Here is a 61,907-nt window from a genome sequence, read left to right as displayed (position 1 = left end):
CTCTCTCTCCCTTTCTCTCCCTCCCTCCCTCCCTCTCTCTCTCTCTCTCTCTCTCTCTCTCTCTCTCTCTCTCTCTCTCTCTCTCTCTCTCTCTCTCCCCCTTCTCTCTCTCTTGCTTCATGATAGGTCTTTCTTTTCTGTTCATCCATCCATGATGGCATTCTTTGTGATACATATAGGCAGCAAAATATGGTAGTGAAGAGAGTATAAGAGTTGGAGCAATGAAGACCCAATTCAAATCCTGTCTCAAACACTAGCTGTGTAATTTGAGGCAATTTTTTTAGTTTCTCAGCTTCAGTTTCTTTATAAAATAGGGATAATAATAACAGGGTTGTTATAAGAATTGAATGAAATCATACATGTAAAATGCTTTGAAAACCTTAAGCCATTAAGTATATTTAGTTCTTACTTCCTTTATGTACTTCTTCGCTGGTAATACATTGCAGTTTTTGCATGCACACTCATTGAGAAGACAAGCATTATGGAACCCAGGAAACATGGGAAGCTAATGCAAAACATTTTTCTATATTAGCCATGGTATCACAACCCCCCCCCAAATAAAATGAAAAAAATGCTTCAATCTAGACTCATCTCAGTTCTCTCTCTGGAGGTGGAGAGCATTGTTCATCATGAGTCCTTTGAAATTGAGCTGGATCACCGTAGTGATTAGAGTAGACGAGTCATTCTCAGTTGATCATCATACAATATTGCTCTTATGGTGCACAATATTCTCCCGGTTCTGCTCACTTCAATCTGCATCATTTCATATAAGTCTTCCCAGGTTTTCCTGAAACTATCCTTCCTATCATTTCTCATATTGCTAAACATTTCTAAAGTGGTTTACATTTATTATCTCATATGATCCTTGCAACAACCCTGAGAGGTAAGGGCTATTATCCTTATTTTACAGTGGGGAAAACTGAATCAAACAGAGATTAAGTGACTTACCTAAGGTCACACAACTAGCAAGTGTCTAAGGCTGGATTTGAACTCAGGTCTTCCTGTCTCCAGGGCTAGAATGTTAGGCACTGCGGCCCTTGACTACCTGAGGGTCAGAAGAAGCTTTCTGTGGAAAGAGGCACTTGTCAGCTACAGCTATTTTCATATTAGATGGCGAATGTCAAAACATCCATTATATCTTGAACCTTTCTTGCCCTACAGTCTGTTTCTCTGCTGAAAAGCCTAATCAGGATGCCTGAAGGGAAGGAGGACCTCCTTTTAAACACTGATTTCAGGAGAGGCTGTCCAGCAGGCTTGGCCTTCAACCTCTCTGGAAGGTTTTGTTGGACAGTGGCAGAGTGCTGGGTGTAACCGGAAACTTGGCCTGGGTCCTGAACCCACTTCCAGCTAAGTCTCTGGCCCCCCCTGGGAGTGGGAAGCTTGCTGTAATTGAGGCACATTTTCCCCCTTTCAGTCTTGTTCTGAAGCTCCTTTTCTCCCTGATCCATGGGTCCTCCCTTGTTTCTCTCCAATTTCCTTTTCCTCTTTGAACATATTCTTTCCTGAATGCTCATGAGCATCCTTTTCCATCCTACCATCATCATAGGCAGCTCGGCGGTACTACAATCCCCAAAGCGCTGGGCTTCAGAGCCAGGACCACATGGATTCAGATTTGATTTCAGATATTTCTTAGCTATGTGACCTGGACAAGTCACTTAGCCTCTGCCTGTTTCCTCATCTGTAAGATGGAGATAATAGCGCCTACCTCCCAGGGTCGTCATGAGAATCAAAAGAGATGTCTGTAAAGTGGTTAGCATAGTGCCTGCCACACAATAAGACATTATATAAGTGCTAGTTACTAATATTCTTATCTTTCCCGGAATAGACAACCCCTCCAGCTCTCATTGCTACGATTTTGTGAGCCCCTGAAGGGATCTCTGAGGCTGCCTCGTCCTATCCCCACATTTTACAGATGAGGGAACTGAGTGCAGCCCAGAGGCTTTTGGGGCTCAATATAGCTGGCAGGGCCAGGATTCAAGTCCTGTGGCTCCAATTCTATTGCCATTCTCTTCTAATCCACTCTTCTCCAGCCTCTTCTATCATCATGAAGACATTTTTGGTGTATAACTTCTGCCTTCTGGGATTTTCTGGCATGAATGGTATCAGGAACATCATGCATGGGGGCAGCTGGGTAGCTCAGTGGATTGAGAGTCAGGCCTAGAGACAGGAGGTCCTAGGTTCGAATCTGGCCTCAGACACTTCCCAGCTGTGTGACCCTGGGCAAGTCATTTGACCCCCATGGCCCACCCTTACCACTCTTCCACCAAGGAGCCAATACACAGGAGTTAAAGGTTTAAAAAAAAATAAAAAGAACGTCATGTGTGTCTTCTCAATTTGGCCAGCCTTGTCTCCGTAAATATCCCAGCTGCCCAACGTGTCCCACTGTGGAGCCCTGAAGGTCTCCCCCAGCCTCTCAGGTGTTAGTCAGCATCTAAACATCGTCCTTTATTTTTTATTTTATTTTATTTTTTTTTTAAACCCTTGTACTTCGGTGTATTGTCTCATAGGTGGAAGAGTGGTAAGGGTGGGCAATGGGGGTCAAGTGACTTGCCCAGGGTCACACAGCTGGGAAGCGGCTGAGGTCAGATTTGAACCTAGGACCTCCTGTCTCTAGGCCTGACTCTCACTCCACTGAGCTACCCAGCTGCCCCCTCGTCCTTTATTTTTGACCTTGATTTGACACCTCCTTCGAGGTCTCTGTATCCCTAGAGCCTTCCTAGCCTTGGTTCAGCCTTCGGACCAAGCCCCAGCAGAGTGGGCATGTCCTCCTCCCAGACGGGGACCTTCGTGTTTACAACGATGGAGCTGCGCGTGTCTTCCAGGAGCTCTATGGGGGACTGAGGAGCTGTCCTGGTGACCTGGGATACACGTGGCTGGTGTTCATGATGGCAGCAGCTATTGGCTGAGGGAGACACGAGAGAACATATCTAACATGTTCAATGTATGTTAGTAAATGCTGACACCAAGAGGAAACAGAATACATTGGAATAAGACTGGACTATGAGTCAGGAGATGTGAATTCCAGCCTTTATGATTAAATAACTAAATATAGTCTGAGGCTGGACATTAAAAAAAATCTCTATCTTATCTTAGAATCGGTGTTAAGTATCAATTTCAAGGCAGAAGTGCAGTAACAACTAGGCAAAGGGGGTTAAATGACTTGCCCAGGTTCACAGCTAGGAAGTATCTGAGGCCAGATTTGAACCCAGGACTTCCCATCTCCAGGCCTGGCTCTCTATCCACTAAGGCACCTACATGCCTTGGGTTAGTCATTTCTTGCCTTTTCTAGACCTTAGCTTTCTTATATATAAAATGAATAAGGCCATCTTGAATGCCTTCTCACTTCTAAAATTTCACGAGTAGACAGAACCAAGGGCAGCTTCTCTTTGAGTAGCGACAAGTCTAAGAAGTAATCAGTTTACAAGTCTTCAAAATTATTATATTGATTTTTAAATATCAATGTAATTGATATTTAAAAATTATATTGATTTTTAAATTGCCTGGTTCTGCTCACTTCATTCTGTATCCGTTCATTCAAGCCTCCCCAGGTTTCTCTGAAACCCCTCCCTTTGTCCTTTTTTTTTACAGTATTTATATACTGTAATTTGTTCAGCCATTCTCCAGCTCCAGATACCCCCTTAATTTCTTCCAGTTCTTTGCTATCACTGAAAGAGCCACTATATACATTTTAAACACTCTGTATTTTATTCCTCTTTCTTTGATCTTTTTGGGGTATGGGCCCAGGAAGGCAATAGACATGGCAAACACACCAAAGAGATTTCTGGGGTGTCACACAAATTATGATACTGCTGGTCGTCTGCCTTTTCTTTTCATGTAGAGTTTCTTAGACCCAGTAGCATGTGTGTCTCATCGTGGGACTTAGAGGCATTTTGGAGGCCTGGGCACACTGCCACCCCCCACCATCTCCTTTTCTGAACCCAACCCAATGTAAGGGAGAAAAAGGGGTTTTATGGGTTCAGTATATTAAAAGGTGGTCGCCAGAGGATTGAACTATTATCAATCCTCAATTAAGAATGATCTCAAGTCAAAATTGACTTTTATGGAGGTTTATTTACTATTAGGAAGGTTGAAGGTAGGGAAATTGAGAGAAACTGAGACTTTAGAGGCCCAGCAGAGGGGCACAGAGGTTAATTAACAAGGCTTCTAGCCACAAGGCCTTTTACAATTAGAGAGGCAAGAGAGGCCTCCCTGAGGCTGGAGCCTCCAGAAATGCCAAGGGAAGAGAGAGAGAGAGAGAGTCAGCCTGACTTACCCATGTGACAATTCAAAGAGAAGCTGTCTGAGGTCTCACCAGGGTCTCAGAGTTCTAACACTCCTCCATGAACCAGAAGAGCTCCTCACCAGATGCTGTCTTCCACCGAAGACCTCAGCTGACTGAGGACCTTCTCCTTTTTAAAGGGGTCACTTATACGTCACTTCCCGTGTCTCCCTCCTAATCTGCATGTCAATCACAATAGACACTTCTCATAGGACTGCCTAGGGGGCAGTCGGTTGACTCTGGCACACTTGGGTTACAGACCTCCCAGAATTAGAGGTGATTAAATCTAAAGATGGGCAGTGCCTTTGGTGATTAAATCTAAAGATGGGCAGTGCAGACTTAATCTAATGATCACACCAAAGAGGCAGACAGACTTTGATGCCACACAACAGCCTCTTTGACACTTCTGGGCTCTGACCACTGACTTCCACATCTGTCCAGAGGAGAGTCTTTGTAGCAGAGCTGCCAGAGTTCAGAATTCTCCCTCTGAAAGGATCTTTTTCCTCACTTCCATCTTGAGGGCGTGGATATTAAGACATCACTTGGCCCAAACCTTTCCTTTGAGGGTCTCCAAGGCCCTTTTCTGGTTTTCCTTCAAATCTTCTTGAGATATTTGGGTAATAATAGATACAAATGGCACAAATACATGTATAGATATGGGCATACATGTGTACTAATAAATAAAGTGATAAAGAGAGATATAGTAAAGTGTACAACTATGTAAATATATATGTGTAGCTATACATCATCTAGATGTTTATACTTACATGGCTAAGGAGAGATGTGACAGTTCTATTTATAGACCAACTTTCTCATTGATGCAGTGAAATAGTTGGATTTCTAAAGTCTTTTCCAGCTCTAACATATGATTATTCTAGAAAATTGAGGGGCAGCTAGATATCACAGTAGATAAAGCACTGGGCATGGAATCAGGAAGATCTGGGTTCAAATCTGATCTCAGATGCTGCCTGCCTGTATGACCCTGGGCATGCCACTTAACCCTGAATGCCTAGCCTTTGCCATCCTTTCTTAGAATTGATACCAAGACCGAAAGTAAGTTTTTTTTAAAAAGAAAATAAACAATAAAAGGCAGTTTAAAACAGGGTGTCCCAAAAGTTTTAGTGTAATTTTAGTTCATCAATAAGCATTTATTAAGTGCTAGGCATTATGCTAAGTGTCTCTTCTATAAAGGTTCTTGGGTGAAACGATTGGAACCCAAATTCACTCCAATAGGACTCAAAGCATCCAGGCAAGAGAAGCTTAGAGACTTCTGGGACTTGGCAAAGGCCAGATCATAATAGCAAGGCTAACACCTTTTCCTGGAAATGGAAACTGGCCTGTTTGCAAAACTGAGCTCGCTTTTTTAATCGATTGAGGTTTTTAACAGTGCCCACTTCAAAATGTGTCTCTGGGCAAAGGTACAACAACTAAAAAGTTGCAAGCTCATGCGGCCAGCTCTTTTCATTGTTATTTTAAAAATGGAATGGAAGAGGAAGTCACCATGGTACTCTCTGATCCACGGACTTCTCCCTTTCTAGATCCCTCAGTGGCCTGGAAAATGGACCCTTCCCCATTCCCAGGCATTGTAGTTTCTGACATGCCGCCATCTTGGTTGCCTTCACCCCCTTCCTCCAGCTGCCAAACATATTCACCAATTCTAGTAGACTGAGCCATAAAACATTAAGCAGGCCATGAACTTGGGTGGATGGAACAGAGAAAAAGATGGTCATTAAGTATGGCCAATATCCTTTACTCATCTAGGTGGCAAAGTGGATTAAATGCTGGGTCTAGAGTCTGGATGACCCGAGTTCAAATTTGGCCTCAGATCCTTCCTGTGTGGCCCTGCAAAGACTCTGAATGTCTTTTGCCTCAGTTTCCTCAGCTACAAAAGGAAGATGATAACAGGACCTACCTCCCAAGGTGGCTGTGAGGATCAGATGAGGTATTTGTAAAGTGTTTAGCACAATCCCTGGCGCAAAGGAGGAGCGTGTTCCCTTCTCCTTCTTCCCTATATCTAAGGATCTCTGTTTTGTCTTGTATCCGTCGCTCCAGATGATCCACAAATTGCCCAATTGGCGCTTGGGAAGCAGGTTGGATTTGGGGAAAGAGTAAGCCAGAAAGTAAATCTCAGGAGGCTGAACAGAATGGAGAGCCTAGAAATGAACTGATCAGACCAGCTGAGAAATGGGTATAGAAGTGCTGGGAGGAGGGCAGATTCCTGGGAGAAGTCCTTCCACCCAGAGTCTCCTAGGGGCAGGGAGGCAAGACCTCAAAGGATGCTGGATGGTGAGTGAGACTTCACTCAGCCCGTATTCTCTAAGGACCACAGAATCTGTGCCTCATCCTGTCATAATAGCAATTTGGCCAGGAACAAACCCTCCCGGGAGTTCCTCCTGATCCTACTGGCTGTCGACAGCCCCAGTGCTTGTATCTGACAGAGAGCAGAATTGCCATCCAGGCCATCGGAAATCACTTGTCTGGCAGTCCCATTAGATGCTTAGCTAAACTGAGCCTTTCATTAAATGGTAAACCAATTTGGATCACTGTGCACACATAATGAGGACAAATGAAAAATGTCCAAGAGCCGAGAGAGTCAATGAGGAATAACAGAATGAGCATTAAGCTTAAAGTCCAGAGACATGGGTTTGAATCTTGATTCAGACTTATCTAGCTATGTAGGGACTCACTTAAACTCTCTGAGCCTCAGTGTCTTCATCTGAAAAATGGGCATAGTAATACTTGTAGTACTTACATCATAAAGTTGTTGTGAGGAAAATGTTTTGGAAATGGTAGCACCTCTTCTAGGTCCACTTTGCTACTTCCATGGACAGGCAGAGGACAAATGCTATTTCTGTCATGGTTCTTGGGGTAGCTCCGAAGGGCTGGGGCTCTCATGAGCCCCTACTGCTATTGTCCCCAACAACAATCAACTAGATGACTCTGATAACTTTTGGAAAAGGTATTTACTAAGAAGGCTGATCTACTAAGAATAATCAATGCAAAACATCCCTTCTAAATACACACAGAGGACCTGGAGAGAAGGAGCTCTAATTTACTCCTGGCTCTGGGAGTTCTTTTCTCATTCTGTGGAATTTTCATCCAATTAGCCGGAGGTGATGGATGGCTTACTGCAATGTCCAGCTGGATCTTCACAAAGTATGGCTGTCTTCCCTGGATGGACAATTAAGCTGGGCTGGCGGTTTGTAAGGCAAGGTGCTTCTGCTGGAAGGTCAGTTCATGGCTGGACTCTGTCAAGGAGGTCACCAGGCTGCTCTGCTGGCTCCTAGCTTAATTACAGTCAGGCTGGGCCGCTCATGGCAACCTCTCCAAGCTGTGAAAGGCTCCCAAGATGCTGCCTGTGTACCTCAGGCTCAAGATCACAGCTCAGCTGCCTTCTGATTCATGTTATCGGTTACCCTGAAATCTTCTCCTGACCCCAGTAGTCCCTGGGACAACTTACAAGGTCACTGCTTGGACACATGCAGTTGGGAAAGCTCATTTACCTCAGATCAGGACAAATACCAGAGAAAGAGGGGGCCGAGTCGTTCAGGGTCGACGTAGGAGAGGTACCCTTCCCTCCACAGAGCAGCTTAGGACAGTCCTACCTCCTCACAGCTGCAGAGCAAAGAGACTCGTGATGGGTGGACGACACTCACCTCTGGCTCAGTAACTCCTGGGCCACACTAGTCCTTCCTGTTTCACATTAGGTGAAAAGGCTTTGGGTCATGGCGCAGCCTCTCAAGTCATTCATGGGTAGCTGGAAACCAGTCCTCCCCTCCTCCAAGGATCTACATAGAGGCTTGAACTGAAATGAGAGGATGGGAATTCTAGCTTCAAGGATTTCCTCTACCACAGGCCAGATCACCCCATCACAAAACCTTAAAGAGCCATACAGATGGAAGTTATTATCTGACCAGCACTTAAGAGTTGTTGTCTACCCTTACCTTCCATCTTAGAATCAATACTGTCTATTGGTTCCAAGGTGGATGAGGTATCAGAACTAGGCCATGGGGTTTAAGTGACTTGCCCAGGGTCATACAACTAGGAAGTATATGAATCCAGATTTGAACCCAGGACCTCCTGTCTCTAGACTTGGCTCTGTCCATCTTGAACCACCTAGCTGCCCTTCTGCTTCATTTTTTTTAAAACCCTTAACTTCTGTGTATTGGCTCCTTGGGGGTGGAAGAGTGGTAAGGGTGGGCAATGGAGGTCAAGTGACTTGCCCAGGGTCACACAGCTGGGAAGTGTCTGAGGCCGGATTTGAACCTAGGACCTCCCATCTCTAGGCCTGACTCTCAATCCACTGAACTACCTAGCTGCCCCCCTGCACTTCATTTTTAATAAAAATGTGGCCTAGATAATTCTTTGGGAAACAATGGCTACCTACTTTCTAAGGAAGTTCTGAGGATTGGCTATTTCAATATTTCAATGGATGTATGGCCTCGATATCAATACTTGCCCCAACAATGGAAATTGCAGTGCCTTTCTACATGCTCGTCAAACGGTCTGAATGACCGTTTATTGTCTAATGAGGATTCAAAGACAAAAAACTGGACAAGTCCTTATTCTCAGGGAGGTTACATTCTTTTGGGGTGCCCCTTAGAAGCAGATAAAAAATAAATGGAAAATAATTTCAAGGCTAGTTTAGGCACTAGGCTTCTTGTAGAAGGCAATGCTTAAGCTGCATCATAAAAGAAGGGGATTGTGTGGGACTCTTTTCCATGTCTTCCCCTAGGTTGTTGATAGGAGTCTACCCAACGTTCTGGGGCATTTCTGTATGCAGGGATATCAAGGGATCATGTGGGCTCTCTTCCCATCAATTCTTCCTCACTCTTAATTCTTGACCTAAACATCTCTGGCATCCTTTTACATGGCTGCCTTCCTCACTGGTAACATGTGGCAACTACGTGCTTTTCTATTTTTCCAGATGATTGATTCTCGTGAGTAAAATAATCTGGAATTAGGGCCTTTGGTGCCATTGAAAGGCAAAGTAACTATCAATTCTATCAAAAACAATTTCCTAAGTCACATATGTAATCCACAGCTTACAGACATTGACTCCATCTTCATGACAGCCCTTCAAGGGAGGTGGATAACAAATATCATTTTCCCTATTTAATAGATGGACAGACAGAAGCAATGGTCCCACAGTGAGTCAAGGGAGGATCTGAGAACCACGTCAATTGACCCAGAAACAGGATATGTACATTCATCAACACTGCCTTTCTCTGTCCACTACCAGGTTAATTTCCTTCTGTCCAGTTCTTCACTCACCATTCCAGTTTTTCGTGCCAACTAGGGCATGGACGCTGGAGGGCAGATGGACAGCCTGTCCCAAATTTAATCTTCTCCTTACAAGATCAAATGAAAGGCAGCTTGTTGTTGCTGTGGCCCAGCCAGAAGAGAAAGGACAATGTGATTCTGACAACCCAGCTTACCATTCCCCAAGCTGTTTCAGATCATCTCAGAGCTCTGTCCCTGGGGAAAGACTCTAATTAAATTTTACTCTTCTCTTCATGGCTGGTGTGCTGCCTTTGACATGTCTGACTAGGCAGAGAGGCCAATTTTCAATGCGATATCTAGAATGTGGAATTGTTAGTAGGAGGCACAGCAATAAAATCCAGTTACTCAGCAGACTCAATGGGTGTCAGCTTCCTGGCACGGATACTGTTGGGTTCTGCTGATCACTTAATGCATCTGTCAGAGAAAACAAGGCGAATTAGGTCCATGAGGCTTTGAAAGCAGACAAGTCTTTTGTTCTCTTATTCCCCAGGTCCTGGAGCTCAATACAATGACCCATCATTTCGCTGGCTTAGATACAGATGGCAGACATTCTGCAGACAGACTCAGCAGAGGATTGTGGTAGCCACAAAATTCTTCAAGAGTTACTTAGCATGACCAAGAAAGTCACCCCCATCCACCTTCTTATTCTCATGTTCCACTTGTGCATTAGCTGGGCTGGTCTTCAGAGGATAGACATGCTGGAAGCCATCAAAGCCCGTGATGTTTAGCATGGCTTGTCACCAGTTATGACACCAGCACAGCAAGTGTCAGAAGGATAGATTTTCCACTCAGTTTCCCCTATGAGACTCTTTTCTCACTAACATTCCCTTTTCCTGAAATTATTGTAATCAATATCCTTACACAACCCTAGAGAGATACAGAAAAACAATACAGGCTAATAGCAGAGCCCCCTCCCCCCCAGGTCCCCTATAACTCCTAGGAAATTCCCACCCTTACATACAGTAATACAGAAATTCCCCAAGAAGTCACTTCACAACAAACCAGCATATAGTGAGTTAATGTTAAAGATTTTAAATCTCTAACTCAGATTCCCATACACAGGTGCCTGCAAGAACAGGCCAGAACAATCTCCAAGTTTCCCCCCTCCCAGATCTGATTTGGTACAGTAATTTAACATAAAAGAACAATGAATGAAACATGAAGAAATTGTCTACTATGAAAAGGCCTGTACTTTCTCACTAGTGTGGCCCAAGAGATATGTCAAACACACCTAACACATTGTCTCCAAAGATAAGATGTATGGTGGGAATGGAATTCATGCCAACATTGATGTAATCTTGAGAAAAATGATATAAAAAGTAAAATCAGGAGATGGCACTTCAGATCAGCCACTGCAAACCTACTGAGTCTCTGGCTCTTCTCACTCTGTTTTCGCTCAATTGTCCCACTCCCAAGGGAACTGGACTGCTGATAATCCCCCTTTTGCCTCCCCACCCCCAGCATGGACACATGGCTTTTCACTGAACTCCTATCTCCTACCTAAAGGTTCTCTAGCTTGTCAGTATCTACCAGTTCTTGGTTCTACTAGGATGGCCTTGGGTGGTCTAAAATGCCAGAATATCCTATCCACATGCTGAGGAGGAAGTTAACACCAAAGATGTTGTGAAGGCTGTCAGATATAATTATGGCAGACTCTCCTCTTTGCTTTGCTGAATGCTGAAACAAGGAAGGCAGAAGAATTTGAAGTAGGATAAGTAGAACTAGCCCTGGTGTACTCTTTTGAGGAACCATCATTGGAAAAAAAAAAAAGCTTTTCTAGGCTTTAATTCCTTCCACTCCAAAACTTCACTATGGCACCTTTGGCTGAAATGTGTTCCTCTGTTTGCTGACATATTCCCAGGGTTTTCATATTTTCTTGATCAGGGTCCTAGAGCTGGAAGGGAACTCAGAGGCTGTCTAGCCTAATGTCCTCTTTTTACTGATGAAGAAACTGAGTCCTAAAAAGGTGGAGAGATTTGGAATGACACACAGGATCACACATCTAAAGCTGGAAGGTAAAGACCTGTCCAAGGACACTTAGGCAGGAAGGATTTGAACTTAGACCTCACGTTTGGTATTTCTTCCCTCTATGACACTCTGTGACTTTTCTAGTAGGAAGAGCCATGAAAGAGACAGTAAGGAAGTGAGGGATCCACTGAGAAAAAGAGACACAAGATATAAATGAGAGATGAGTCACCGTCAATTGCTTTTTACAAGCCTGACTGATTGCTCGTTTCCTTTCTACCTCCCAGGCTCCAGGCCTCTTTTTTCTCTTTTTCTGGCCTCTGCCCTTTGACATTTCAGCTGGTTCTTTCTTTTATTTCTTCTTGGACCCATCTCTCCCTAAATCACATACTATGGCTTCTCCAAGGGAGAGTTCATTCTTTCTCCTCTTCTGAAAGCTGGTGCATTGAGGTCCTCTGGAGCTGCTCATCTCTATTGGGCAGAGGTGGGTAGAACTTCCTTTGTGGGGGGGAGCAGGCAGAGGGTGAACCACACTCTACTTTCTCACTTTTTCTCTTTCTTTAGTGGCTGGGCAGTGCACATGATCTTTTGTGAAGGAAAACCCTTTTCCTTTGGAGAGACACTCCATTATCATCCTCTTTTCAGGAATAATTGTGTACCATCCATTTTTAGGATGATTAATAAGGATTCTATTTTTGTGGTGGACGATAGATTTCCATGTTAGTGCTGAGCTGAGCAGTCCTGTATTTGACCTCTAACCTTAAATTACATTTGTTGTCTTTTCCTTATTGAGCTAAATTTTTCTCCTGATGATCCATGTACATCCTAGTTCCCTTTAAATATGTTTCTCAGGGGCAGTTGGGTGACCCAGTGGATTGAGAGCCAGGCCTAGAGATGGGAGGTCCCAGGTTCAAATCTGTCCTCAGACACTTCCCAGCTGTGTGACCCTGGGCAAGTCACTTGACCCCCACTGCCTAGCTAGCCCTTATCACTCTTCTGTCTTGGAGCCAATACACAGTATTGACTCCAAGATAGAAGGTAAGGGTTCATAAAAAACAAATAAACAAACAAATAAATGAATGAATGTTTCTACTTTGGGCAAAATTCTGACTCTGTTTTGTGTGGTTTAGCTGCTAAATGCTCTCTTGTCCACTGTTTGGAACATCCTCAAAGGACCACCACCCAACAGATATGGGTAGCAACAGGTTCCTGAAGATCAGTGGAAAACAGAGGGAACATCTCCTCTGAAATCCCCTCTTCCAGCAGGTGAAACCACAAAACTTCCAAGTTGTGAACCCATTGAAAATAACCTTGGGGGAAATGTCTGGAACTAAAGCACCATCCAGTTTCTCTCTGTCTTGTCCACAAGGAGACCATGGTTTCCTTTTGGAGATGATTAATAATATAGGCCAGAATTTTACCAGGAAAAGAAATCAGACACCCCCAATCCTGAAGGTCCTGAACATTCAGCCACTGTGTCAATCTAGTTAGTGGGCTTGAGTTTCTTCCTGAGGAAAGCAGGGGCATCGAAGAGGGAGAGCTCTGAAATTCAACCTTAAAAAGTATTTTGTTGTTTTATATTCTATGGTCTGATGGACACATTTGTGCATCTCCCAGAGGGAGATCAAGGTGGTGAGAGGACTGGAGATCCGGCTGAAGGAATTGGGGCCAGTCAACCTGGACGAGGAGTCCCTTTGGCCAAGGAGCAGGAACCACTCCCCTTGCAGCATAGCCTAGGATCTGCTGGCTAACAGGTCTCTGGACTTCACTACTTCTCTCCACTGCCATCTGCTGGAGTTGTGGTGACTAGAAAGGGAAAGCTACAGTTCTTTTAATGAGTGCTAGTTAGTGGGGGTTCATCAAACAGAGGGATAAATCTAGAGTCTGGAAGACCCGAGTTCAAATCCTGCCTCAGACACTGACCCAAAGCACATCACTTAACCTCTGTTCGCTTGTTTCCTTTAGTGCAAAATGAGGATAATAACAGCATCTTCAGGGAGGATAAAATGAGTTAATTATGAAGCACTTTCAAATCTTAAAGCGCTCTCTATGTGATGGTCTTTATTATTGTTATCCAGGGCTCTAAGCCAGTACACCTAGTCAGACCACAGCTAACAAGTTCGCAGAATGCCCCTAGTGAAGATGATCCATTTTCAGTGAATGACTTGTCTGTGTCTGGGGCTGATTCAAAGCCGGGTAACTCCCTCAGAGTTAGGAACTCCTGAGCCTTTTTGGAGGCAAAGGGAGGCAACACCGTGTTTTTCTATTCCCGACATCCCATTTCACTCTAAAACAAGCAGTTGTGGCCATCCCTCTCCACCCATTTGTTTTCAGCCTTCTCTATTCCCTTGCTACGCTAGCCACAGAGAAAAACAAAACTGCCTTCCTCTGCTCCCCTGAGACCAAGCCAGATGAACAAGCCTCTGCCCAGCCTCCAAGGTGAGCCGAATGCAAACCACCTCCCATTCCTGCCCCCCCACCCCCCTTTCCTCCAGTACAGGTGGAAAATTGTATTCATAATCCTTTTGGTTGACAGAGAAATGCTGTCATTCCCCCCCACCCCCCCATCATGGCTTGTCATAATGAACTTGTGGTCCTTGTGCCATGATCATTTTTCCCAATTGTGTTCTCATGTGTGGTTGTTTCTGGCATTCAGCTAAAAACACCTCCCCTTCACCCCCCCCCCCCCAAATCAGCCATCTTACAGGAGTTAAATGAGGCTGGGCTGTTTAGGTGAGCCCGTCTTTCCAGATCCTCTTGGATTAGCACAGAAATGCTAGTAGGGACCAGAACAAAAACTAGGGAGAAAATCAAAAGCTATTGCCCTTCATCCTGTCCTCATCCTTGTCTTTAGCCTACATTTTCCTTAGAACCCAAACCCGATCTTCATTCATTTCCCTCCAGTGAACGTAGTTTTTATCTTTCTAGAGTGCTTTATCTTTTTCTTTTTTTACCTTCAGGAGAAGGTGGATCTAGGGCAGCCCCTTGCAAGTAATGGGGCAGACAAGAAACTAGATTGTTTTCTAGACTTCTAGAACCTAGAATCTCTAGAAATTTGCAGGTGTTGGGGATGAAGGCAAGCCCAAGATCCGCCTACCTATGGAAAGTCTGAACCCTCTCAAAAGATTATTGGTGCCCAAGTAGCGTCCATCACAGAAACTTTTTTAGACTCAGGTAAAGCACTGTGGAAGGTATTCAGGAAAGAGGGCAGCTGTGGCCTGACAAAGCGGAGCCTTCCTAGGTCTCCAGAGAGATGAGGATATAGATCAAAACATCACAGAGCATCTTGGTAGCATCAGAAGGGACTGCAACTTCCCAAGTCTTTCTAGAGAGAAAAAGGAGAGTTCCCAGGTTTTGCCACACTCTAGGAGAGAAAAGCCCTAGTTCTGGAGGAACAATAAAGGACAAGTCATGATATGGAGAAGCAAAAACATGGACCTCACTCTCTAATGTCATGAATTATAACATGATATTATCTAATGTTATGAATTATCCCGATGGTGTAGGTCCAATGGGAAGGATGTTGACTTTCTCCAATTCCAAAATTATTCTTCCCAAGGCTCTGACTCACTTGTAAAATGACTCTGTACTACATTTACTCTGACCCCTCTTTCCTATCTCCCAGGTAACCATCTAGCACCTTAGGTAGTGCCTGAAGGAGTAGTAATGTTCAGATGAAAGCACCGGGTTAAGTCCTCGACTCCTAACCACCCCTTGGCAAAATCTGAGCTGGCCTCTTCTTATATAGTTTTAGGAGACATAGAATGGAGGTGCTAAAAGGAGTTTTAGAGTTCATCTAGCTTAGCCCACCCATTTCACAGCTGGGGAAACTGAGTCCAAAAGAGGCTATGAGGTCTGAGCTAGTGAGCAGGTTTTCATAGAGAATACATAATTGAAGAGAGACATTTAAAGAAAATACTTTAAAAATAAGTTTATTGTAACTAAACAATATAAAATCTGACAGATGTTTTAAAACATTCTTGCAAAAGAAGTAAACCCCTACCCCCATCCCCACCCCCACCCCATCTTGTCTCAGCTGATATACAGGATGAGAGCCACAACAACAACAAAATAATCGGCTTGTATTTGGTCTAACTCTGAGTACTCCCCAACTTTACGTTCTGGGCAAAAGTCCAGTAAACAAGAGAACAATGGAGAGAAATCAACAGACAACTTTCTGGGACAGAATGTAAAAATCCCTCCTCCTTCTGTCTATTCAATGCTTGGACAGACAGGGCTGCCTCCAAATGGGAGACATCCCGGGATGCTAAAAAGTTCAACGATGAAACCGCAGAAGAGAGAAATAGGAGACGTGAAATCGAACATTTAATTAAAAAAACCAATGCAGGGAAATATCTCTATGTACATTTTAGCCTTTGGCATATGTTCTACCAAGACCCTCCCCTTTTATATACACAACTCATTTAAACGTACTTTGGCCGCCCATTCCCGTCCCGACACAGATTGTCCACAGCCAATTCCAAAATGAGGTAGATGGGCTGTTTGAGGACACTCAACTGATGGTCCCACATGGGCGACAAGAAACATGCATCAAACTGGCCTGGAAATTGGCACAACGGCTTTCTAGGAGCCAAGGAGGTGCCACTTTTGGCACCATCTTCTGCCTTATCACCCCCCGGGAGACACGAGACCACACGTGTACACACAGAGGACTGCGGGGAGACTGTGCGCGGTAGAGTTTGTTTCTGATAAGAAAACTAGAACAAAGTTTGTAGAAGCGTGAAATGTGCTTCGAATAGTGGGAGAGCCTTGGACTCGGTCCCCACCAGGCATTTCCACATAGTCCTAAGCTCAGACTTCTTCCCATCCTGTAAAGGAAAGGTTTGGAACTCGACTTCTCCCCTTCGGAGGGGTACCTGGCTTCTTTTTCAAGCAAGGGCTGATGAGAAGAGCATGGAGAAAGGAATCGATGCATCATGCTTCAAGATGCAGCAGGTTAGTCTGTAAAACGCTCATTTAAACATGCTCTGGAGTGTCTTAATAGCTCAATGAAGAACTGTTACCATTAAAGCATGCAAATGGACATCAGACGCAGGTCCTGGAGGATGGATATCAGAGAGAATGATAGGAATCGGCACCCCCAGAAGGGACCGCTTGTGGATTAGGAAAGGGCCTTAATAGACCGGAATAAATCTTAAGATGCCATAAACTGGCTAGGTTAGGGGCGATACGCACTTAAGACTGCCAATAGGTTAAAAGCCCTGAGTAAGCAATTGGCCGATTAGAGAAGGACATCCAGAAACTGAGCTCACTTCTCTACAATGAGTGCCCAGCGTGGGCTTTAAAAGCACAAGGATGGGCTGGTTGCAAGCAGAGGGCTTATCACTGCCCATCCACAGCAAAGGTTCTTAACCTGGGGCCAGGAACTTGTTTTTGAATCTCTAGATAACTATTCTATATAATTGGCTTTCTTGGTAATCCTCTATTTTATTTGATATAGTTAAAAATGACTCTGAGAAGACAGTCTCTAGGCTTTAACAAGACTGCCAAAGGGGTCCATGGCATAAAATACCATTGAGAACTCCAGGTCTCCAGGGTCCCAGTTAATGATCAATTGTGACCAATTCAAAAATCTCTGCAATAAAAACACCAGTGGAGCTCTGTAAAATGAGGGAGTTGGATAAGATAACCTCCAAGTTTCTTCCCAGTTTATACTCTGATTAATTTAAAATAAGGACCTCAACTACTCCAAGTGGCTTTAAAAATATTTAAAGGGATACCTTTCAGAAAGCTACATAATTGACGTGTATGATGATGCAATTGTGGCCTGTTGCTTGGGAGGGCCCATGTTCATCCAAGCTGCTTTCTTTCCTCCAGGAGAGCCCCCAGTGGTAGGAATCACAATAAGGTATCAACATAAGGTTCCAAAAATGCTCCAGGTGATTCTCTTTGCTGCTTGTGATCCAGTGAGAACCTGCCCTCCTTCTGAAGAGAGCTCGTTGTGCCATTTTGTATTGGTCCCATCACTGCACCAGGAAGCTCTGACCAAGGTAGTTTTTCACTTCAACTAGCATGGGTAAACCTCAACAAGGTTTAAAGGGAGCATGGCCTTTACCCCTGGTTCTAAGCGAGTCATTTTTCCCCTACATCACTCAAGACTTTGCATTGAATGCTGCTAGTTCAAAACATTCTTTGGGTTAGCACACACCAGTAAAGGCTAACCTTTCCAAGAGCCCCATTAATAGAAATGTGACTGTTGACAGAATTTTGTTATACGTACAACCTTCAGAGTTAAATCAATGGACCAAGAAAGGGTGCAAGTAGTTCCATTGACTTTTGGTAATCCCTTGGGAGAGAGTTGGCAAGGCATGTGAGTTTTAATTTTCTTATCACCTCTTGAACGTAACTATCAATGGCATTACCTAGGGATCTAACTTATTACCAGATGTAGCGTTGACTGACTTCTGGGTATTTCTAATAATAAAGCCCACCTTTCAGGGACTACTGAGGACATAACAATTGGATGCAAGTGGTAAAGATTTTGAAGAGTTCTTGCAATATTTTGAGGACTGGTAGTTTGGATAAAACAAAGGTATGGCTGCCCCAAAATAGTGGCTTTGGAAAGCCAAGACCCACGATTGTCAAGATGGTGTAATGATGGTTTTTAGCCATCATTCTGTTAATGTGACATTCTCAAAATAAGGAAATATAAGCCAAGATGATTACTACACTAACCTGAACGTATAAGCTCTAGAATGTTTGTGAAAAATGAATCGTGCAACATTTAATGATACTTATTAGTCATGTAAACTGGTAAAAGGTAATCTAGGAAACTGAAACTTGGTCAGAGGTCAGAGAAGTCTTGTGGGGTGGGTGGGGAGAAGGAGAACCAGCAGAGTTGGCTTCTCTCTGGTAACTAAAGGACCAGATGATATTCTGGTACTGACTTCTCTCACTATCTCTCTAAGGTATAGCCTCTTTAAACAGCTAGAGAAAGTCGATTCTTCCCCAATGAAAATTGAGAATTTAACAATGAAACGTTAGAGATTCTTTGATGTTTTTTAAAAAAAGATGAAAGAGAAGACAGATCTGAAGCTGGACCCAACTTTGGGTGTTTCTAAAGATCATTTTCATTCAGGGCATGCTGGGCCTCAGCTAACTCTCATTTGTGCTAGGGAGGAAAACAGATCCCAGGTTCAGAGCTAGGAAGGACTTCAGAGATAACTTAGCTCAACTTTCTCCTTTTACATATGAGGAAACTGAGACATCTAGAGGATGAGTGCCTCACTCAGGGTCACACAGCTAGAAGTTGGCTGAGCCAGAGCCTAAATTCATCTGAACTCTGAAATTCTGCCCCACCCCTACTCCCACAACACCTCAGGTACCTCCTTCCATGGGTGGGTGCATCTATTTCCACCATTTTGTAAAGAATGTAAAGGAGACTTAGAAAGGGATATGACTATAGTCAAGGTCTTCGGGGCTCACATCTAGCCTCTTCCACTTAGACCAAAAATGGAGCCAGGCGTGCCTTAGCACCAAGTATCCAACAGCTGACCAAACACCTCCTTCAGGGTCTGCCCTGCCATCCTCACTACAGCAGAGTAGGAATGGACCTGAGAATGGGCTGAAACTAGAAGCTTGTAGAGCATTTCCTTGTCTCCTCCGTCTTCCCTATGGAACCAAATAAGTTTCCACATTCAGGAAGGAAGAATCAGAGATCTAAGATTTCCCTCGTGGGGGAAAAGCCTGAATGAGAAGCCCAAATTCTCGTCTCCATTCCTCTCTCCAGGCCTTTGGCCCTTTTTGGTCTCCACAAGGACAGGGTGTGAAACAGATGGTTCTTTGGGTCTGCAGCTGGTGAATGAGATGTTTCCAACACCAAACAGTGAATGTTTTCCATGCCTGTTGTCTCTGTCATCCCTAAAACGCCTGCAAGTACTTTTCAGCATCTTAGTGGTTTTACCAGAAACTCTTGTAATGCACAGGGGAACAGGACCTGAGATCCTTCTGTTGAACTTCAATGCACGTCTGTTTGCTTAGAAGCAAGACACGAACTCCCCCTGCCTCCCTCACTAGGGTGATGGATAATAATATCCTTTCTCAGGAAGCTTTGGGAGAAAACAAAAGCCCCTAGGTTTGTGTCTTGGGGGAGGCTTGTTTCCCTGGGAGGGCCATTCTGGGAGCTGTGAGGTCACTGTCCCCAAGCTGCCTTTCAGATGCTCACTCACATGCAAACCTGATGGGAAAAGCACAAATGGTGGAGCGTGTCCTCAGTAATTAGCCTTTGAGAGAAGGCCTACTTCCCTAGGTCTCCATTATGGATGCCCATCAGAAGAATCCAGGGCTTTGCTTTAAACCCTTGCACAAGACAGAGGCTGACATACTTGCTCTTTTGGCTTGAAGGCCGATGACTGTGATTGAGCAGGACACTTCGAAGAGGATACAGGCAGCAGGAGGGTCTGCTCTTGGAAGGGGTCAGGCTGTCCAATCAAAGGCACTCCCATGTCAACTCGATCAACAGGGTTTGAAGTGAAGGCTCTCTGGTTCTTCAAGAAGCATGGAACTTCTAGTTGGCACCCTGGTCTGGAAGTCTGGCAAGCCAGAGGTTGACTATCCAGACCCTCAAGCTCCATCTGCCTCAGTTTCTTCAGCAATAAATGGACAGAGCGCCTACATTAACCAATGCTTGTGAAGACTTCTGTCATGGGAGAGTGCGACATAAAGGTGAGTTGTGATTACTGGGGTCACTCTCTGACCTCTCCTCCAATGGATCATGTTGGCTTTGTGATCTTGAAAGGAAGAGGCTGTCCTCCAGGGTTCTTGACCACTGGACACACAGAGAACCCTCTGGGCAGTAGGCCAGAGGTAGAAAATCTCTTTCAAGAATGTCCACAGAGAAGATAATGTCACAGAATTCTTGCCCAGTTTGGCCTCTGAGAGGAAGAATCAGAGGACGAGGTTCCCCGCACACACTCAACCTGATTCGTCTGAGTTAAGAACACTCGTTGGGGCTCCCTAACAATCCAGCGCCCGAAGGGCCCTCAGAACTGGGACATAGCACCTTGGTCTTTACACATGACATGTGGGCCCTGGGAGTACTGACATACAAAAGGAGAGGCTCTGCCTGCCCCCCACAATCCAGGGTGGAGCCAGAGGACAGAGCCAGCAGGGAAGGGGGAAAAAGGAGGAGGCTGACGGAAATGAGCCTGGTAAAACCCAGATCAGAGCCAGCTTCATTCCCTGAAGTTGTGAGGAGGCACCATCTACGGTGGTCAGACTACTTCATCAGACTCTAGACCATGGGCTTCATACAGGTTGTCCAGGATGTCCAGCTGCTTCTCCATGGCAGGCAGGTAAAGATTCAGGTCCCTCTGCATCCCGAGGCTAAATGCCTCTTTGTGATGGTCACCTTCCCTAATGGTCAGTGCTGCCACGAAATCTTCATAGGATGGAGCTGCCCTTAGCGCTAGCTGGAAGGTAAAGGGGAGGCATGAACATCTGAGCCTTCTTAGGGGTACACACACACACACACAAAGACACAAACACAAGAACTGACATGCACACACAGTCCCCCTCACACTCATGTGCACACACACACACACACACACACACACACACACCACAGGACAATTTTCTCATCTCTCTTCTTCCCCTTTCCCAGATGCAGACAACCACATTCTCTGTTGGGAAGGGAAAATCAGGGATCTGAGAATTCAGGCAGGGAAAGAAGGCAAGGACAAGAAGCCCAGTGCCCCTTGTCCAGGCCCCTTCATCCTATTTGCTCGGGAATCATTTAAACCAAGGGTTCTTTGCTTTTTTCTGGTGTCCCAATCCTCCCCACCTCCTCCTCTCTGCCACTGCCCCATGAAAAGTCCGGAGGAAGCCTAGGGACCCCTTCTAGGAATAATGTTTATGCAGAAGATAACTATATACATCAGATTACAAAGGAAGCCAAATATATTAAAATATTGTTATTCAACTATGGAGGAACTCCCACCTCCCACAAGTTTCCAGATGCCAGGTTAAGAACCTCTGATTTCACCCCTTTTTGACATCTGAAGGTTGGAGTCCCGGCTCTGAGCTTCTGAAATCACACTGGCTCAAGTCTTAGAATGACTGTTAGAGAACACCAAGGCCCCTGCCCCCAGGAATGACCATCAGGCATTTAGTTAGCTCCGAGGGAAGGATCATAGATTTAGAGCTGGAAGGAACATTTGCCTTCACAAGGTCCAACCCTCTGCTTTTACACAGGAATAAACTGAGGCCCAGAGCAGAGACTCGCCTGGGGTCAGTGCTTGGACTCTATTCTGCTGCTGTCCCCGAATATGGGCTCTTTCCATAGTCCCATCTGTAAGACAATTCTTAAGTCTCTCTTTCATTGAATGGCTTTGGGCCTCAGAATCCTTATCTGTAAAATGGGAATGATAATGAGTCCCTACACCACAGGTATTTAGAGCCTGAGGTCCTTGGAACCAAGGGGGCACGGTATAAAAGGGGGGGGGGAAGTCTATGATGGGAAAAAAATTCCACCTTTATTTCCATGTCCTTGGTTTCCTATGTAATCTCATGTATTCTATTTTGTGCTTTTAGAAACATGATTCTTAAGTCCACTGGTCTAACCAGACTGATTACCCAAGGACCCCAGGACACATAAGACCCCTGGTCTAGACCATTCAAAGGAATCCAAAGCTAGAGCTTAGAATGCTCCTCCAGCTTCACCCAGCTAGTATCCAAGACTGGATTGGAACCTGGGTCCTGATTCTGAACCCAGGGCTCTTTCCATCCAGCCATGTTGCCTTCAAGGCTGTGTGTAGGGTTCAAATGCTACATTACTCAAGAGAACCAGAGATTTAAAGCTGAGAGGGGCATTCAAGGTCTCCAAGTGCAGCTCCTAATTTTACACATGGGAAACAGACCCAGAGGGGTCAAGGCAGGATTCAAATTCAGGTTTTTTGGACTTCCAAAAAGTCCCAAATTAGAACTAAACCAGTAACCTAAGAGCACAAGGCAGTGTGACTGTGCTCTGTGTTGCTGATAATCATCCTGTTTCTTTGGTCCATGAAATTGGTTAACGTTGACAGGGTTATAGAGTCAGGGCTGGAGGCCCATCGAGGCTATGGAGTCGAAAGCCTTCATGTGAAAGATGAGGAACCTGAGGTAGACACAGGTCAAGTGACTTGTCCAGGGTCACACAGCTACTACATGTCAGAGGCAGGATTTGAATCTGGGTCTTTCTGGCTCTAAATCCTTCTGCCTGCAACTTCTCCATGCCCTCTTCCGTGAAGGCTCCTTAAGATGCTTGAGTCAACCCACTCTGTGGATAAGGAGAGAATGGCCAAGTTGGAGTCACCGTGGAGCTGGCTGTGGGCTGCGCCATCTTCTTCTGGGATTTCTGGTATTGCTCTCTGTGAGCATGGTGACCGGGAAGGGTCTTGGCAGCTGTCCTGGCATCCCACGGGATGGGGAAGTGGGAGGATAAACCCAGGAGAAGCCCCTGAGGCAGCCAGGCTCCAAGGTCTTGTGTTCCTGGTGAGTGCTCTGGGCCAAAGGGCAACAAGGGAACGGGCAGAGAGCGCCTTGTTTGGACAGGAAAATCCCAGGATCAGCTTTAGAGCTGGAGAGGCCTGCAGAAGCCTCGCAGGTGACCGCCTTCCTTCCGTTCACATGGAAGGACACCAGGCCACGGAGGCCCTTAGATCTGAAGCTGGAGGTCTTCAGCCCCTGCCCGGGTCCAAGTCCCCCACCTTACAGAGGAGGAGACTGAGGCTGGGGGCAATATCAAAGCAGCAGTTTTGGACTCCAAGAGCAAGCAGTGCCTCTTGCAAAAAGCCTCCCAAGTCTCCAGATGAAAACTGACCATAGCTGAGACCAAGAGCCACCCTGCGGCGCTCGATAATTGCTTACTGAAGGACTGAAGCAAGACCCAAAAGGACGGCGCAGGCTTCTCTGAGGTACTGCAGGGGCGCTGCCGGTCAGCAGAGGGAGCTCCTGGCCTGACAGCCTGGATCCTTCCCTCCTCCCAGGCTCATCTGAGAGGTTGTGGTAGCTGCTCAGGCCCCGGCGCTTTCTCCTCCCCCTCTCCTCCCTCCCTCCCTCCCTCTCTGGACCCCCACCATCACCAGGGCTGCCAGGGACGAAGGAAGGAGCAAGGGCTCATCTCTCCGGAGCCCATCTCGCCCATTTTGAGGATGAGCAAACAGAGGCTCCAGAGTATGCCGGCGGAGCGTCCGGACTCCCGGAGGTCCCGTCCCCACTCATGCGGCTAGGCCTGGGTCCTGCTGCCTCCCTCGGGCTCAGGTTCCTCATCTAGAAAACGAGGGGGTCGGGCCCGACGAGCCCCAAGATCCAGTCAGGGCTCAAAGTCCCCCTCACAGGGCGGGGGCCAAGTCTGGGGAGCGACGGAGTCCCAACGTGCCGGGCAGCCACAGCCGATGCCGCACTTCAGAGGGGAGATTCAGGAGCCTCAAACACTCCAAGGGCTCGAGGAAGCAGACAGAAGGAAGGATGCGCGTGACGTTTGTGGCGCATGCGCCTGCCAGGGCGCCCCGCCCCTTCCGACGAGCTACCGCTAGGGGGCAGTAAGGAGCCCGGAGCAGGAAGACCCGCGCACTAAGCCCCTCCCTCCACGTCCCCCAGTTCCCTCGGCCGCCCTCTTGGGTCCTCACCACACCAAGCCCTGTTGCCATATGGACGTCCTCATGGTTCAATCCCGCTCCAGCTCCAAAGGGCCGGTGCTGTGCTTGGCCTCGCCAGCAGCCTGAGGCCACCATTTGCTTTGGTGAAGGGAGTTTCCCTTCAGCTCGAGGCCTGGAGGGCCGAGTTCAAAGCCGGCCTCAGACCCAAACGGTGTGACCTGGGTTAAGTCACTTAATCTGTCCGCCTCCAGCGGGGTATCCACCTCCGAGGGCAGGTAAGCGGCCATCAGCCCTTCTCCGAGGCTTTTTTCCTCCCCTCCTTCGAACCCAGGAAAAAAGCACCAGGGCGCCATCCCATTCCTTAAACCGAGTCCCAGTGCCCGCCACGCGCTGGCGCCCCACCAGCCCTACCTGGCCGGGGCAGTGTCTACACTGGCACTTCTACACTTCTCCAGCGTGGAAGGGAGAACCTTAGACCTGGGCGCAGGCGCAGGGGGTGGGGGGACAGACTCTGGGATCCCACTCCTGGGCGCACAGCCTTGGGGTGCAGCCCGGAGCCCCAGCCTGAGGGCACCCCTCGGGAGAGGGAAGGGCTGAACTCCTGGGGAGGGAGAAAGGGCTAGATAAAGGCTGGGCAGAAGGAAGATGAGACCTGGGCGGGCCACTGGCTGGGGAAGGTCACTGGGTCAACAGGCAGCAATTCGGCTCTGGCTGAACACCATACGGAAGGGGCCAAAGACTGCCCATCTGACCCAGGTGATAGCCAGACACGGCTGGGGGGGGGGCAGCCAGGGAAGTTAGAAAGAGCTCCCTGAAGGCGGGGATTGTTCCCCTTTCCTCAGTCTCCCCTGTTTCATCCTGGCCCCGAAGCACAAGACAGGTGTCTTTTCATTCATTCATTCATTCATTCATTCATTCATTCATTCATTCATTCCCAGCAGCACCCTTCTGGCCTTATCAGTCTCAGGAGGTAACGGTGGGTTTTTGGGGAATTGGGCAGGAGAATACAAATACGGGCTGGTCTGATGGAGCGAGAAAGATTTGGAGACATTGCGCTGACTTGGGTTCTAGTCCTGCCTCCCGTACTTGTTGGCTGGGTGAGCACCCTGCCTTGCCTCAGTTCCCTCATCTGTGGAATGGTCCCAGCCTCTCTGTGGAGGGCCGTGCAGGCTTCAGAGAGCCAGAGTTCACACAGCTGGCAGGCTGAGAAATGGCTTTTAGCCCCATGAGCTAGTGTTGTGGAGGGTGGGGTGGTGGGTGTGGGAGGGGTGGGGCTGTGGGGGTCAGGGGGTTCTGATCACGGCTGGTGTAGCTCTGGAACTCTGCTTCCCTTCGGGGCCTCAGTTGCCCCATCTGTTAAATGAGGGCTTTGAGCTACTTCCAAGGCCCCCAGGGAGCTGCGGAAGGGCTGCAGCCTGGGGCAGACACGAGGGATAATTCTCCCAACCAGGCTCCCTTTCACAGCACACTCACCGCGAAGACTCCACGGACCACCCACCCGTGGTGCTGCCGCAGGGTCTTGCCATAGGCGTTATCTGTAAGAGAAGAAACACACCCACTAAGACACTGCCCCCAGGACCAACGTCCCCTGGGTGGGTGGGTGCGCATGCGCATAAAGCTACAAGCCAGGGGATCACAAACCCGCCCCCAAGGGCTCTAAGCTGAGGGAAGGAGGCGTGGCTCCCGCCCGGCCCCGCCTCCAGGTGTGTGTGGGGGAACTTCCGAGTGGGACAAAGATGTCTCGGCAAATGAGGAGAGATGAGGAGGGGTTCGGCGCCTCCCTGTCGCCCTTGGGTCCCCCTGGTGGGGGATGGGCCTGCTCAGAGAGACCAGTGCGGAAGGGGACGGTTAGCGCCCACCGTGAAATCAATGCAGCCTTTCCGTCTGCGCTGCAGAACTGAAGGAAGGTCTGTGCGTGGGGCCGGAACACTTTCTCTGTGGAGCTCGCCTTTCAGAAAAGAGCTATTCGTTTAGGAAAGGGAGAACTGGCTGAAGATCTGGGACACCTGAGAGGTCCTGGGACAGGAGGATTGTCAGGGCCATCCCACCAACTGGACCAGAAAAGCAGGAAATCCACTCCTTTACTCCTTGGAATGAGATTCAATTTAATCCTGGGCAGTTAGGTGCTCTGTGGATAGATCACTAGATCTAAAAAAGGGATGTCCTGGGTTCAAATCAAGTCTCTTGACACTTCTGGCTGTGTGACCCTGGACAAGTCACTTGCCCCATTGCCTAGCCCAGTGATGGTGAACCTATGGCGTGGGTGCCAAAGATGGCCTGTAGAACCTCTGTGGACATGTAGCCACCCTCCCCACCCCCAGAGTTCCTTACTAGATAGGCAGAGGCACTGGGGTGGAGCTGCTCCCCTCCCCTTCTCCTCACCCCTCTGCCCACATGGGGTAAAGTGGGCGGTTCACAGGCAGCAGAGCTGGAGGGGGCTGGAGCACTGGGACCACTCCCCTCCCCCTCTCTACACTCTCTGAGGACATTTCTCACTTTGCTCCTTCCCCTGTGTGGGGTAAGGGGGGAGGGGGACAAGGGCACTAGTGGGGGAGGGGTGGGACCACCCACTCCTTCTCTAAAAGGTTTGCCACCACTGGCCTAGCCTTTACCCCTCTTCTACCTAAGAAAGTAAGGGTTTAAGAAAGAAAAGGAAAAACATTAGCCCTGAACCCAATCGGGGCAGCTCTGGGGCAGCTCTGAGCCTTAAGGAAGATGCCTGGTTAGGTGCCACAAGAGCAGCTAAACCCCACTAGCTGGGGAGGGGCGTGCCTGGCGTGGGATTCTTTCAGACCTCTGTTGGCATGCTGCATCCCCAAAGGGCACCTCTTGGAGGCCAGCTACTGTCCATTTTCCGGGTGAGGACAGTGAGGCCAAGGGACCCAGCCACTAGGTCTAACAGAGCCCCTTCGACCTCATGCCGTCTCCCCGGCCTCAAACTATAAACCCTAAACTGCCCTAGCCTGCCTTAGCTGGCTCTGCCTGGACAAAGCTTTATGCAGAGGCCAGAATGTGGATGTCCCCACCGAGGAGGAAAAGAGGAGACTGAAGGAGGCGGTGCTTGGGGAAGGGTGGGAGGAAAGAGGAGACCCCGCAGGAGGAGGTGGTGGCAGAGAGGAGGGGAGGGGGGCCAGCACCATCTCAGCACCTGGCTGGGTGCCTCAAAATTAAACTAAAACCAGGAAACCCTCAGAGGCTCATTCAGGCCAAAAGGCCTGAGCCTCGGAGGACAGATTCGGCAAAGAAACGCCAGTGGGTAAACCCAGGAAGGGGGAGGCTCTGGTCTCTTCCCACCCATGACATGGATTCAATGATCCTTGACCTTTGAAAGCCTCACAGAAATGAGCAACAAACCACATCCAGACACCCAATTCCAGCCCCGCGGATGGTCCGGGAAGCTCCCACTTACTCAGGGCCGTCTGGATGTCCTTTTCTCCATTCCTAACTTCAGTCAGGAAACCTTTCAGGAACTTCAGCCCCCTGTGGTGGAGAGAAGTGTGGTGCTGGGAGCGTTCCACACCGGGAGGGCAGGGGCTGTCTGGCTTGGGGGGGGGGGCGATGGGGGAGGGGCCCGGAGCAATGAGAGCCCATCTAGGCAGGCAGAGGGCAGATGTGGCAGTCAGAGCCCTGGGAGGCCTTGGGGGGACGCTGTGGAGGGGCTCCTGCTCAGGCATGTAGGCCCGGCCTGAGGCCGCTTCCTTCCAGCACTGGGATCCTGGGATTGGCCTATCTCTGATGCTAGAGAGAAGGGCCAGGAGGCTGCCTTGGCCTGAAGAGCACTAGGGAGGTGCACTGAAAGCTGCTGGGCTCACTTTCAAGTAATAGCAGGGAAATGCAGTGTGCAATTATTGGGCACCTGCTACATGCAAAGGGCTATGGATAAAGTGCTGGGCCTGGGGTGAGGAGGAGCTGAATTCAAATCCAGGTGTAGCACTCACTGGCTCTGGGACCCTGGGTGAGTCACTCCTCCTGCCTCAGTTTCCCCAACTGTAAAATGGAGAGAACCCGAGCACCTCCCTCCTAGAGAAGGCTTGAATGCGACAAGGCCTGTAAAGTCCTTGGCACAGGGCCTGGCACTACAAGCATGAGCTACTATGGCTGCTGGCCTTGTCCAGTCCAGGCTGAGGCCAGCCCAAAGCACTGTGGGACCACCCAGATATCCTGGAGATGCCTGGCTGAGCTGAGGGTGTGAGGTCTGCACAGGAGGCCAGGGAGGAGGCTGCCTGCCTCCAACCTCTCCAGGACAGACCTAGCCTTGGGGAGCCCCCAGAGGCCCACCCTGACCGTGGAGACCAGACCAGCAGTGTTTGGTCACAAGGTCTGGGAGGGGAGACTTGGGCTCTCCAAGGCCTTTCGATGCCACAAAGAACCTTGAGGACATTCTCTCGGCTAGAGTCAGCCTGATCCCCTCGTGTTACAGATGAGGAAACTGAGGCCCAGAGGGGGCACCACTAGCTGTGGGGCTAGGGCTTGGGGCTGCCTTCCCCCGGGGGCCCTGGAGGGACACAACTGATGCCTGTGGAAGAGGGGCCCAGGCAGGGCCCAAAGTGAGGTCTGTTCCCCCCCCCCCCCAAGTGAGGGCCGAGGCCAGGGCAGGGCCATACCTCTTGAGCCACAGGAGGGCCTCCGTGGCCGAGTTCCTGACCTGAGCCACATCGGCACTCACTTCGTGCAGCACAATCTTCTGGAGCGTCGTGAACTCGGCCTTGTTGGTGATGTACTTCTGATTGACTTTCTACAGGAGATGGGAGGCCGCCAGGAAATAAAGGATGGAAAGGGCCTGGGTTCAAATCCCACCTCTGCCACCTGCTGACCACCTGGCCTCAGCGTCCTCGTCTGTAGACTGAGCTGGAGCTGGGCTGGGAAGAGGAAGCTCCTGGGTTCAAATCCTCCCTGGGAAGCTTAATGCGGCCACGGCCTGGGGGCCGCTCCCTCGTGCTCCAAATGAGGGGCTTGAACAGCCGCCTTTGCTCCGCTCCCCTCCCCTCCCCTGCGCCTGGGCAGGATGGCCCTGTGGGCTCCTGGCCCCCCGGCCTCCGGGCCCCTGGCCTCCTCGCCTCCCAGCCAGCACAGGGCCCTGGAGTGTTGGTCCTTAGCCTCGGTGCCACCTTCTGCTTTGGGCCTCCTCTTTCTCTGTCATGGCCAGGGGGGGCGCCCAGCTAGTCCATGGCCTGGCAAGAATCAGAACCCCCCTCAGCGGCCTGCTGGGGGTCCTTTTCTCTGCTCACCTTAATGTTCCCCACGAGGTCCATTTTCACAGGAGCGAAGACGGTCGGGCCGAGCTTGTCTGAAGGAGAGATGAAATGATTGTTTTCCCTCTGAGTCAGCCGGACCACTTGCCGGGCTGCTCTGGGCTGAGATAGCTGGAGCTGCCCTTCATCCATAGTCACAGCCTGTGCCAGGCCTTCCTGGGCCCCGAACCTACCCTCCCCCCCCCCCCCCGCCCCAGGAGGCTGCAGCTGCTGGGGGTCCATCGGCCTCCTTCGGCCACTGGCTGACCTCAAGGCAGGACCTCCCTGGCTTCCTCCCTAACAGGAATCTCCCCTCCCACAGGAAGACCCTCTTCCTCGTCATGGCAGCCTTCGGTCCATTGGTTCCCCTTTGAGCCTGGCTCTAACTCGCTGTTTCTCGGTGTTTGGCGGCTCTCCCCCTCATGCTGGAAGCTCCTCCAGGGCAGGGGCTCGGGCACACAGCCGGCGGTGAGTGCATGCTCCTTGTTTGGGGGGGCCAGGCTGGCCCACAGAGTCTGCATCAGTGCCTCGTCCACAAGCTTCTCCTGGCTTCCACCCCCCCCTCCATGGCCTCCAATGAGCCTCCCTCCTTCCCTCCCTCTTCCCTTTGGACCCCGACCTCAGCCTTGGCTTGGCCAGAACTGCTTTTATTCCTTTGTGGGAAAAGCCCCCTTCTGGGCAGAGGAGTGGGGAGCACCGGAGAGGTTAGGAGGGGAGGTGTCTTACCTAACACCGGGACGACGGCGTAGCATGATTCCAGGAAGGCCTCCGTGGGGATCCCGCTGTCTTCCAGGAGCTCGATGTCGCTAAAGCTGCCCATGGGGTGACAGAGAGGGAAACGTGGCAATAAGGACCCCCACACTGGTCCCAAGGCGTGGCACACTCTGGGCACAGCGAGCTCTGCCCTGCCCTCCTGGGCCCCTTCTGCCCTTTGGACAGACGGCGCTCCCTCCCCCAGAAAGTATTTACACCAATTCTGGATCTAGTCTTCCCTGTCTGTGTCGTCCCCCCCAGAAGGTCTGCGGCGGAGCGTGTTCCTATGTCATAAATCCACGTCCCGCCACGATTCTCCCTTCCCTTTGCTGTCTCCTTCCTTTCTGTTGTTTGGTCCTTACAGTCCTGCATGACTCGGACTCCACAGAGGTGGCCAGGACAGCGGCGTGCTGGGTCACCTCCCCCTCCAGCACTTTTTATGGATGAGGAAATAGAGGCAAACGGGGTGAAATGACTTGTCTGGGGTCACACACTAGGATGCGTCAGAGACTGGATCTGAACTTACAAAGAGGAGCCTTCTTGAATTCAGGCCTGGCTCTCTCCACTGCCCCAATAACAATGGCAGCTAGACTGCCTGCTAGCAACCACTTTACAAAGAGCATCCCATTGGATGCTCAACAACTGGGGGAGGGTAGAATCTATTATCCCTATTTTACAGCGGAGGAAATAGAGGCAGAGGTTAAGGGACTTGTCCAGGGCCACACATCAAGTAAGTGTCTGAGGCTGGATTTGAACTCAGATCTTCCTGAATCCAGGCTTAGGGAGGTCCTTGTGCACAGAGGAGCCCCAAACACCTAGCCCACTCAATCAAGGCTTGTTCCATTGAGCATGAAACTTTGGAAGGACGACAGGAATTTATTCTCATTTCACAGGTCAGGGAACAGGCTCCGGGGAAACAGCTGGCCCCAGGCTCCCTGGCAGATCTAGGCCAGGAATAGAAACAAATGCTGCTTCTGCTGCGAGCATCTGCACCAGCAGGAGCCACAGACGTTTTTCCAAGGAAGCGCGTTCCTCGAGCTTCCAAAGGGCCGGCGTGAAAGCAGGTTTAAGGATGCTCTGAGGGCAGAAAGCCCCATTTGTCTTTATTGTTCTGGTGACTCTCCTACCGCAGGAGCTGCCTGCTCTGTGGCCCCTGGCACTGGTTAGGGGAGAAGCCTTGAGGCGGGGACAAGACCTACCTTGTGTTCATGGCACTGAAGAACGTCTGCACCTCCTCCTCTTCCTGGGCCCCAAGAGGCATCCTGGCAGCACTCGGCCCCGGGGGCTGCTCCTGTGGGGGCTCCACATCCCTCTCCACTGGAGAGCCTGGATCTTCGTCTCCATCATCCTTGACTTCATCACTTTGGACTTCAGAGGAGAAGAACAGAACCATCGATTGTGAGTGCTCCTCAGGAGGGCACCCGAGAAAGGTGGCACCAGCAGGGACCAAAGCGTTGTTTTTTTTTTTTTGTTTTTTTTTGTTGTTGTTGTTACGAAACAAAAACATGGTTTTTGTTACGAAAAGCTCTTCCCTGTCTCAGAACGACTCCTGTCTACTGGTTCGGAGGCAGAAGAGCAGGAAGGGGTGGACCATGGCCGAGTGCCTGGCTCCTGCCAGAATCCTACGGAGCTAAGGGGCCGGGAGATTGGGCTCAGGTTCCCCTGGTTTTTTTCTGAATGACAGCTAAGAGCTCACAGCTTTGCATTCCTGACCCATCTGCAGAAAGCTGGGCCTTTGGGGGTGAGGAGGGAAACCATTTTTGAAAACTCTCCACACAGTAAGAACAGACTAAAACACCCGGGCAGAGAGCCTTCCAGAGCTTAGATCTGGGGCTGTGAGGATCTGGTACTCTGCCCAGCCACTGGAGGCACATCACTACCCAAAGTCACACAAGACCATAAAACTGGAGTGGGAAGGGGCCCAGAAGTCATCTAGTCCAACCTCTGTTCCATTTTAAAGATGAGGAAACTAAGGCTAGACTTGTGTCCGTCTTCTCTAGCGAAGAAGGAAAACCCAGCTGCCTCCTGGATCCCATCTGGCGGTGGGCACGATACCCCTCCCACGGTCCCCCACTTCTCCCAAGAAAGGAGGGCTGCTGATTTCATGTCTTCTTCTGGGCTGAGATCCTTTTTACCTATTAAAGGATCTTCTCCATTTTCTTTAGCTGCCACGCTATTTCCCATCTCGGTGGGCTTCATATATAAGGGGCTCTCGTTCTTCATCAGGGTTTCTTCAGAATCACTTATTTCTGTATTTAAAGATCCGTTTTCACAGCTGTTCAATTCAATCTGCCTAAAAAACAAAACCCCAAAACAAACGACAAGGCATTATTTGGTCAGGAAGAGCATTATAACGGAATAGCAGCATCTCACTTTATAAAAAGCTTTCCCGTCCCAGGCCTCGATGGGGCCTCACAAACGGCTGGGGAAGCAATCACTGGCTCCTCTGGGGAGGGGAGGGCCTGAGCCAGGGAGGTGTAGGCCCAGGGAGCTCCGGAGGAGGCTCTCGGCCACCCAGGATCCCTCCTGCAGCTGCTGTGGCCGGGGGCTCTCTGTGGCCTCCCTTCTCCTCCGGGAACATCACCTAAACGCTGGGCCTGGGCCTGGGCCTCCGTGCCGGCTCCCTCGTTGGGATCTAAGCGTTGGAGGGCACGACCTTCCCTTTGCCTGCGTGTCCCCAGCCCTGAAGCGCGGTGCCTGGCACACAATAAGTGATGAAGACACGCTGGCCGCCTGGCCAAGTACTTCTTCCTCGTGTATGAGTATATAATTGTGGTGCGTGCGGTAGAGTATGGGACACGCCATACTCTGTGGGGCACATCAGTGTGTGCCAAGGACTGTGCTCAGCACTGGGGATACAGAGAAGCGGTCCCAGCACCCAAGGGGCTCCCGGGGAAATAATGGGGGAGACAACAGGCCGACAGCTATGAACAACCAAGACAGACGCAGGATGAAGCGGGTGCCATCTTGGTGGGGGTCTGGAAAGGCTTCTTGGGGCATTACAGGGCCTGCAAAGGGCTAGGCCCTCCCTGTGCGAGGGGCCGGGGACTCCTTGGACCGAGCTCATGTGGGCATCAGAACCAGGGCAAGACTAACGGGCCTGGAAAGTGCCGTCTTTAGCAACTCGCACGTGTCTCCCCTGCCCGGGGTAGATGACGTCTGCGTCTCCCAGAAGCTGTGAAATAGGGGAGGGGGCAGCGAGCAAGCTCGTGGCTTTCCCAGACCAAACCCCCCTTTGCTCCCCTCCTCGCAGGAGAGGGACACGAGCAGCATTTGGGGTTGGTGGTTTTCTCCCTTCAGCTGGCTCGGCTGCGTTTCCCCCAGACACCCCTGGATCTGGATCTTGGCAGGGTCGCCGTCAAACCTGCCAAAGGCAAGACTCAAACCCAGTCTGAGTCCAAACCCAGAATTCTTTCTGCTCCAATGCCACCAACCCGAAGAGAATCCGGGAGGCCACAAAGTCTTGATCCTTTTTTTCTAGCCTATCGAATTCCACTCATAAACATACACGTGGCATCTTTTCCCGCCTGATGGAGCTGGGAATGACTTCGGAACCCTTCCGAAGGCAAAATTCTAACCTCTGCGTAGCCCCAGAGGCCGGGGGTGGGGGGGGGGGGGGCGGATCAAGTCGTGGGAGAATCCAGCCCTCACAGGAGACGAAGTCGGGGCTCGCTGCCCGTGACTTCTGTCCTGGGGAGCCGGCACGGCCCGGGAGAGTCCGGCAGGCCCCGGCGCGCATTCTTGCCACAAAGGACGAGACAAAGCAGGACGTACCTCTCCAGGGTGCTGTGAACAGGGAGGATGGGAAGCTTGGTCTGAAAGGAGAAGAGAGAAATGGTCACACCAGCCACCTCCAACAACCCGTCATTCTGGCCAGCTGCGAGGCCAGGCCCGAGCGCGACCCGCTCCAGAAGGCAGCCCCAAGTCCGCTGATCCTGAACCCCCAGCCCGGACGGCCATTTGTTCCGGCACTGGAGCCCCTAAGGGCGGCCTTCTTTCCCCGGGCTCTGGCCATGGCCTTCTTTTGTAAAAAAGGTCCTGAAAACCCTCCTTTGTCATTCTAGCCACTAGGAAACGGGATTGAGAGGAGGCCACAGGCTTGACCAGAGGCTGCCCAAGGGCTCTGGGACACCAGAGAGCAGGAGTGCGTCCTCTGGGCAGCCGAATGACCACATCTAAATGCTGTCCGGAACGACTTTTCAGAACTGCAGACTCTCTGGGGTGGCGGGAACCCCTGAGCCCGGCTTCCCTCTCCCAGAGCTCCTCCACGCCGCCCCCACAAGGAGGCTTCCAACTTTGGCCTAAAGAAGAGCTCTGCTGAGAGGGGACCCCCAAGGAGGTGCCGCCCCGGAGGGCTGCAGGTGTTAGAAGAAGGCCTGAACTTTCCTTCTTGTACCCAGAGGCCAGACCCAGGCAGAACGGGAGGGTGCCCAGGGGCCAGGCTGGCTGCCAGGGGAAGCTCTCCCAGTGAATGGAGCTGAGCGAGGCTGGAGGGCCACCTGCCGCGTGTTTGCGGGGGGATCCTGGGTCGGGGCTACGCTGGACTAGAGACCTCAGACGGTGCTTCTAGCCCGAAGACCGATTCCTGAAACGTGTCCCCTTTAAATGCACCGGCCAGGCAGGAGACGGTGCTTAGGAGCCCCCCAGGGTGACGGGAGAGGAAGCCTCACCTTGCTGGGCTTGAGCACTGCCAGCCGGGGGGAGCCGGGGGGCGTCCGGTAGAGCAGCTCCGAGGTGAAGGCTGTGTTGGCGATCTGCATGCACTCCTCCAGGGTCTTCAGGAACGTGTTGCAAGTGGACTTGAGCAGAGTTCCCACGTTGATCCCCTCCTGTGGAAGAAGGGCCAGAGGGGAGACGCTTTACCTCGTGTCGAGGAGCGCCCGCGGGGTGGGCCACGTGCCTCCGTCCTACCTTGGGGTCTGCCGCGCCGGCCGCCGTGGCTTCTTTTGTCCTGTTGACCTGCTGCACGAGGAGGTCGCAGTAGAGCCTGAGCTCAGACATTTTGGTTTTCAGGGTCTCCGTGTTTTCTGTGAACTCTGAGGGAAGAAGATGTGCCGATGAGCACGAGGACGAGCGAGCCAAACGCCTACCACGGCGGAGCCCCACGTGCAGGGCTTCACTGGCCCGCGGGGGCCTGCATCGAGGAGCTCCAGGACGAGGAGGGCCCCAGGGGTGCCCCGGCACGGCCGAGGGGGCCAGCAGGCCAACCTTCAAAATCCGAGCAAAAATGCTCCTGCATCAGCCAGTCAGTAAGCGCACGGCAGGCACCCGAGCCTGGGGAGGGTCTATCCTGCCTGGGGGGACGATGCGGGTGTAACAACAGGTCGTGGGTCAGCACAAGGGGGCCGCGAAGGCCTCACGGAGAAGGGGAGCTCCTGAGCTGAACTCTGAAAAAGGGGAGATTCCGAGAAACAGGAGGGAGAGACTTTTTTTAAAGTGACGTCTTCCAACACGCACCCCTGAGACAGCCGCTGGGTAGAGCTAAGCTAAGACACACGGGGGGCACCCCGTCCTCAGGAAGCTCTGTTGAGGATGCTCTGGGACTCCCCTCGCCCCCCACACCGTGAGAGGTCCCTTGGGGGGCTGGGAACTGCCCCCTCCGCAGAGGGAGGCCCACCTGGGCCATCTTTGCTCCTCAGACAACTGTCTGCCCTGAACAGGCATCCATTCTGGGGGACAATCTGGAAGGGTGCCCGCAGCCAGGCAAGAGTTAAAGGAGAGGACTCGGGCCTCAGAACGGTACCATCTAGTGGAGTGACTTGGACTCGGGTAACAGGCTAAACACCAAGCAGCCTAACATGGGCGCCCACAAGTGACGAGGAGGCGCCAGAGCACGTGGGGAGGGGTCGGGGAGGGGCGCGGTCTGCGGTGACCGCCAAGAACTGTGCTCGGATCTCTTCTGCTTCTCGCCGTCTCTCAGGCCTGGCCTAGCCAAGCCATTCTAGTAAGCTCACGCAGGCCAAGGCCCGAGTCCCCCGGGGCTGCCTGGTGACCTGTCACAGCACGGTTAGGTTTCTCTCCTGAGGGGCCAAGTCGGACAGGCCAAGACGGGGAAAGCGAGGCTGGGCGAGTCGGGGCTGAGGAGCGTGACAGACCCCGCCGCGTGCCAAGAAATGACCGACAGTTAATTACTAAAAGGAAAGATCTGCGTAAAGCCCAGCGAGGGATCATCTCCGGAATGACTCGTGTGGCCCCTCCAGACGGACAGACCCGATAAGGAGAAAGGAGGAAGCCCCCGTGTTCCCCGTCGTGCACACAGATGTCTTTGCCAAATGATGCTTCTCTGTGGGGGAAGCAGGGATGGGGGCGATTTGGGTGTTTTAATGTCACATATTAATTTTAAATACAATTTTAAAGAAGGACATGAAGCTTCTCCGGGATTTTCAAATGAAAAACCTCCTCCAGTGCCCCGTCAGGCCACTTACATAAAACCCGTTCTCCAGGCACTGGCCAGGCGGATTTCTTTGGGTTTCAGGTAAAGACAGTGTGGAGAAGTGTGATGGCAGCCTGATCTGATGCTTCTGACAGCTAGTGCCTGGGTGACCGGGACCAACGTTTAACCTCCACGGGCCTCAGTTTCCTCATATGAAAAATGGGACAGTGAGCCTCCGCGGCCTCTAAGCCCCTTTCTGGGTCCAAAGTTATGATCCTAAATCACTTAGCCCCCTCGGGCCTCAGTTTCCTTGTTTGTAAAATCAAAGAGTGGGCCAGGGTGGTCTCTAAGGACCTTCCGATGGAGATCTCCAGGGGAGTTTAGGAAACAAAGGCTGGCCACGTCAAGCTCTCTGATTTCCCGGGGAGTCAGAGCTAAGCCAGAGCAGCGGGCTCGCCTGAACAAGGGCCTGATGTGATGGGGGGCGGCAGGGGGCAGGGCGCTTCGTGGCTAGAGCAGGGAACAAAGTCAGAGTGGGCTGCCCCAACCTCAACTTCCCTCCCTGCAAAGTGGGGGTGCTGTTCTTTCTGGGTCCCCCAAATGCTCTGACACCCAGAGGGTTGCCTCCCACCAACATTTGTGACTGAGACTCAGCTCTAGAGTGAGGACCAGCCAGGCTGCCCATTGGTCGGCTCTGCCCTCCTCGTGCATCGGGCATCGTCCTCTCAGCCCTGGTGCCTGCCGGAGCAGGGCCGGCCCACTTCTTTGTCCAAGAACAACATTTGCGTGTGTATTAGGTGCCCCCTCTAGGCCAGGCACCGAACCAGGGATACAGAGACTAAAATCAAACGTTTCCTGCCCTCAAGAAGTCTACATTCTGCCGGCCTGGGGAGGGAGAAGGGGGTCTGGCAGCTCCCAAACACAGTCATGGGGGTGGAGGAGGGGGGGAAGAAGGGAGGGGAACAGATGAGGACAGGCATCCCAGGCACGGGAGACCTCACGCGCATGGAAGCTGGACCCAGAGCTGAGAACAGGGAACACCCAACAGTCCAGTGAGGCTTAACAGAGCGTCTGGGAGGGAAGAAAACTGGAATTCAGTTGCCCCTCACTATATGGCGGCTCACTTATCGCGGCTTCACTGTATTGTGGGTTTAAAAAAAAAAACAGATCTAATTCTGTATCGTGAAATTTTCGCTACGTCGGGGGATGCTGCGTTCTGTATCCTGGGCACTGATTGGCCCAGTGTTTATGTGTGGGAAAGGCTTATAGGAGAGCGGGGAGGGTTTAGAAAGCCTTAAACTACATATAAATGATAAAATAAATAGGACGCTGCTACTTATTGGATTTCTCCTATCACTGTCCATCTGGGAGGGACGTGCTGGTTCTTGAGCAGGGGACTGGCAGCCCTGGGGATGGGAGGCTGGAGGGCCCGCCTGGACAGTGACGGAGCACCAGGGGACCCAGAAAATGAGAATCAGGAGGGAAACTCCTCTGGGTGGCCTGGGACGGCAGGCCAGGGGGACCCAGAGACAAGGCGGGTCAGGAATACTCGCCTTTCTCCTTCTGGGCCCTGATGTCCGTCAGGCACGCCTTGGCCGAGCCCAGGGCCACGAGCCAGCGCTGCCGCTCCGCCACGTTTCTGGCCTTCAGGTAGAAGTACTGCTCGCCGGGGATGATCAGGTCCATCCGCGTGTTATCTGCCGAGTGAACTGGGAGCCGAGAGCAGAGGATTAAAACGCCCTTTCCAGCCGCTCTGGGCAAGCCTTCTGGGGCCCCCACGTAGAACACCTGCTCGTCGGCTGTGAGCCTCGGCTCTGACTCCAAACGAGGAGCTGGAGGAGATGGAGCGGAAGCGCCCAGAGCAGAGGCACCGCATCACCCACGTGGGCTTAGATGAGCCGGTGACGTCGCCATCCTCCCTAGCACATGCCAAAATCTTAATGCCAAAGGCAGTACTTTAGGGCGGTGATGGCAAACCTTTTAGAGAGACAGTGCCGGACCCCTCCCTGCCCCTCCCCCATCCCCCATAGGGGAAGGAGAAAGCCCCTCCGTGCCTGAGAGCGTGCCATCTCTGGCACCCGTGCCATAGGGTCGCCATCACTGTTTGGGGCATTCATTGGAGGAGGGTGGAAGGAGGTAATGCAATGGGGAGAAAATTCTGTTTCTCTTTCTACTTCCCATGAAAAGCAACCCCCAACAGGGCCATTCTTGGGGGCTTGGTCATGACCCCTCCCTCTCCCCCACTCCTCAGTGGTTGGTTCTCGGGCATTCAGGAACCTCCGGCTTTGTGGCAGGTCCCAGAACACTGAAGCGGAGCTCTAGGATGGGGGAGGGGCTTCTTTGTTCATTCATTTGACAAATGATAATGAATATTATAATTTAATAATAAAATCCAGAGGCAGAGAGCAAGCACCTCCTCTGCCTGTTACCAGGAGGGAATCGCAGCAGTCACATTTACGCGGGGCACATTGTACCCCTGTGAGGTCCTGCTTCCTCCCAATCACCTAGTAAGGCAGGTGTTATTATCCCACTTTACAGAGCAGGAAAACGGAGGCTTAGAGAGGCTTTCCCAGGGTCACATGACTCGGGAGTACAGCTCATCTAACAGCACAGGTCTAAGAGCTGCCCTGCCAAATGGCCTTCGCAGATATTAAAGCCCGAGTGAGGTCAGCCCCCGCTCCCGGTCCCTCTGCATTGAGGTCAGCCCCGCTCCCGGTCCCTCTGCATTGCGGTTATCTGCCAATAGACACCCAAACACGTGCCTGCATCGGGTGTCCCGCCCACGCACGTGCTCAGGCCAGCCAAGTTCCCAGAATTCCTTGCTTCACTCGTGAGAGGCCCAGGAGAGAGCAGGGGCGCCCCGGGGACCACGGACAGCTCCCGCCGCCTCACCTTGGATTTCACAGACCGCCATTTGGATGCTCCCTTTGCAGCCCTTCCATGCGTCCTCGGGAGAGTCATAGTAAGACAAGATGCCGCCACACAGGAGAAACCACCGCGGCTGCCAACCTGCAATGAGAGACGAGAGGCGTCCATGCTGCTGCGCCCAGCTTGGCAGAGCCCCGCCCCCGGGGAGGGGCACGGCTGTCCCCTTTTACAGAAGAGGAAACTGAGTCTGAGGGTGCAGCAATGATGGGCCCAGAATCATTCGTCAGGAAGAGTCAGAGGCGAGTTTCCAGGGTCAGAGCGCCAGCCCGGAGGCACACCAAAGGCATCTTGGCTGAATTCATTCCCTTGAACCTTTGACGGTTTCCTGGGAACCCCAAGTCTGAGGCTCTCCTTCCTCCTCAGACAGCATCCTGGCGGCCAAGGTAGGAGGGTGGGGAGGGGAAATGGAATCCTATGGAGGACCTCTGCTGGGCGAGAAATGTTGGAGGAACCGTGGAGACCTTGTAGGAAGAGATGCAATGAAGGGAGTGACACCAGGAGAACCGGGTCATCCTGTCTAATGTTCAGCATGAGAGAGAGAGAGAGAGAGAGAGAGAGAGAGAGAGAGAGAGAGCGCCACCGGAAGGTCAAAGACCTCGGAAAGGACACCAACGCTGAACTATGCGCCCATCCTGCGATGTACAGGGAAAGGCATGCCCTCCTTCCCCTCCCCTCCCCCCCCAGCTTAGTAGGGACACTCTCCATCTAGACCACCATCTGGCCAAAGAGAATCTGAATATCTGTACATTAAAGATGCAACTGAGTGGCTGAGTGGACAGAGAGCCAGGAGGTCCTGGGTTCAAATCTGACCTCAGACACTTCCTAGCTGTGTGACTCTGGATAAGTCATTTAACCTCCATTGCCTAGACCTGTTTGCTTTTCTGCCTTGGAGCCAATACACAGTACTGTAAGATGGAAAGTAAGAGTTTAAAAAAAAAAAAAAGATACATGAGGCATTGCCTGCCAGAGGTCCTGGGAGGAAGAGAACCTTCTGCCTGTGGGCTGGAGAAGCTGGGAATCAGGGAAGGGCTCACAAAGGAGATGGCCTTTGAGATGGTTGCTGAGTCCATCCCTTCTTGTGGCAGATTTTCCAAAAGCAAAGTATGGAGTCTGGAAAGGGCAATCCTGGCAGAGGGTTTGACCAGAGCAAAGGCCAGAAGGCAGGAGATAACAGCAGAGTATACAGTCCAGTTTGACTAGAGCAGCCTATAGAAGAGGACAGGATGTGGTAAGTGTGGAAAGGTAACTTTTTTTTTTTTTAAACCCTGACTTTCCATCTTAGAATCAATACTGTGTATTGGCTCCAAGGCAAAAGAGCGGTAAGGGCTAGGCAATGGGGGTTAAGTGACTCGGCCAGGATCACACAGCTAGGAAGGGTCTGAGGCCACATTTGAACCCAGGACCTCCCATCTCTGGGCCTGGTTCTCAATTCACGGAGCCACCCAGCTACCCTCTAAAACAGGGGTCAGCAACATATGGCTCTTTCTGCAGGAGCCATAAAGTCAATTTTTTTTCAGGTGCTGTTACAGGAGCGGCACTGTGAGCGGCTCTCACGAAATTACATTTTAAAAACAGTGGCGTTTATGGCTCTCATGGCCAAAAAGGTTGCCAACCCCTGATCTAAAAGGTAATAACTCTTAATAAGTACTTCCTAAGGGCCTATTCCTTCTAGGTACCTGCAAGGTGATGGAGATAAAAGACAAAAATGAAAGGTGGCTCCAGATTGGACAGGAATTCTTTTTTGTTTTCTTTTTAACCCCTTCCCTTCCACATTAGAATCAGTATTATGTATAGTTCTAAGGCATAAGGGTGGTAAGGGCTAGGCAATGGGGGTTAAGTGACTTGCCCAGGGTCACACAGCTAGGAAGTGTCTGAGGCTTCTCTGTATCCCAGCATTTGGCACATAATAGTAAGAGGAACATTTATGAGGCCCCTGCTACGTAAAGGGCTAAGCACTTTACAAGTATTATCTCACTTGATCCCCACAGCCACTCAGGAAGGTGGGTTTTATTATTCCCATTTTGTGGATGAGGAAACTTGAGGCAAACAGAGGTTCAGTGACTTGCTTGGGTTCACACAGTTCATTTCTGAGGTTGGATTTGAACTCAAGTCTTCCTGGCTCCAAGTCAACAACTCTGGGAACTAAATGTCTGCTGACCTACTGAAATATTTATTGTGGGTATGAGGGATTCTAGGAGAAAGTGAAAGACGCCTAAATCGTAGATTAGGAAGAACAATGAATTTTGGGTAGGGAACAGAAGACTTCCCTCTATTCTTAGGTCTTTGAGAAGCACAAATCCCCAATACAAATTATTTGTTACACACTAGCACGGGTGCTAGGTGCAGAGGAGCCCCAGAACAGGCCCTGACAGCAGGGAGCTACTGTCACCTTTACAGTCTGTTATAAAGAAATATAGAAGGGTACTATACTCCTAGGGGATATATGGATATTGGTGAGGGAAGCTGTGTCTCTGTATTCCCCTAGGTTGCTGGTGGGGGAACACCAACCCCAATCACCCTGGCTGGATGTTATAATTCTCTTCAAAATAACAGTGCCCAGGCAGGACCCTAAATGGTCAGGTGGATGGGTAACCCTTTCAGATCCCACCTGGGGTTGGATCAATTATTAACATTGGACTCTGATTAGCCTTGGATCTCGTTGTTCATCTGACTGCGTTTGCTCCCTCCCCGAGGGTCTTGATATAATGACCACTCAGGAAGATACTTATTAAATGCTTTATCTATGATCTTAATTAGGGAAACAATAATCAGGATATGGAATGGGGACTGAAGACCCTGTCAATCTAATATCTATGATCTATATGATCTAATCCCTCAGACCTGGAGGCTATTGATTCAGTAAAGCTGGAGCTATTGTTCTTCACAACTCCTTCTGATTCAGCTTGGCCACTGCCTAACCAGAGAGAGTCTGCTCTGCTGGATGCAACTGTATTGATGATTTTTCTCAGCTTTCCTATTATCAGTTTGTGATGTGTTAGCCTTCACAGCCTTCAGGAAGTAACCACCCTTTTTTCTTTTTAGACCTCCCTTCCTCCCATTCACCACCGGGGCCCAGAGAGCTAAATAGCTATGATGATCCAGATGCCAAAAGATATAGGGATGCCTAAAGATCTAGGGAGATTTAGAGAGGACCAATGACCAATGGTCAGAGACCCACAAATCAATGGTCAAGGACCAAGACCCCAAAGATCAATGGTCAAAGGCCCCTCCCAGATGGCTATTGGGATATTTATACTCTCAGGCCAACCGACTTTTGCCCCTGGCTCACAGTGTCTGGGAACATTCTGATGTCTCCAACTGTCTCCCCTGTCAATCAAGGTGAGACCCACATTTCCCAGGGTTTGAACATAATAAGACTCAAGCAAGGATTTCAAGGCTGAGGAAACCGGAAGGAGCAAGAGAAGCCCCAAGGGCTGTGCCTGGGAGGACACTGGAGAGCAGAAGTGGGGGGTGGTCTGGGCAAAGATGTGGAAAGAAGGCATGTCGGGCTGAGGAACAGGAAGGTACAGGAGGAGAGGGGGAGGATGCCGCCTGGCAAAGTGGGCTGCAGCCAGATGATAAAGGGCTGTGGAGAGCTGCTCGGTAGGATTGCCCTCGGAGGGTGTTCCTGTGGCACTAGAATTTGGGGGCTGCTCCTTCATTTTACAGAAAAGGAAACTCAGGCCTGGAGAGCGAGGGAGTGACAAAATGAAACCTTCCCCGGGGAAGGGAGAGACTGTGAGGGCCTGGCCTGGAATGGAAGCGAAGCCATGAGCTTGGAGCATGGCCAGAAGGGAAAGATGCCACCCTGGAGGCGGGGGTAGGGGAGGGAGGGAAGAGCAGGAGGCCAGGTGAGGCTGGAGGGCCCGAGGCTAGAAGGCTTGGTTGTTTCTAACCCTCAACTTCCAACTTGGCCTCAGTTCCGAGTCCCTTCCATCTCTAGGCCTAACACTCTCTCCACTGAGCCACGAGCCGCCCCATAGCGAACGGTCTTCTTAAGAAAGCAAGGGGGAATTGGAGGGAGAAACAAGGCTCTGCCTCACAGACGTGGGACCCTGAGGCAGGGATGGCTGGAGCTGGGGAGGGAGGCCAGAGCTCTGGGGGTGGGAATCATCCGCACAGAAGTCACTGCTCCGCTGGGGAGGGCCCACAAGGGAGAAGGCCCACTCCTTAGAGCCTCAGTCAATCAACAAACATTCGTTAAACATCTACAGTGTGAGCTCTGGGGACCCAGAGAAAGGCAGGGATCACCCTCCAAGGAGGAGGAGGACTTGCAGTCAGCACCAAGCATACCAAATACGAGGCAGGTTACTCCAAATGGATGGAGAGGAAGAAGGGCAGGATTTGGATCCAGCTGTGGAAGGCAGCATTTGGGCTGAGTTTTGAAGAAAAGCCAGGGAAACAGAAGGGAAGCAGTGAGGAGGGACAGAAGGGCGGGAATAGCTAGGCATGGGGCCTTAAGTAACTTGCCCAGAGTCACCCAACTAGGAAGTGTCTGCGGTCAGAATGGAAGCCAGGACTTCCCGTCTTTCAGACATTCAGATTTGTTAGCCCAGGGGCCACGTGCCTGACTGGGCTTTGGCAACCACATAAATTTAGAGAGGAGTCAAGGAGACACCCCTTGAGTTCATGCTGAGGTCTCTGTCCCCTCTAAGACAGCTCTGTCCCCATGGGGGCCACAGGCTGAGGCTCTGCTTCCCCCAATGTCCCACTGAACAAGCTGGCCTTGTGCCATTTTCCAAAAGGTTTCTGGTTAAAGGAAAGTGAAATTCAGGAGGTTGGCTGAAGCCGCCGCGGGCTTAGCACCAGGACCAGGGAGGGAGCCACAATGCTCTACACATCCCAGACGTCACTCTCAGGGACAAGAAGAAACATGGCAGCCCGTGCTTGTGGCTCTTCCTCTACTTTCCATGGGGCCCTTCCTTTGGTGGGTGGGTCTGGCTTGGTTCTGAGAGTTCTACCCAGATGGCCTCTTGCAGAGCTGCCTGAGGACCAGCTAACTGGCTTCAGTGGCCGAAGGCCAAGCCGGCGCTTCCTGACCCCGAGTGGCCATTCTCTCCACAAGCTTGCCACGGCCTCCCATGAGGCTTCCGTGTTTCTCCATGGGTCTGGCAGAGTGGGATCTGCACTGGGCCAGGGAGGAGGAGGCGGTTCTGACAACAACTTCGCTGTGTGATGTGGACACTGGCCTTGCTGGGCCAACGTGCCATCCTCGGTGAAATGGAAATCCCTCACTGGCTTTGCTAGGTGATTCACATAGAATGCAGAGAGGTAAACTATGCCCCCAAAAGCACCTTCAAAGGCATAATATGTTATCTAGGAGTATGAGCTCAGGAAAATTCAACATCCTTCCTCCAAATGGCAGCCCCTAAAGAATTCCCCAAATGTCTCAGGTTCAGCTCTGCCTCTTGGATCCAAATGGACTTGAAGGGCTCCTTCACTCTCCTAAGGGCCTGGCCGGAGCCTAGAGATCCAAAGGGCTAGAAGGAACCTACAAGGCTAGCCATTGCCTCACTCCTCCATTTCACAGATGAGGAAACTGAGGCGGAGAAGGGAGAAGGACCTGGTCAGACCTGCCCAGGGAGCATCTGGGCCAGAAGATCCCCTCCAGAGCTGGCATTTTTCTCCCACTCCCGCTGAGGAATGGCCTCTGGGATGCTTATAGCAGCCCATCAGGAAGTCTTGAGGTCCACTGGCTGGAGACTCTGAGTGAGTCCTGTCACTCCACTGGCCCGAGTTTCCGTCTCTGCTTGGATCGTCGTCCCAGCTCAGGACCTGGAAGAAGGTTGGAGCTCTGGCCTGATGCTCTGCAGCGGTTGGTTCATTTGTTCTTAATGCTCATCTTAGGCCTCTACAAGAGCCATGGAAATTGTCAGAGGAGGAGAGGATTTTAAGCAGGACTGGAACTCGGCTCTTCTTGCCTGAGGTCAGCTCTCACGTTCTCCCCAGGAGAAAGCTAAGGAACATTCACAAGCAGGATCTGGCATAGATGGCCTTTTGTGGACAGTGAAGCATTTTCAGTCTATCTATTATCTCACTGGGTCTCCTTTAGAGAGGCCAAGGCTATTTCTGTCCTCATTTTGCAGTTGAGGAAACTGAGGCAAGCAGGATAGATGGCCTGCCCAGGGTCCCAGTTAGTGTCTGAGGCTGGATTTGAACTCAGGACTCACTGGCGTTGGGCACAGTACCCATCACTAGTCTTCAGCACTAGGTTTTTTTAGTCCTGAGATGGGGGACATCGAGGACCCGAGGTGTCTGGCTCTAGCTGTCACATGGTGGGAGGCCACGGAGAAGCAGACTTGGGGGAGGACCGGGGGCTGGGCTCCACACCAGGGGAGGGGGAGGAACCCCCATAGCAGCTCCCTAGAAGGATCTGACTTCTGCTTGGCCCCAGGGCTGAATGACATCAGTACAAGGTGCTCCGCTCCAGACTCAGCCTGGACCATTCTCCCTCCTCCTCTCCCCATCCTTGGGTTGGGTCGTCCAGGCTCCGGGAAGCCTTTCCTCCTTCCCAAGAGGATCTCTGCTGTATCTGGCCTCTAGCTTTGGGGGTTTGCAGGTAGGGAGCTCCCCCGACACCCGGTGCGTCATGTGTGCTTACCGACCGGCCAAAGGTCAGAAAGAGGTGGCTTTCCTACAAACAAGGGAAAAGTGTCCGGAGGAAGCAGAAAGGCCACCTGTTGTACTCGGGAAGGCATCCAGGCAGGCCTTGATGGTTCCTTCCCAATCTGCGGTTCCGTTAGAGGAAAGGCGTTTGCCAAAGTCCACAGCCACAGAATTCACGCCTTTCCGGCCTGGGGCTGGCGGGAGCCCAGCGGATGCTCCTGTTGAAGCCTGCAGCATTCTGGAAATAGGGCTCAGCCACCTGGAAAAATCTCTTGATAAACCTTTTGCCTCCAGAGTTTCAGAGACCAGATCCAGGAGTAACCAGAACTGGCTGAAGCTTCTACTGGGTTTAAATGCAGAAAGCCTGGGCAGTGCCAATGGGCACCAGGACATGATGCCCAGTGCTGCCCAAAGCAGGAAACAGGACTTGTCTGAGGAAAGTGGCCCAGAGGGCTGCAGGGCAGTCAACAACATTCATGGTGACCGAAGGGCAAGTGCAGAGTCCGGGACATCCTCAGGACATCTTCCTCTTTCTGTGGGGCAGTTGGGCGGCCACCACCAGCCTTGATGATGCCCAAGAAAAGGCCAAGATGAGGCCAGAGCAGAGCAGACCCTCCGGACGGGAAGCCGCTGATGACGTTATAACTGGTGCCAGGCGATGAAAATCAAAGCAGAATCCCACTCCAGAGGGCAGCTGCCCGCTTCTGGCTGCCCACTCATCCGCTCTTCCTCCAAGGCGGGCAGAGGCGACAGTGCTAGAGAGCGTGCGGAAGGACAGAATGGACTGAGGAAGTGACCCAGGACTGGGCAGCTGGGGAGAAGCCACATGGCCAGAGGGGAAAGAGGAGAGCATTGCTGCTAAGAAGAAAAGCGGGAGCAAGACTGAATGAACCCCATCCTTCTCGCCCCATTTATTATGCTGGCCGGAAGGCTGATGCTGATGCTTAAATGTTGAACTAGCCGGGAGCATCACTTAAAGAGGGGACGGACTTGGGCACCTTCTCGCACCATGACCACCGGTGGCACCCGAAGCTTGTCCTAGCTCCCCCCTTTAGAGTCCCTCGCCGGCACATGCCCATGGGCTGCGCCCAGCTGTCCAGTCCTGGAACAGGAGCCCTTCGAAGCCTCTGCTTCCGCCTGAGACTCTCCATGGAAGCCACCGACTTTCTCTGAAGATCTCAGTCACTGAGACGACATTTCTTCTGCATTCTCTCTTTCCTTCCTCGGTAAGAGAAGAGCCGAAGCCCTCTTACAAAGTGTCCGAGAGCCAACAAATCAATAATCGGTATCCGCGCCTCCCTGCCTCCCTCCACAAGAGGCCTCGCTCAGTGCTCTCAGGACAGAGGCAGAGTTTCACTCGAGCCCTGTGGAGCGGAGCTTTGTGAGGATGCGCTTGGAGGTGTCTGTCTGTACAGTGTTGCTGCTGCAGGACAGACAACTCCCCGGGGCTCTGCTCGCCTCATCTGGCGTCCGTTCGGAAACATCCCCCTGAACACTTCTCATAGCACATTCCTAGAGCAGCGCTTCTCCGATTTATGGGCAGTTTCTAATTCTTCTAATTCTAATTTAGTTTCTAATTCTTCGCCCATGTGAAAACAGCTACTAGGAATAGTTTTGTACGTCCTTTGCTGAAAGTCTGCTTCGCTTAGGATGAATTTGTCAAGGGAAAATGGGGTTGGCTTTATGGACAGAGAACCAGGCCTAGAGAGAGAAGGTCCTGGGTCCCAATTTGACCTCAGACACTTCCCAGCTGTGTGACCTTGGGCAAGTCACGTCACCCTCGCGGCCTAGCCCTTACTGCGCTTCTGCCTTAGAACCAATACACAGAATCTATTCTAGGACAGTAAGGGGTTAGAAGAAGCCTAATTTCTCCCAGAAACGACACTTGCTCTAATTCCCTCCCGTCCCTTCTCCCCTTTCCATCCTGCTTCCCTACAGAAGCAAATGTGTGTGTCTTCTTCCCTCCTTTGACCAATTCAAAGGAGAGAGATGCAAGTGCCCCTTCCTTCTTGTCTGAGCACAAGCCAATGAGGGGAGATCATCCTCCCTCCCCCCCTCCATTCGGGGAGCCCTCCCAGGTCCTCTATCTAGCTGGGCTCCTTCTCAGATGCCCGCCTGGGCCGCCGGGTCATCTCCCCTCCACGAATGCAGGCAGCTTTAGCGCCCGACGACAGCTCCTTCACTTGAGCTTTTTGTGCTTCTCTGGAGGCCATGTTGGCTTCAGCTTTCTTATGGTCACTTTTAATAGGTCATTCTTGGTCAGTAGCCCCCAGCGGCTCCCCACTCCTTCAGAGTAAAGGCGGCCACACTTTGTAGGGTGCTCCCGTGCGGCCTGACTTCTTTTCGGCTCTTTGCAGTCTTTTTTTTTCTATGATACAGAAACTCTGGATTTGGGCTGGACCGTTCCGGGGTTTTTCATTGGAGATTTCTTCCCGAAAGTGGCTGGCAGACGTGCTCGAGGGGACCCAGGCCGCTCTCTTTTACGCTTTCTTGAAATCTGTCCACAGTAGACCAAAACATCTCGCTTTACCTCTATGTACGTCACCCCATTCGAGTATGATTTCCAATTCCAGGTGTTGGTTTTTCTCTCTCAGAAAAGTTCTTCTCTGAGTCATCCCCGGCACTGACTCAAGGAGGCTATTTTTTCCTTCCTCTTTTCCAACCATCATGTGAAACGTGAGTAATCCCAGCCCCGAGGCTGTGCCTGGTCTGCCAAACGGAGGCATGACCAGTCCCGACCTATCCTGCTTCCTCCGGCAATGCAGCTACATAGGAAACTGTGCACACGGGCGAATGGAGGCTGTGTAGAAGGGTGGAAGGTACCAAGTTTGGAGTCAGAGGTCCTGGGTTTGAATTCTGCCTCTGCTGGGGCGCCAGGGGCAAATCACTTAACTTTTTTAGGCCTCAACTGTCTCCTCTGTAAAACTGGGGGACAGGATTGGTGGCCTCTGAGGTCCCTTCTACTTTATAGGATGTTCTGGCTCCCCGGCTCTGGGCCTCCAGTGGATCAGACTGGATCTCCATGGCTTCTGACCTAGATCTAGGATTCTGTGGTTTATGAGCCAATGAAAGGAAAATCAAAATATACACTACAAATAACAGTAAAAGGAAGTTCACTGGAGTTCATCTCAAGGAGAATCCGCTGAACAATCTCCATTGGGCCAGACGGTCAGTGCCCTGCCGTGTCTGCCACAGACACTACAGAGAGCGACGCACTGAGCAGGGGGAGCGAGACTGCAGTAATGTCCGAGGACACAGACGGTCCCAAGCTGAAGCTCCATCTTCTTCCATAGAAATGGTTTCTCCCTGCTGCTGCACGGCTGAATCAGGATCCTCGGAGCTATGGGAGAACCAAGGGGCAATGAAGGCCAGGAGACTGGCTGCAAGGAGGCAGCAGCCTGGTCCGGCAATGACCCACCTCGTAGCATCTCTTGTCCCTGTTCCCTTTTTTCTCCTCCAATGGCCCCATTCCAGTTCGGGGCCTTCACCTCTGCCTTGGGTGACTCAGGCTTCTAGTGGATCTCCTGCCACTCCAGTCCATCAGCTCCCCAGCTGCCAAAGAGATGCTCCTAAAGCCGGGGGCTGACCTTCTTAAGAGGATGTGATGATTTAGACATAAAGAGTGCTACCATAACCAAATTAGGGGAACACAGAAGAGTATGCCTGGCAGGTGTTTGGAGAAACAAGAGAAAGAGAGGACTATAAGATGTAAAATAAATAATTTTAATGATATTCAATGAAAAACTTTTTGTACAAAAAAACCCTGAATGTAAACAAGATTAGAAGGGAAATAACAAATGGGGGGGGGGGAGGAAATTTTATAACAAATTTCTCTGATAAAGGCCGAATTTCTTAAATTTATAGAGAACTAAGTCAATTTATAAGAATATAAACCATTCCCCAATTGACAAATGGCCAAAGGATAGGAACAAGCAGTTTTCAGATGAAGACATCAAAGCCATCAATAATCATATGAAAAAAATGTTCTAAATCCCCCTTGATTAGAGAAATGCCAATTAAAACAATGGAGAGGCACTACATGTTGGAGGGGATGTGGCAAAATTGGGATACTAATGCATTGTTGGTGGAGTTGTAAACTGGTCCAACTACTCTGGAGAGCCCAAAGGGTTATAAAACAGTGCACATCCTTTGTTCTAGTAATACCTCTTGTAGGTCCGTGTCCCAAAGAGTTCCAAAAGGAGAGGGAAAAGAGCTATTTGTACACAAATATTTATAGCAGCTCTTCCTGTGGTGGCAAAGAAATACAAATGGAAGGGATGTCCATCCATTGGGGAAGGGCTGAACAAACTGGGCTCCATGTTGGGGATGGAGTGCTCTTGTGCCTGAAGAAATGACAAGCAGGACAATTTCAGGAAAAGCTGGAAAGATCTGCCAGAACTAACGCAGAGAGAAAGAAGCAGAGCCGGGAGAGCCTGGGACATGGTAACAGCAATACTGGACGACTTGGTGCCTCTCAGGCATGCAGTGATCTGGGACAGTCCTGGAGGACTTAGGACGAGACACTCCCCACCTCCAGAGAAAGGCGTGTTGGAGTCGTCCACATGTCAGCGTGTTCATGGTTTTATCGGGGGTCTGGCTTCTGGACTGGTGCGCTGCTCTTACAACAAAGGCCAATATGGAAGTGGTTTTTCATGACAATAAAAAGGACAAAAAAAAAAGGTGGTGGCTCCCTATGGTCTCTACTATCCCACGCAAACTCCTTCCTCTCGCTCTGGCATTCAAGGCTCTCGGTGACCTGAATCCAGACTGACTTCTATGACTCCTCGTTGATGCCTCACCGTACTTCATCCACATGGCCTCCCCACTGTTGCCCGAACATGCCCTTCCATCTCCCACCTCTGCAGAGGCAGATCTCCAGGCCAGCCATGCTCTCCTCCTTTCTCTCATCTTGTAGGCTGACCAGGCCAGCAGTCTACACTCTCCTCCCCAGCCTGCCCTGGCAGCATTTTATACGGACTCGGGCTTTGAACCCAAGTGGTCAGAGCCTAGATCTTGTGCTCTTCCTCTTGTGCCATTCTAGATCTACCCGAGGCTCTTCTGCCTCCATCTTCATCTGCCGGAGGACAGATGCCCTGAATGCCTGGGCCTCTGAGGGATCCAACGGCTAACACCAGCTTAGTCTCTGCATGACTGACCACAAGTTACTCTTTGCCTCGGTTCTCTCAAGAGAAGTGCCTCGACCATGTCAGCAGAATCTGAGGCCCATGGAGCCTTCCTGTCTTCTTTTTTGGGGGGATCCTCCTGGGAGTTCAGAAGTCCAAGAATCAAAACCATTCATGGCTGAAAGAGGAAGCCCCATTTCAGCATCCCAACAAGTGGCCTTTGTAATGACCTCAAGAGATGGATAACTCACTCCTCCTGGAGTTGGGGAGAGCCCATTTCATGGGGGTGGGAGCAACTTTAATGGTCAAAAAGTTTCTCTGATTATTTTTTTAAACTCTCACCTTCCCTCGTAGAATTAATACTGCATATTGGTTCCAAGCAGAAGAGTTGTAAGAACTGGGCAATGAGGATTAAGTGACTCGCCCAGGGTCACCCAGCTAGGAATGAGGCCACATTTGAACCCAGGACCGCCTGTCTTTCAGCCTGGCTTTCCATCCACTGAGCCACCCAACTGCTCTCAGTTTTTCTGATTGTTGATCTGTCTCACTTGACTCATTCCCTGAGCCTAGTTCTGCCCTCTGGAGCAAGGCAGACCAATTCTGTTTTCTTCTATGTGAGGACCCTTTCATATATGAAGACAGTTATTAGATTCTCCTTCCTTCAAGTCTTCTCCAGGAGGGATGTTCTCTGGAGACTTTCAGCCCACTATACAGCACAGATTCAGGCCCCTTACCTAGGTCCTGGCCCCTGAGCTGAATGCACTCTAGCTTGCTCTCTAGAAATAAAGACAATCAATGACTAAACATTTATTAACCTCCTACTCACAGGGAGCGAGGTGTGTTGTGGATAGACTGCTGGCCCTGGAGTCAGATGTTGCCAAGTGTAAACCTGGCCTCATTCACCTTCTAGCTCTGTAACCCTGGGCAAGTCACTTACCCCTGTCTGCTTCAGTCTCCTCCTCTGTAAAATAAGCTAGAAAAGGAAATGGCAAACCACTCTAGGATCTTTGCCAAGAAAACCCCCAAAGAGTCAGAGATGATTGAAAAAGGACTAAACCACAAGGTTCCTACATGTGCAGGGCACTGTGCTAAGCACTGGACCATCCTCAAGCAGGGGCCTGGCCAGCTTCCCTTCCCCTATCCTGGAAGGACTTCTATTGATACAGTTTTCTGGGCTCTCCCATCCCACTGCCAGAGAGGGAGTTTCTGCTCCATTCGCAAGTAGCTGTGTGACTCTGAGAAAGCCACAGGCCACTCTGGGCGATCCATAGGAAACAGTCCAGCAGAAGCCAGAAAACTTTCAGGAGCCTTTGCTCCAGTTACTCCCTGGTAGACTGTACCCTTAGGAGCTTCCTGGCAGGAAAACAAACCAACAAACCAGCAGTCTACATGTCCTGAAATATTCTGAGAAGCATCACCCCCGGCAGCCAACCCATCTGGGAATAACTCACGTGGGCTGAGTCAGAGCCAGCTGAACACATCACGGTATAGGACTACAGTGAAACACTTCCTGAATCAAGACACATGAAGAATATGAAAAAAGGAGCAGCTCAGAGCAAGGACAGCCAAAGGGACAAACAGATAATAATGACGTAAATAACAGCATCGGCAGCAAGGCACAATCAGGAAATCGAGACAGAAAAAGGGAAAAGAAAATTCAAAGGAAACATGGAAACAGGAGTTTGTTCCTACTTTTCAGAAGCTAAATTACATTTTAAAAGCTTTTTAAAAATTCTGAACTTGAATACTCCCAACCCCCCAAAAGCATGCATTGAGAACAACAGAAAAGGGAGAGGAGACTGATGTATTTGGCCTTGTTGCATGTTTCTTTTTTAAGGGATGAGGTGTCCAGAGAAGGATTCTGAAAGGCCTGGAGTCTGTGCCTTGTGTGATGCCATTGGGTAGAATGAGGGTGTTGAGGCTGGAGGAGAGAAGCCTGGGGAGAGGGGTCTAAAGAGATGGCATCAGGTTATGAAAGGCTGTGAAGCGTAATAATGAACCCTGGCCTGGGTGGTCCTCAAAGGGCAGGAGCTCTCCAGGATCAACCAGGGGAAGTTGCAAAGACTCCACTTTGGGCTCAGTGTCAGGCTTTGGGATCCTGGATCCAGTCAGGAAGTTGTGGCTCTCCTTCACGGACTTTGGGTCCTCAAGGAAAGTGGGGTGAACCCAGGGAAGGGTGTGGTGGAAGCAACTCCTCTTCAGGTAATGGTTCGACTGAGCTGTTCTCATCTCTGACATTCTGTGAAATAATATCCAGGCATGATTTCTCACACAATCATTTCAGGGACTTCTTGCTTGAATATTTGTTTCAAATCATAGACTTGGAAATGGAAGAGACTGAAGAGGTCAACAATTCCCCCATTTTACAGGGGAAGTAACAGAGGCCAGAATCTGGTTTTCCTGACTCCAAGTCTAGCATCTCACTCACTGGGGTGAAGCGGATCATTTTTTTAAGGTAAGATAAGGATGAGGCAAGTGGAGAGCTGCCCAGAGAAAACTAGTGGGGATGTAGAGTGAGGGACACATTTCAGCATTACTATTCTAGGGAAGCCAGGTGGCTCAGTGGATAGAGCTCCAGATCTGGAGTCAGAAGGACCTGAATTCAAATCGAGTCTCAGACACTTCCTAGCTGTGTGACTCTGCGCAAGTCATTTAACCCCAATTGCCCAGCCCAGGTTGCTCTTCTGTTTTAGAATCAATACCAGGGCAGAAGGCAAGGGTTTAAAAAAACTCACTGCTTTTCTGTCAATTAATCAATTTGCTTGTTACATTAAAGTTCCCAGGTATGTGCCTCCCTCCCTCTCCACCCTGCACTAGAGAACAAACCATTTGACAAAAACACATGAAACAGTGTTTTCATAAATGTGAGTGCTTAGTGCTCGGCTCATCCTGGCTGGGTGACCCTAAGCAGATCATTGCCCTCCTCGGTGTCTGAGGAAAGCCCCTGAGCCCTTGCAGAGAAGGGGCTGAAGCTTCTGGGAAGGAAGGAATCCTCCCGGGCCATTCCATGCACCCCAACATCCCAGATCCATTCTCTTGCCTGCAGGTTTCTCCCTGGCCACTGAGTCCGGGTTCTGGGGTCCGTGTTAGAGCTCTAGACTGCATTTCTCGGATGAGGCTTTGGATTTCAGGTTTCAGTCCTGCCTCTGACCTTTTCTCAACAGCAGGATAGAACCGGCCATACCGGGGGCGCTTATTCCATAAACTGGTCAGGATGCAAACTGCAAAGCTCTCTAGGGATGTTAGAGGACAGCCGGGGCTCCCTGAGGCCTCTCTGGGCCACAATATTCAGATTTTGCCTGGGGCGCCTGAAGTGATCTCAGGGGAAGCCAGCCCAGGAATGAGGGCCCAAACTCTGCAGTGATGGGCAGTTCTCCTTTCCCCAAGCTCCTATCTGTAAAGAAAGCAGAGGGTGGCAAGGCTGGCAGCACTCAGGCACTCCTGGATGCCAGAGGACTGAGCCTGCTCTTCCAGTCCAAAGCCCTGGGTCTGTGGGAGCTTCTGGTGGCCTCAGATACCTCTGGGGGGTTCTTGCCTCGGGCTCAGTCCCAGATCAAGTGTGGAATGAACTGTGGAGGCCCTGCCTGACCCTCCTCCCCTCTGCCCCAGCTGGAGTCCCTCTGAGGCCTCTGAGATGTCTTTGCTTTTCCTGGGGTCAGATTTGAAGAAGAGCCGGCCTCAGAGCCGGGGATCTGGGTTCAAACACAGCCTTGGACGCTGACTGAGTGATCCTGCTCAGGTCCCTTAACCTCCCTGGGTCCTAGGCCACACTGTGGGGCTGATCAGCCTTAGGAACAAGTGCCCTCTGCCTGGAGGTGAGGCCCTCCTCCCGCAGGCCTCATCTTTCCTGCTCTTGGGGGGCATTGACCCGTTGGTTCTTTGTCTGGTTCTTTCGAGCTGCCCCTGGGGGGCATGGAGCAGGCAGGCCACCATCGCAGCACATTTTCATGCCCACAAAACCAGCTAAGGAGCAAAGGGTGGGACGCAGGGAAATCTGCCTCTCTGCCTCCAGAAGCTCCCTCGAGTCCTGGGCAGCCTGGGGGGCAGGCAATGGGCATTGGTGCCTGTTTTACTGGGAAGGGGAATCTGAGGGGCGAGTGACTCTTCCAAGGTCCCACAGCTCAAGTGTCTGAGGTAGGATTTGAATCCAGGCCCCCCGATGGAAAGTGTCCCAGGCTGCCTGGAAGAGGAGGAGGAGGAGGAGGAGGAAAGCTCGTCTCTCAAGGCACCCAGTCTGTAGAGCAGCCATTAACGATGACCATGGTATACAATGTGACACTGGTGGAGAAGCATCCAAAGTCCTTTTATTGTATCTTTTTTACCCTTCCCTTCCAAGCAATGCTGTGTACTGGTTCCGAGACAGAAGAGGAAGGCAAGGCAATGGGGGGGTCCAGGGACCTGGCCAGGGTCCCCCAGCTAGGAAGTGTCTGAGGCCAGATTTGCACCCAGGACCTCCGTCGTCAGGCCTGGCTCTCTGGCGGCTCTGAGATGATGATTAAAAACGAAAAGACCCGTAACCGAGCAGATGACGGCGATGGGCCTGCTCTGAGACTTCAGCACGCAGGGCGGACCCTGCCATTGGGACCTCGTCCTAAAGTCTGGCCTAAGCAGCCGCAGGGACACACACTGGCCTGGATCTTGGATTCTATTCCTCAGCCCAGTGGAAGCCTCTTTGGGGGCCCAACCCACCAGTCCCTGCCCTCGAGGAGTTTCCATTCCACTGGGCTGATGTGAGGATGATAAAGAGGATGCCAAGGGCCCTTGTGGCCACAGACAGAGCTTCTCTGGCTGGATCCTCAGGGCCATCCCGGGCAGGGCCTCAAATCCACCCATTATTGTTGTCCCCCTTTTATAGTGGATGGGAAGGCACCTGTCCAGCTCCCAAGGGAGGGACGCGGGGTCTGAACGGAGGTCCTCCAGGCTCTAAGTCCAGCCCTCCATCCACTTAGCTTTAGAAGAAGAAAAAGAAAATGGAATGAAAAGGGAAGGGGGGGAGATGGAGAGGAGAAGGAGAGAAAGAGGGAGAAAGGGAGGGAGAGAGACACTGAGAAGAGAGGGAGGTACAGAGAGAGAGAGAGACCAGGAAAGAAGAGGCGAGGGGAAAGGAGAGGAAAGGAGGGGAAGAGAAGGGAGGGAAGAAGAAAAAAGAGGAGAAGGGAGGAAGGGAGGAGGCAAGTGGAGAGGAGAGGAAAGGAGGGGAAGAGAAGGGAGGGAAGAAGAAAAAAGAGGAGAAGGGAGGAAGGGAGGAGAGTGGAGAGGAGCAGTGAGGAGAAGGGCAGGGAAGGAGGGACAATAAAAAGCTAAGTTTCCCCTTGCCCAGGCTTTAGAGCAAGGATTTCAGAAGAGCATCTTGTCCAAGCCGGGCCAGAAGGCACCACTGGAGGAGGAGGCTGGACCTTCCTCCCTGGCTGGGGCCCCTGCAGTGAAGCTTCGGGTCTCTGAGATAATTCTCAAATGCTAACAATCCACCTGTCCAGATGCCTGCCTGAGGGACAGACCCCTGGGACACTCTTTGGGGCATTTTCTGACAACCTCTGTTCCCTTCTTTCTGGGCTATTTGCATTCCAGGGAAGAGCTGGCCAGGCCTGAGTCGAGATGCTCAGCTCTTTTCACAACCTTCTTTGGTGGTAAACACTCTAAATCTCCCAGAGGTGTCCTGGAAAAGGAGGCACCCCTGTCCCCATTGAGAAGAGGACTCACGACTTTCAAATATTAGCTGATAGATCCCTAAAATACCCGGCATGATCCAGGGAAAACTCGGGATTGTGTCCGAAGTTTGGGATTTGAATGCCAGCTCCAAGGACTGCCTGTGTGACCTTGGCTGAGTCACTCGCCCCCTTGGCTCCGGGTTTCTTGATCTATAAAATGGGGAAGGGGCTGGCCTGGCTAAAGAGCCCCAAATGGGCAGGGAGAGAATCCGGGTCCAAACCTGTCCCGCAGCACTTCTACGACAGACAGAGAAGTCTCTCACCTATAAAAAAAAGTGGTTGGACCAGAGGGCCCAGCCAGGGCTGTCACTGCGAGGGCGGGAAATGTTTAAATAAAAGTTCAGCTTGGCCCCAGGTCTGGGAGGGATCGAGTGTGAATTCACAGCACAGGTGACCCTGGGACATAGTGAGCTTGCTGTGGTAAGGGACCCTCTGTCCGAGTGGTGAACGGCCAACAATGAAGCCCACGTGGACAGCTGGCACTCCCAGGGTGGGCAGGCGGGGATCGGGGAGGACAGAGCACCAGAAGTCAGGAAGACTCATCCTGAGTTCAAATCTAGCCTCAGACACTTACTGGCTGTGTGACTCTGGGCCAGTCACTTCTCCCTGTCTGCCTGTTTCCTCAATGAGCTGAAGGAGGAACCGGCAGACCAGTCCAGTATCTCTGCCAGGGACACCCAGAGGGAGTCACAGAGAGCTGGACACAACTGAAAACAATGGAGCAATAAGCTCCCAGGGCGACCTAAAGACAAGCTAGATCAACCGAGTTCCATGCCTTAGGAATGTGGAGAACCAGCACCCGCAATCACGGGAGGCTCACTCCCTCCCTCCCACATGGGAGGTTCTGGGCATCCTGAAATCCTCAGGGACATCAAATCTCTGGTAAAGGTGTTTTCTAGCAAGTGAGAGCAGAAAGGGAAAGTCCAGTTTATCTGGATGGGAGATGAGAGCGAGCTGGGCTAGCATCCCTTGGGAGAAGTGCTCCTTCAGTTTATTTGGGTCTCTGTGATAGGAAGACCTATGTGAGTGTCAGGATGGGATCACAAAAAGTGGGGCGTCCCATGGGCACCATCATTCACAAGTCAGGGATCAAGGGGTCCGGACTGCAGTCCTGCTCTGTCACTCCACCTTGCCCAGCCTCCATGACAGGGTTTGACTAGAGGACCCTGAGAGCCCCCCTCCCCCCAGGGCTCTGGGACCCTCTGCACAAATGAGGGGGGGCTGGCCCTGGTGGGAGGGCCCCGGCTGGAGTCCCAGCGCTCCCAGGGTGACCTTGGGCAAATCTATCCCAGCAGCCGCTTCCTTCTCTTGTAAAACTCACACCTGAATCATCCCGGGCTAACCTTTACCTCCTAGGGCTGGCTTCCCCATCTATAAAGCAGGTGGCCTCACTTTACCTGGCTAGAGTCATTTCCTCACTCCTGGAAGGAAAGAGCTGGATACAGATAAGGCCTGAGGTCGTGAGGCCAGGGTGATTCCCCCCAACCCCCTGCCCTCCGCTCCAGCTCTACGGCCATGAGGGCGACCCCAAAGGTCCCTCCCAGCCCCAAGACTAAGCTGGATGACCAGACACTCCCTTCAAGGCTCCCTCTGTGAGCCCCAAAGGTCCCTCCCAGCCCTAAGACTGAGGCTCAGTGATCAGGTAGATCCTCTTAAGGCTCTCTGGCTCCACTCCGATGACTGACCCCAAAGGTCCCTGGCCCGGCCCCAAGACGAAGGCTCGAGGTCCAGCGACCCCTCTCAAGGCCCCTCCAGCTCTACTTCGACGACTCCATGACTAGGACCACGAAGGTCTCTCTCAGCCCTGAGGCTCAATGGCCGGTGACCCCGCCCCCTGGAGGTCCCTTCCCCAGGCTGACTCCAGGGGGTGGCCAGGCCTCAGTTTCCCTCGCCAGCTTGGCCCGGATCATTGTCATGGGACCCCACTCACCGCTCAGGTAGTTGGTCCACTTGTAGAGCACCCCCTCCATGGTGCCGGGCGCCAGGGCCCATCTACCGGTCACCGCCGCCGCCCCAGGCCCCAAGGACTCCCGCGAGGCCGCAGGGCCATCGCCCGCCCGGAGCGGCCCGACGGGGAAGAGATCGCGGAGCGGGCCGAGGCGAGCCGAGCTGGGGCTGGGGCCGCCTGGTAGAGCGCTGCTGCGAGGACGCGGGGCCGCCGGGTTCCCTCCCGAGCGCTCCGAGCCTGGCGGGCCGCGGTACGAATCCGTACGACGCGTGGCCCGGCCTAGTGGCCAATGAGCTGCGCGCGACACAATGTATCAACGTTCCGAGAGTTTAGCGAATTCCCCGGCTAGCCCCGTCGCGGCCACGGATTAGGCTCCTGCTCGGGCTCTGGCTCCAGCTGCCGGCCGGCTCCCTGCAACCTCGGGAGGCCGGCCCGGGACTGAGCACGCTCGCACATGCCCAGTGCGCCATCCGCCCCCGCGCCGCCGCCCGGGGCCGCGCGATCCACTCCGGGTTTTCGTCCCGACGCGGCTCGCGACTCCGGGATGGGGCTCGGGGAGGAACGGCCTTTGCCAACCTCAGCAGGCTGGGGCGAGCGTAAATGGGCACCTACTGGGCCCCCTGGCGGCTTCACTCCAGCAAGTCTGTGGGGAGGTGCTGATTCTTCAGACCAGGAGCGGCGGTTACGGACGCTTTAAAGCTCACAAAACTCTTTACCAAACTTATCGAGCTTAGGGGGGCCGGGCACTACACACGTGGCCGCACCCCCATTTTCGTGTCTTCACCCCCCTCTCCAGCTCTTAAGGGAGAGCCCATCCAGACTAACCCCCCATTTTTACGAATGAGGACATGGAGCCCGACAGGCCGCAGCAGAGCTGGGATTCCCACCTAGCTCCTCCTCCTTCAATCCAGCAAGGTCCCCATTAGTGCGCACCAAGAATCCCTGGCAACGACCCACGCACCATTCAAAGTTAAAATGGCGAAAACCATGGCAATGAGCTCCAACCCAACAGAAATATTAAGTGAAAGAGGCTGCACAAATAGGGTTCTGAACTGGAAGGGACCTAAAAAAGCACCTCCTCCATCAGGAGAAAAAGCAGTGTGTAGAGACTGGGGTGCCACGTAGCCAAGTGGACAGGGCGCTGGACCTGGAGTTGGGGAGACCCAAGTTCAAATCCAGCCTCAGACACTTAAGAGCACAGTGACCCTGGTCAGGTCACTTAACCTTTGTTTGCTTAATCCACAGGAGAAGGAAGTGGTAAAGCACTCCCTTATCTTTGCCAAGAAAACCCTGAGGACAGTATAGTCCCCAGGGGGGTCAAGAAAAGTAGGATAGCCTGAACTACAATAGCGAGGGTGGTGAAAAGGGGCCTTTAAGGGGCAGAGGGAGCTGTTCTTCAGTCTTTCCTGTTTGCCCCCTTGCACAGAACCCTTAACCTTAGCAGCCTTCTCTGTACAATGACTGGGCTGGACTACCTAATCTTGAAGGCTTTTTCCAGCTCTGAAATCCTGATCTAGCCAAGAGTGTCGCGACTCCCAAGGGTTCAGGCAGCAGGAGCAACGCTTATTTCAAGATCCTTTCTAAGAAGTTGGCTCCTTTTGCCCGTTTATCCTCCAGTGGACCACAGCAACGTTCCTATTAATATATATCCAGAACACTTTATACACTTAAATGTCAGATGATTGCTGTTGATAAGGAGAGTGCTAGCTAGCTAGCTAGCACACTGGGAGGGAAAGAAAGAAATCACATTGAGGCTGGGATCAGAAATGCACAGACAATAGAAGGAAGAAAAGAACCCCATATTAACACGTTATGGGAGAGTATATTCACATCTAATGCTTTTGTACAGTGAGACACATGTCCTTAGGCAAGCTACAACCTCTTGGGAACTCAGTTTCTTTCCTCTGTAAAATGATTAGGTTGGATCAGATGGTCTCTAAGTTCCCTGCAGCTGCAAACATATGACTGTATGATAAGACATCCATCTGGGTTTGGACAAATCCCTCTCTTTAGAAATATGCTTCCATTTCCTCAGACTTACAGTGGAAAAGGCACCCAGCATCTCTCTTCCTCACAGAGTTAGTGTTGAGCTCATAGAAGTACCCAAAGTGCTTGTTAAACTTGAAATTGCTAAAGAAAAGAAGTGATAGTGATGGTGGTGATAGCAGCTTAAAACTTAGAAAGATAGAGGATTTGGGAAATTTTTTATACTTAATTTTTTCAATTACAAAAACACTTTTAGGGGGCAGCTGGTTAGCTCAGTGGATGGAGAGCCAGGCCTAGAAACAGGAGGTCCTGGGTTCAAATCTGACCTCAGACACTTCCCAACTGTGTGACCCTGGGCAAGTCACTTGACCCCCATTGCCTACCCCTTACCACTCTTCTGCCTTGGAGCCAATACACAGTACTGACTCCAAGACGGAAGGTGAGGGTTTAAAAAAAAAACCAAAACACTTAACATTCTTTTTAAATTTTGAGCTCCAAATTCTTTCTCACTTCCTTGAGAGGGCAAGCAATTTGATACAGATTATATATACCATGCAATACATATTTCCATATTAGCCATATTTCAAAAAAAGAAAATGTAGATAAAAAAAAACACCAAGAAAAATGAAGTTTAAAAAAGTATGCTCCAACCTATATTCAGACACCAATACTTTCTCTAGAGTGGAGAGCATTTCTCATAAGTCCTTCAGAATTATCTTAGATCATTGTAATGATGAGAATAGTTGTTATTCACAGCTGATCATTGTACAATATCAATGTTACCATGTACAATGTTTTCCTAGTTCTTCTTACTTCATTTTGCATCTTGCATCTTGCATTTTGCATTTGCATCATACTGCATTTTGCAGGTTTTTGTGAGAGCATCCTACTTGCCATTTCTTATACCACAACAGTGTTCCATCCCAATCATATATTACAACTTGTTCAACCACTACCCCAATTGATCTTGTCAATTTCCAATTCTTTGCTACCATAAAAAGAGCAGATATATAGTATAAGTAGGGCCCTTCTTTCCTTCCCTTCCCTTCCCTTCCTTCCCTTCCCTTCTTTCCTTTCCTTCCCTTCTTCCCTTCCCTTCCCTTCTTTCCTTCCCTTCCCTTCCCTTCT

The 61,907-nt window shown here is 51.1% G+C and overlaps 1 protein-coding gene across 1 annotated transcript; it reads right to left on the bottom strand.

Moving 5' to 3' along the window:
* Window positions 1–20,760: 20,760 nt before the first annotated feature.
* Window positions 20,761–50,902, bottom strand: PLEKHA8 (pleckstrin homology domain containing A8). Its single transcript, XM_044678869.1, has 16 exons — window positions 50,814–50,902; window positions 49,231–49,354; window positions 46,010–46,042; window positions 39,373–39,571; window positions 38,034–38,189; window positions 35,019–35,143; window positions 34,778–34,936; window positions 33,882–33,922; window positions 32,243–32,400; window positions 31,307–31,475; window positions 30,081–30,166; window positions 29,352–29,410; window positions 28,728–28,858; window positions 27,533–27,603; window positions 25,597–25,658; window positions 20,761–20,958 (listed from the first exon to the last, which is right to left on the bottom strand). The coding sequence occupies exons 1-16, from the start codon at window positions 50,900–50,902 to the stop codon at window positions 20,761–20,763; spliced, it is 1,860 nt and encodes a 619-aa protein (XP_044534804.1).
* Window positions 50,903–61,907: the final 11,005 nt, after the last annotated feature.

The sequence above is a fragment of the Gracilinanus agilis genome, chromosome 5 (genome assembly GCF_016433145.1).
Source record: "Gracilinanus agilis isolate LMUSP501 chromosome 5, AgileGrace, whole genome shotgun sequence".
NCBI lineage: Eukaryota > Metazoa > Chordata > Mammalia > Didelphimorphia > Didelphidae > Gracilinanus > Gracilinanus agilis.
Note: the sequence above shows the minus strand (reverse complement) of the source record. Positions and strands in the feature narration are given on the sequence as shown.

What these genes read in the sequence shown, in the direction of transcription:
- PLEKHA8 (XM_044678869.1), bottom strand. Translation starts at nt 50,902, where the DNA reads ATGGCTGGCCTGGAGATCTGCCTCTGCAGAGGTGGGAGATGGAAGGGC. An exon ending in GGCGGTCTGTGAAATCCAAG is followed by an intron (nt 38,190 to 39,372) that starts GTGAGGCGGCGG and finishes CTCGGCTCCCAG; the next exon opens with TTCACTCGGCAGATAACACG. An exon ending in CCGGCGCGGCAGACCCCAAG is followed by an intron (nt 34,937 to 35,018) that starts GTAGGACGGAGG and finishes CTTCTTCCACAG; the next exon opens with GAGGGGATCAACGTGGGAAC.